The sequence below is a fragment of the Phyllobates terribilis genome, unplaced genomic scaffold (genome assembly GCF_046119375.1).
Source record: "Phyllobates terribilis strain yellow unplaced genomic scaffold, ASM4611937v1 Scaffold_3__8_contigs__length_932513732, whole genome shotgun sequence".
NCBI lineage: Eukaryota > Metazoa > Chordata > Amphibia > Anura > Dendrobatidae > Phyllobates > Phyllobates terribilis.
Genome location: NW_027362763.1, coordinates 764,018,808 through 764,090,896, shown reverse-complemented (window position 1 = coordinate 764,090,896; position 72,089 = coordinate 764,018,808). Strand labels below are relative to the sequence as shown.

Below are 72,089 nucleotides of genomic sequence, written 5' to 3'. Positions count from 1 at the left end.
CAGCACCGCCGACGCCAATTTGGAGAACGAACCAAAAGACGGATGTCTCCCAGTACAACAAAATAAAGGAGAACACCCAGCAGAGGAGGATGTATGATTGTTAAGAGAAAATTCTGCGAGAGGCAGAAACTCAGACCACACCTCTTGATTGTCCGCCACAAAACAACGCAAAAAACTGTTCAACATCCTGGTTCTTTCTTTCAGTCTGTCCATTAGACTCAGGATGATACCCAGATGAAAATGACAAATGGACTCCCAACCTGTCACAAAAGCGAGCCACAAACTGAGGTCCTCTATCAGAAAAAATATCCGTGGGAACGCCATGGAGCTTGACAATCTCCTTAACAAACGCCTTAGCGAGTGTCTTGGCGCAGGGCAACTTAATGAATGGAACCAAATGACACATCCTACTAAAATGGTCCACGACCACACAGATGATAGTAAAACCCTCGGACACAGGAAGATCAGTAATAAAATCCATTGTGAGATGCATCCAAGGCGCACTAGGAACCTCCAGAGGGCAAAGCAACCCCGCAGCAGGAGTATGTGAAGCCTTTGACCTAGCACACACAGTACATTGATGCACCCACTTGATGACTTCCTTCTGCCATCCAGGCCACCAAAAACTGCGACTGATAAGTCTCTTAGTCTCCGAAATTACTGGATAACCTGCCAACCGAGACTCATGACACTCCACAAACAAATCTCTCCTAAAGGCTCTAGGCAAGAACAACCTCCCATGGGGAGTGTTAGATGGAGCATCATCTTAAGCATTCAGAATCCCATTCTCCAAAACGGAGTCCAATGCCGCCACCACAACTCCTTTCTGTAAAATTCTCTCCTCCTCCTCGGCACCGACCGTAGGAGAGAAGCTGCGAGATAAAGCATCGGCTTTAACATTCTTAGTACCAGGGATATAGGTAACAGAAAAATGAAACCGAGAAAAAAAAATGCCCACCTAGCTTGACGGGCATTCAAGCGCTTGGCAGCATCCAGATCAAATTCTTATGATCTGTGAAAACCTAAATAGGAAATCTAGCGCCTTAAAAAATGACGCCAATGTTCAAACGCGAGTTTAATAGCCAGCAACTCCCGATTTCCAACATCATAATTCAGATCGGTTTCCGAAATTTTTTTCGAAAAGAAGGCACAAGGATGTACTCCATCCTTGTTCTCCTGAGACAAAACTGCTCCGACCCCCACCAATGAAGCATCAACCTCGACCAAAAAAGGCTTGGTCTCATCAGGCTGCATAAGGATAGGGGCAGAACTGAACCTCTCTTTGAGATACTCAAATGCTTCAATGGCCTCAGTAGTCCACTGGACCGCATTCGCACCTTTCCTGGTGAGATCGGTCAGAGGCTTAACAATTACAGAAAAATTCTTAATGAATTTCCTGTAATAATTGGCAAAACCCAAAAATCTCTGTATAGATTTCAAACCAATAGGCCTAGGCCATTCCTGCACAGCCTGAACCTTCACCGGGTCCATCTGAAAGCCCTCGCTGGAGACAATGCAGCCCAAAATTCTTATTTTCTGCACAGCGAACTCACATTTCTCCAGCTTAGCAAAGAGTGATTTATTACTCAATAACTGCAAAACTTCACGTACACTTTGCCAATAAGACTCTAGATCTGGTGAATAAATCAAAATGTCATCCAAATACACAACCACATTCTTACCAATCAAAGGTCTCAGGATGTCATTAATAAGGTTCTGAAAAAATGCAGGAGCATTGGTAAGACCAAAAGGCATCACCAGATTCTCAAAATGACCTACCGGAGTGTTAAAAGCAGTTTTCCATTCATTACGCTCCTTTACTCGTAACAAATTGTATGCCCCCCGGAGATCAATTTTAGAGAACCACTTGGCCCCCACCAACTGGTTAAACAAGTCAGGAATTAACGGCAATGGGTAGGAATTGCGTACGGTAATCTTATTAATTTCACGAAAATCCAGACATGGACGTAAACCGCCGTCCTTTTTTCTAACAAAGAAAAATCTAACTGCCACAGGCGACTTAGAAGGTCTAATGTGACCAGCAGCCAGGCTAGTCTGTATGTACTCCTCCAAGGCCTTTCTTTCAGGGATAGTCAGATTAAAAAAGCGACTATTGGGAAGAGTAGCTCCAGGAACAAACTCAATGGCGCAATCATAATCCCTATGAGGAGGTAAAACTTCGAACTCCTCCTCTGAAAAAAAACTCCAAAAATCTTGAATAGGTACCAGTAATTCCCCCTTTTCCACAGCCGCAATGCCAACATTACAACATTTATCATAGCACTTCGGACTCCAAGACTTAATCACATTAGTAGACCAGTCCAGCAAAGGATTGTGCAGTTTTAACCAAGGCAATCCTAGAACGACCGGAGAGGGTAAATTATCTAATACAACCAAGTCCAAAATTTCTTGGTGAACTCCATTGATAGTGAGGGGAAATGCAGCAACCTTGTGAGTAATACATTTCAAGGGAGTGTTATCAATTGCAATCACAGAAATAGGTGATGACTGTTATGGGGCCGGGTGGTGGAACCTCTGTGCCGAGGTGCAAGGAGGGACCCAGAGGGGCGTGGCTAGGTATCCACCCGAACCAACCCTGGTCGTACGGCAGCAAACGACACCGTGACCAGGGAGGATCCGGGCTGAGGGACCAGGTGCTACTCTGGGGACGACCTTGTAAGAGAGCAGGTGGCTCCCACGGGTCAGATGGCTGGGACTGACTGGTATGGCGGATGGACACGGCAAGCAGGCGGAAGTCTCTGGTAGCTGGCAGGTGGTCACAGTTCGAGAAAGCAGGGCAGGTAGCAGTCTTTAGGTTTACCAAGAAGATGGTCACAGCAAGTGACCGCAGGGTCTCCAGGCAGGCTGGCAGGAAACAGGCAGGTGCTCCCAGGTGAGCGGGGTAGACAGACAAGGCGGGTAACTGGCAGGTAACTGGTGGGCGCTCCCAGGTGAGCGGGCAGACAGATGAGGCAGGTAACAGGCAGGTAACTGGAGGACGCTCCCAGGTGAGCGGTCTGACAGACGAGGCAGGTAACAGTCAGGTAACTGGTGGACGCTCCCAGGTGAGCGGTCTGACAGACGAGGCAGGTAACAGGTAGGTAACTGGTGGACGCTTCCAGGTGAGCGGTCTGACAGACGAGGCAGGTAACAGGTAACGGGTGGACGCTCCCAGGTGAGTGGTCTGACAGACGAGGCAGGTAACAGGAAGGTAACTGGTGGATGCTCCCAGGTGAGCGGACAGATAGCCAAGGCAGGTAACAGGCGGGTAACAGGTGAGCGCTCCAGGGGAGCAGGCTGGCAGGCTCGGCAGGTAACGGGCAGATAACAGGCTGGCAGGCAGGACGAGAAGTCAGGGTAGCAGCGGAACCTGAGGGCTTAAGCACAGGTGAGACACAGTGCAAACAAGTTTGCTCGGACACCTCCATTTTGGAGGAGGTCCCTTATATATGGGAGGTCCTCCGGCAATTGGCCGGGGACTCCCTAGGACGGCGCGCGCGGTCCCTTTAAGAGAGGGGGAGCGCGCGCGCGCCCTAAGCACACTGCCGGGGAAGGAGCGCGCGCCGGCAGCAGCGGAGAGAGAAGCGCTGGAGGACGCCGTGCCAGGAGCGGGGAGGTGAGAGGGACGGCGTCTCTGCCTAGTAAGGGGCAGAGACGCCGATGCTACAATGACAAAGGTTTGGATTTCAATTTAAGGTTTTCCAAAAACCCTTTATCAATCACATTAAGTGTTGAACCACAATCCACTAATACCTGAAATTCAATCAAATTTTCCTGCAAAGTAGTACTCCCAGAAAGAAATACACCTGCAGAGCATAAACAAGCTATACGGGCGTAACTGACCTTTTTTTTTTCTTTACTTAAACGAAGCTCACAATACTTAATCAAATGGTCAGCTTTACCACAATAAAGACACAATCCCTCGGCGAACCTCCAGTCTCTTTCCTGAGAGGGGAGCGACTTCGCCCCAACCTCTATCGGTTCTCCACCGTCAGAGCAGATTTTCTGGGGACTAGGACCTGGCATTACAGGAGTCTTTGCCTCATTCTGTCTAAATCTCAGTCTCCTATCCACACGAACAGCTAATTGCATGGCATCCTGCAGAGTCTCAGGTGCGGGGAATGCAATTAGCAAATCCTTAACCCTTCTCACTCAGACCAGCAAGAAATAGACATTTCAGAGCTGGATCATTCCATTTAACTTCTGAGGCCCATCTTCTGAAGTGTGTGCAATAATTTTCAACATCACCTGACCCCTGATTCAAACGCCTGAGTTCTGCTCAGCACATGAGATTCGATCAGGATCGTCATATAATAGCCCCATAGCACAAAAAAATTCTTCTACAGACCTTAAACATGGATCATTAGGTTGGAGAGAAAAGGCCCACCCCTGTGGTTCTTAGCACAAAAGTGACATAATAAAACCAATGCGCTGTGATTGAGAAGGTGTGTCCAAACTTTTGGTCTGTACTGTATGTACAATATACAATATATACAGTACAGACCAAAAGTTTGGACACACCTTCTCATTTAAAGATTTTCTGTATTTTCATGACTGTGAAAATTGTACATTCACACTGAAGGCATCAAAACTATGAATTAACACATGTGGAATTATATACTTTACAAAAAAGTGTGAAATAACTGAAAATATGTCTTATATTCTAAGTTCTTCAATGTAGCCACCTTTTGCTTTGATGACAGCTTTGCACACTCTTGGCATTCTCTTGATTAGCTTCAAGAGGTAATCACCGGAAATGGTCTTCCAACAATCTTGAAGGAGTTCCCAGAGATGCTTAGCACTTGTTGGCCCTTTTGCCTTCACTCTGCGGTCCAGCTCACCCCAAACCATCTCAATTGGGTTCAGGTCTGGTGACTGTGGAGGCCAGGTCATCTGGCGTAGCACCCCATCACTCTCTTTCTTGGTCAAATAGCCCTTACACAGCCTGGAGGTGTGTTTTGGGTCATTGTCCTGTTGAAAAATAAATGATGGTCCAACTAAACACAAACCGGATGGAATAGCATGCCGCTGCAAGATGCTGTGGTAGCCATGCTGGTTCAGTATGTCTTCAATTTTGAATAAATCCCCAACAGTGTCACCAGCAAACCACCCCCACACCATCACACCTCCTCCTCCATGCTTCACGGTGGGAACCAGGCATGTAGAGTCCATCCGTTCACCTTTTCTGCGTCACACAAAGACACGGTGGTTGGAACCAAAGATCTCAAATTTGGACTCATCAGACCAAAGCACAGATTTCCACTGGTCTAATGTCCATTCCTTGTGTTCTTTAGCCCAAACGAGTCTCTTCTGCTTGTTGCCTGTCCTTAGCAGTGGTTTCCTAGCAGCTATTTTACCATGAAGGCCTGCTGCACAAAGTCTCCTCTTAGCAGTGGTTGAAGAGATGTGTCTGCTGCTAGAACTCTGTGTGGCATTGACCCGGTCTCTAATCTGAGCTGCTGTTAACCTGCGATTTCTGAGGCTAGTGACTCAGATAAACTTATCCTCAGAAGCAGAGGTGACTCTTGGTCTTCCTTTCCTCGGGCGGTCCTCATGTGAGCCAGTTTCTTTGTAGCGCTTGATGGTTTTTGCAACTGCACTTGGGGACACTTTCAAAGTTTGCCCAATTTTTCGGACTGACTGACCTTCATTTGTTAAAGTAATGATGGCCACTCATTTTTCTTTACTTAGCTGTGTAGTATCGGCATCTCTGCCCCCTGACAGGCAGAGACGCCATCCCACTTACCGCCGCACTCCCTGCCCGGCGTCCTCCGGCGCTCCTGCCTCTGTTGCTGCCGGCACGTGCAGCTTCCTGGGCACTGTGCTTAGGGCACGCGCGCGCTCCCTCCCTCTTAAAGGGGCCACGCGCACCGCCCTAAGGAGTCCCCGGCCAATGGCCGGAGTACCTCTTATATAAAAGGCACCTCCTCCAAAATGGAGGTGCCTGTGCAAGGTTGTAGCTTTGTGTGTTATACTCTACTTCAGCCCTCAGGTCCCGCTGCTAGCCTGACTACCAGTCCAGCCCGCCAGCCTGACTACCAGTCCAGCCCGCTAGCCTGACTACAAGTCCAGCCCGCCAGCCTGACTACAAGTCCAGTCCGCCAGCCTGACTACAAGTCCAGTCCGCCAGCCTGACTACAAGTCCAGCCCGCCAGCCTGAATACAACTCCAGCCCGACAGTCTGTCTACAGTCCAGTCCATCAGTCTGTCTATGGGCTCTGTCCGCCTGCTTACTTGGAAGCACCTGCCCGTTACCTGCCGTGCCTGCCAGCCCAGTTACCTAGAAGCACCTGCCTGTTACCTGCCGTGCCTGCCAGCCCGCTTACCTAGAAGCACCTGCCTGTTACCTGCCGTGCCTACCAGCCAGCCTACCTGGAGGCTCCTGCTTGTTACCTGCCATGTCTGCCAGTCCGTCTGCCCGGATCACCCGTCAGCCTGCCTGCCGTGCTCATCTGCTGTACCGGTCAGTCCCTGCCTTCTGACCCGTGGGAGTCACCTGCTCTCATACAAGGTCGGTTCCAGAGTAGCACCTGGTCCCTCTGCTCGGTCCTTCCCTGAGCCGCCGTACGACCTTGGTTGGTCCGAGTTGAAACCTAGTTTCGCCCCTCTGGTCCCTCCTTGCACCGCAGCACAGAGGTTCCACTACCCGGATCCGTAACAAGCTGCTTTTTTCTTGCCATAATACAAATTCTAACAGTCTATTCAGTAGGACTATCAGCTGTGTATCCACCTGACTTCTGCACAACACAACTGATGGTCCCAACCCCATTTATAAGGCAAGAAATCCCACTTATTAAACCTGACAGGGCACACCTGTGAAGTGAAAACCATTTCCGGTGACTACCTCTTGAAGCTCATCAAGAGAATGCCAAGAGTGTGCAAAGCAGTCATCAAAGCAAAAGGTGGCTACTTTGAAGAACCAAGAATATAAGACATATTTTCAATTGTTTCACACTTTTTTGTTAAGTATATAATTCCACATGTGTTAATTCATAGTTTTGATGCCTTCAGTGTGAATGTACAATTTTCATAGTCATGAAAATACAGAAAAATCTTTAAATGAGAAGGTGTGTCCAAACTTTTGGTCTGTACTGTATGTTAAGGAACATCCTTTCCAGGGTAATGACTTGTATATAAAGCAAAATAAATAACCAAAAATGAAATTGCTCCTGCACACCTTGGGCTAAGTTTGGACACACCTTCTCATTTAAAGATTTTTCTGTATTTCCATGACATTGAAAATTGTACATTCACACTGAAGGCATCAAAACTATGAATTAACACTTGTGGAATTATATACTTAACAAAAAAGTGTGAAACAACTGAAAATATGTCTTATATTCTAAGTTCTTCAAAGTAGCCACCTTTTGCTTTGATGACTGCTTTGCACACTCTTGATGAGCTTCAAAAGGTAGTCACCGGAAATGGTTTTCACTTGACAGGTGTGCCCTGTCAGGTTTAATAAGTGGGATTTCTTGCCTTTTAAATGGGGTTGGGACCATCAGTTGTGTTGTGCAGAAGTCAGGTGAATACACAGCTGATAGTCCTACTGAATAGACTGTTAGCTGCTTTTTTCTTGCCATAATACAAAATCTAAGGAAAGAAAAACAAGTGGCCATCATTACTTTAAGAAATGAAGGTCAGTCAGTCCGAAAAATTGGGAAAACTTTGAAAGTGTCCTCAAGAGCAGTTGCAAAAACCATCCAGCGCTACAAAGAAACTGGCTCACATGAGGACCGCCCCAGGAAAGGAAGGACAAGAGTCACCTCTGCTTCTGAGGATAAGTTTATCCGAGTCACCAGCCTCAGAAATCGCAGGTTAACAGCAGCTCAGATTAGAGATTAGGTCAATGCCACACAGAGTTCTAGCAGCAGACACATCTCTACAACAACTGTTAAGAGGAGACTTTGTGCAGCAGGCCTTCATGGTAAAATAGCTGCTAGGAAACCACTGCTAAGGACAGGCAACAAGCAGAAGAGACTTGTTTGGGCTAAAGAACACAAGGAATGGACATTAAACCAGTGGAAACCTGTGCTTTTGTCTGATGATTCCAAATTTGAGATCTTTGGTTCCAACCACTGTGTCTTTGTGCGACGCAGAAAAGGTGAACGGATGGACTCTACATGACTGGTTCACACCGTGAAGCATGGAGGAGGAGGTGTGATGGTGTGGGGGTGCTTTGCTGGTGACACTGTTGGAGATTTATTCAAAATTGAAGGCATACTGAACCAGCATGGCTACCACAGCATCTTGCAGCGGCATGCTATTCCATCCGGTTTGCGTTTAGTTGGACCATCATTTATTTTTCAACAGGACAATGACCCCAAACACACCTCCAGGCTGTGTAAGGGCTATTTGACCAAGAAGGAGAGTGATGGGGTGCTATGCCAGATGACCTGGCCTCCACAGTCACCAGACCTAAACCCAATCGAGATGGTTTGGCGTGAGCTGGACCGCAGACTGAAGGCAAAAGGGCCAACAAGTGCTAAGCATCTCTAGGAACTCCTTCAAGATTGTTGGAAGACCATTTTCGGTGACTACCTCTTGAAGCTCATCAAGAGAATGCCAAGAGTGTGCAAAGCAGTCATCAAAGCAAAAGGTGGCTACTTTGAAGAACCTAGAATATAAGACATATTTTCAGATTGTTTCACACTTTTTTGTTAAGTATATAATTCCACATGTGTTAATTCATAGTTTTGATGCCATCAGTGTGAATGTACAATTTTCCTAGTCATGAAAATACAGAAAAATCTTTAAATGAGAAGGTGTGTCCAAACTTTTGGTCTGTACTGTATGCACAATATACTATAATCAATCAGTACTGCTAGGAGATGGAAACAGGAGATAAACAGAGAATCTACAAGGTACTGTCATCATGTATAGATACAAGTTCTTCTCACTAAATTAGAATATCATCAAAAAGTTAATTTATTTCAGTTCTTCAATACAAAAAGTGAAACTCATATATTATATAGAGTCATTACAAACAGAGTGATCTATTTCAAGTGTTTATTTCTGTTAGTGTTGATGGTTATGGCTTACAGCCAATGAAAACACAAAAGTCATTATCTCAGTAAATTAGAATAATTAACAAAAAAACACTTGCAAAGGCTTCCTAAGCATTTAAAAAGGTCCCTTAGTCAGTTTCAGTAGGCTCCATAATCATGGGGAAGACTGCTGACTTGACAGATGTCCAGAAGGCAGTCATTGACACACTCCACAAGGAGGGTAAGCCACAAAAGGTCATTGCCAAAGAAGCTGGCTGTTTCCAGAGTGCTGTATCCAAGCATATTAATGGAAAGTTGAGTGTAAGGAAAAAGTGTCGCAGGAAAAGGTGCACAAGCAACCGGGATAACCGCAGCCTTGAAAGGATTGTTAAGAAAAGGCCATTCAAAAATTTGGGGGAGATTCACAAGGAGTGGACTGCTGCTGGAGTCATTGCTTCAAGAGCCACAACGCACAGACGTATCTAGGACATGGGCTACAAGTGTCGCATTCCTTGTGTCAAGCCACTCATGACCAATAGACAACGCCAGAAGCGTCTTACCTCCATGCCACACCGCATTGATGCAGTAATTGATGCAAAAGGAGCCCCGACCAAGTATTGAGTGCATTTACTGAACATACGTTTCAGTAGGTCAACATTTCGGATTTTAAAAACATTTTTCAAGCTGGTGTTATAAAGTATTCTAATTTACTGAGATAATGACTTTTGTGTTTTCATTGGCTGTAATCATCAACATTAACAGAAATAAACACTTGAAATAGATGACTCTGTTTGTAATGACTCTTTATAATATATGAGTTTCACTTTAGTATTGAAGAACTGAAATAAATTAACTTTTTTACTCTAATTTAGTGAGAAGCACTTGTATATGCCGCAAACTATTGCATAACATGCCATGTACCTGTAAAATAAATAAATAATAATATTTAGTAATTTAGAAATTAAAACAAATACTTGTACATATCAAAAACTATTAAAAATACATTTAACATAAAAACCTAATTCAAACAATATGACATTTTTCTGCTGACAAATTTCTTTTGAATGTACTTATACATTTAATTTCTATGATATGAACTGACATGCTTTTGCTTTCTAAGAGGATTAGATATTATCATTAGTTTCTATTCATTTGTATGAAATAATGAGAATTAGCATCAGTGTTACATTTCAATGGTTGTTGAAAACACTTGATAAAAGCTGCTTATTAAACAAAGAAGAAACTTCCATGTAATTTTTAAATTAGTCTCTATCCACTGGTACGTAAAGGTTAGAAATAGGTTAATGGCGCTACCGTTATAAGCTCCTTCTGGATTATTCACATTTCCCATAACACCAGCCAAGTCATTATTTTCAATTCATTATCTATAAACATATTATACAATGTTAAAGGTATATTGCTTTCACCCAAAGGACTCCCAGCCATCAACTGACTCCCAGACATCAACATCAACAATCTACTCTAATTTATCTCTATCTTACAAGAGCCAGTTTCATATCAGATGGTAAGGTCATTGCAGAGCCATAAGCACGGTGGCTGTACAAAGCACATTGGCATTATGAATGCTGGATTATGGTACCTTTGTATGTTATTTTATAGCAGGGGTGGGGAACCTTAGGCCTGAAGGCTGTTTACGGCCCTGATAACCTTTTATCTGGCTCCCAGGTAGATTCCCAAGGACTGCAGTGCTTGTGCCAACAGCTGTATTTTGATGGTCACCGGCCCACTATTTCTTCTTGCTCTGTGAGCACAAGCACACAATGTTCACTACTGAATGCTGAGGTGCGCGCAATGAAAGATTACGTCCTGACACCAGTGCCAGCGTCAGGACTTTCTTTGTTGGCGGAGTTATCGTGATTTGTACGGCCTCCGAAGGATGGTATAAATATCCAAATGGCCTTTGGTAGAAAAAAGATTCCCATTCCCCATCCCTGTTTTATATAGTCATTGCCCAGATTTATCAAGAATTTTAAATAAGAGACATGCAACAAAAAAAAATGCCCCGAATTCATTAAAAGGCACACACCACTTAATGAATTTGGCTCATTTTATTTGTGGTGTAAACTTCTATGCTCCTCATGAGTCTGGAGAAACATTTCTGGCTTTAGAATCGCCTCCACTTTCCATGAATTTGACAGGCGGATGTAGCCATGCCCTATCCATTTAGGCAGAATGGCATGAAATTTGTGTGAAAATGCCAAAAGTTGCAAAATTTTTACACAACTTCACGCTGTGCAAAAATTTTCAATCGAATTTCACTTTTCAAACTTTTCAGTTTTCTAGTGTAAAACTTTGATATATCAGCCCATTATCTTTTAGAAGCCCAGTAGTGGTTCCATAATATGCCAGGCGATTAAAAAAGATAGAAACACAGTGTGCCCCATAAACCTCTTCGTTATACAGCGACATAATGTTGTAAAGCGTATGAGGTCAAATAATAAGAACTCCGAAAAAACCAGAGGAGGAAATACCTACTTCAGCATAATTCTCAAAATTCAAATTAATAATCCCATTACACTAGTGTTTACTACTGCACTATAATGCCACTTTTTACCACAGCCAGTTAGCACTAATCTCTCTCTCGAGAAGCAAATGCAAAAGTTCATGAAAAACTGGTGCAAGTTTTGCAATAATGGCAGGGATTGTTGATGGATACTGGCCATATAGTTCTGCAGGTACCAAAAAATTGTGTGGCCTTCAAGAGGGTCTGTTATTTGCCATAAATATGTAATTTTGTTACCTGGCATAAATGCCACTGTCCTCCTGCATCTAGTGATATTTTTGTTTTGTTCTTGCATTTCTGCATTCTTGAAATATGGCCCCCTCTTCCCTGTAAGTAAATATATTCTTTCTAGCCAAGTGAGCGTCTTCTACAACTCTTCTCTATAAGGATCTTCACATGGACATGATCTTGGGGATCATGTCCAGCTGTCCAAAATGACTAGATTTTTATACAGGAGAGAGGGGCTATGTCTCAGGAATGGATAGGTGCAGGAACGAAAAATAAAGCCAGATTCAGAAAAACAGCTGCATTTAGATCATGCAAAAAAAATTACTTATTCAAAGCTAAAAAAAAGTCTCTTTGAAAGCCAGATAAGTTACATTGTTTTTTTTTTATAATTACTAGCCATTAGGCTGTGTTCCCATGACAAGTTTTTGGTGAGTTTTTGACGCTGCATATTTTACTGAGCAAAAAACGCGGCATCCTAATGTTCCAGCAAAGTGGATGGGATTTATAGAAATCTCATGCCCACTGTGCTTTTTGTTTTTACATTGCTCATACACAGCTGCAGGGCGTTTTTTTCCACAGAGGAAACGCACTAAAAAATGCATGTAATCCACAAATGATAGTAAAAAAAAAAGTTTTGTCAAAAGCCAAATATCAACTTTAGGTTAAACATGACAACGCAGTAACAAAGACATAATAAAAATGCATGTAATGCATAATGCAAAATGCAAGTAACCACATTTACCTAATAGGTGCAGAAATTAAATTCTGCAGAAAATCCGCAACATCAAAAACTAACCAAATACTATTTATCTGTGAACAGGCCATAGTGATAAAGTGCTTTTACACTCTGCACGTATACCAACTTATAGTCCGGCTCTTTCGCTTGGTTTTGCTGTAATCTCTTGCACTTTGCACAAACAGGGGGCAAGGCCCCCCTTTCTAAGCAAAGAATTTCATCTGTATAGCTTCCCATGGATGGGTGTCTTAGTTGGGGTCCTGTTCTGCTCTGTCTTTATTCACATTGAGGTTGTATGACACATGGTAAGGTTTTAATACTAGAGACAGCTTGAGACCTTCCGGATGGGTTCACCTTGTCATGGTGGGATAGCTTTTTTACCTTTTTGATCAAAATAGTGATAACTGAGTACGCTATGTTATTTACATGTACTATTAATATATACTGATTTACTTGATGTAGGATATGTGCTCATTTTGTTTGTTTTTTCCTTGGGTTTTGTCTGTGAAATGGCCACAGTGTAAATGCGCTCTTACACTTTGCATGTTTACCAGCTTATAGTTTAGTTCAGCTCATTTATTTGGTTTTGCTCTAACCAAATACTTATTATGTGAATGTAGTCTTATCTTCATTTTCCAGCCTTGCTTAATACCTAAAACGTATGTTAAAATTAAAATAGATTAAAAAGAAATTGTCAGCAGGTTCCTGCTACATGATCTGAGAGCAGCATGATGTAGAGGGAGAGAGCCTTATTTCAATGATGTGTCACTTACTGGGCTGCTTGTTGTTGTTTCTGTAAAATCAGTGTTATATCAGCAGTAGATTATCATAACAGGACTAGATGTCTCGTGCCTCCTAGTCAACTGCTTTATGTAACCCCCACCACGTATTGGCTGCTGTCCATATACAGTGTACATAGAAAGCTGTCACTTAATGATGTGCGTGGGGTTATACAGGACTCAGCATTCAGAGCACTGCTAGAATTGCAGCTGAGAAAACTGTTATTTTATAACAACTGAGACACATCACTGGAAGCTAAAACCTGGTGACAGATTTCTTTTTAATTATAATGTACTCACCTCACACTGTTACAGTAGTGAAGTGTTGCAATAAGTCTATAAAATGCAAATAAATATGGTGCAAGGTATGTAAGACAGTTTTTAACTATTTTTATATTTTGAAAAATTTGAAGATGTTCCTTGTAATCAAAACTTTATTTAAAATAATTGTTGACAGCCTACAACAGCAGTCCTAAAATCAATTATCAAGTGCCAGCATTATTCCGAGCAGATTAAGTAAACTTCATTATAATTATGCTAATCCAGCAGCTGACAAACAAACTTCTCAATTAAATTTAATTCTAAAATCAACTGACAGCTTGGCATCGTCTAAGTCCAGTGAATGCCATGGATAATCAGTGGGAAAAAAATGGATAGCTGAAAGGAGGACTGAAGAAAGTGTCTCAGGAGCCATTTTCCTTCCTAGTGTTGCAATTTCAATATTGAGGAGTGTATATGGATATACAGTAGAAACGGGCAAAATGGCAGAGGAATATTTTTTAAATGTTTTCTTTTTTTATAAATTATCTATTTTTGAGGACAAACTAAACTAAATTTGTTAGGTTTTCTATTTAAAAACTTATAGCGAATTATCCTTTAATTAAGTGTTTTCCAAGCTAATATCCATGGACTCTCATGGTTTCTATATTCTATATTTATATATGAGAATTAGGGATGAGCGGACCCACGGCCTTGATTAAGACTCGATGTCAAAACGTGTAGGTCTTTATCTTTGCACAGCTGCACTTTGCCCGCAACACCATGTGGAGCAATATTTTATATGGCTAATTAAAAGCTAAGTTTTATTTTTATCTACATGCCGTCTTTGCTGGATCATTTGATATTGTTATGGATCCTCTACTAGTTGGATCCGTGCGTGGCATAGATTGCTGCACACCCCGAACATGTGAGCTGACTAATTTTCTTATAGTTATACATTGCCTCGAAGGAAAAGACCCCTTTCAATATGCAAATATAGGCCCATCTCAATCCTTAATGTGGATATTAAACTATTTGCGAAAATGCTTGCTACCAGATTGTCCCCTCTTTTAATGGATATTATCCACCCAGAGCAGGCGGTTTCATGAGAGGTAAAGAGGCTAGAGACAATACAACTAAGGCATTGAACCTCATACATATAGTCAAAGTGAATTCTCAACCCCTAAAGCTTCTATCTACAGATGCAGAAAAGGCCTTTGATAGAGTAAACTGTACCTTCATGAATGAGACACTGTGTAGCATAGGCCTGAAGTCAAACACGCTTTGATGGATTTCTGCCCTGTACATAAAGCCAACTGCCAGGGTAAAGGTAAATGGAGTTTTGTCTCTGGAATTTGCTATTCGTTAGGGTTGTCCACTTTCTCCTTTAATTGTAATACTTACATTAGAGCCATTCCTCAGAAGGATACAGTCCAACATGAATATTATGGGTCCTTGTATGCGTGGATCTCCTTACAAGATTGTAGCCTATGTGGATGATTTGCTTTTCTTCATTAAAAATCTGGCCACCTCACTCCCAAACTTGGTGGCAGAATTTCGCACATACAATGACCTATCCAATTTTAAAATTAACTTCTCCAAATCAGAGGCTCTGAACATTAACATTTCTCCCTCTATTTTAGTACCTCTGAAGGCTACTTTTAGCTTTAAATGGGCTATTTCAGCTATAAAATATTTAGGGATATTGTTACCAAGAGACATAAGCTTGACATATTCTCTTAATTTCCCTAAACCTCTTCAATCGGTACAAAGGGACTGCTCAAGATGGACAAGGAATGCTCTTACATGGTTTGGTAGAAATACAATCTTCAAGATGAATATCCTTTTCCAAGGATTCTGTATGTCATTCAAGCTCTTCCAATTTGCATTCCCTTGTTCTTCTTCAGGAGTATTGCATCGGTTCAAACCAAATTCATTTGGTCCAGTAAACCGCCATGTATCAGCAGAAAAACACCATATTGTTCTAAGTCCTCAGGAGGTTTAGCCTTACCAGATTTCAGATCTTATTATATAGCATCGCACCTCTCTGGAATCTTGGATTGGTGTAGAAATGGTAGAGCAAAAGCCTGGGTTGGGATTGAGCAAGGGTTCATCAATATCTCTCTGACTGCTATTCCTTGGCTGGACGTATCCTTGTTGAAAACCCTTAAATTTCATCCCGTGACTAGGGCCAATCTCACCTGCTGCTCCCACCCCATGGTCTTACCGTTATCTTTCTCTATATTCCATATTTTGGGTAATCCACTTTTTTTCCCCCGGGATTAGAGGATAAAGTCTTTCATGCTTGGATAAATGGGGGTTGCTTCAGAGTGTCTCATTTTGGGGATGGATGTATCTGGCCTTCAAAGGAATGCCATCCCAGCCTCTCTACTCCCTAACCCCTGGGAACCTCGGACGTGGGTAAGCTTTCCCATTTCTTTTATTCACTTCCTCCTAGACCATTCTATAATAACGTCAAGGCGCCTTTTGAAGTTGCGTGCGTGGACAAGAGATCATTAAGACATACTTTATCCTTTTCATACTCCCTGGTGATCGAACCTCCAGACCAACCTAAAACCAATTTTCAAATCTAATGGGAAGGCTATTTGGGCCTTTCTCTAACAAAGGAGCAGTGTAAGCGTATTTTTACCTTAATGCATAAATCATCTATCCGTTTTCATGAAGCTGGGTATAAAATACTCTCTAGGTGGTAAAGAGGCCCAGCTCAGCTGCACTCAATCTTTCCAGAGACGAGTCCTTTGTGTTGGAGATGTGGAGGATGATATGTTACACATCTTTTGGTCCTGCAGGCTTCTCTCCTCTTTTTGGAGGAAAGTGATGCAGGTGATACGTAAAATAACAAATCTCATTTCAGACCTGCATCCGGCTCTCGTCCTTCTCCATCACTGTGACATTCCCTTAAAATTCTACAGATATTTGATATGAAGACATCGAATAACAACTGCAAGAGCGTGCATTCCCCTTCTCTGGAAGAAATATACTGTTCCAACAATTTCTCTCTGGTTTACCAAGGTAAATGAGGTGATGTTAATGGAAGAGCTCACTTCCACAATTAATAACTCTCATGATCGTTTCTACAAAACCTGGTTTTACTGGATGGAATTCAGAACATCATATGAATATCTGGCCTTTATGTAGGAGAACTGAACTGAGTCTTTTGTGTCTCATTTGGGAACTTTTTCATGCTACCGTAGATCCCTTACCCCCCCACCTCCCTTTATAGCCCCCTCTTCTCTTTGCACTGTTCTTCTTTTCTGCTTTTCTCTTCTTTGCTTACATTTATGTTTGGTCTGTTACAATCAGGTTTAGTAATTTTGGCTATGAAATTCCATATCCTGGGTTTTTTAATGCTCAAATGGTGCTTTTTGCATCTTATATAACCCTCAAGACTTGAGTAATCAGTATATTGATATGATTGATATTTCTATTTTCTAATAATTGTTTGTTTGTTTCTTTATATATACGAGTATATTCGCAGTATGACATGGCCAGCCAGCAAAGTTTGCAGCACTGGGAGCCGCGCATGCGCTGTGACGAGCGGCTCTGGCCACACACAGTGAAGATGGGAACTACACAGCCTCACTGCGCACGTGCGGGTAGCCGCTTGTCACAGTGCATGCGCGGCTCCCAGCGTTACAAGCTTTGCTGGCTGGCCATGTCATACTGCGTAAGCGCCCCATATTTACTTCAGCGCGAGCCAGGAGTAGAATTCAAATGCGTGGGCAGCGCCAGCCCTAACTGAATGCGAGTATCACACCCCTATGACTAAACGAGCAGGTATGATATAAGTATATAAAATGCTATATACTCATGATATTAGCACCAATTTTAATGAAAAAAGCATGTTAGTGATGCACATTGCATCACCAACAACGCACTGGGGGTAGTTTACATAGTAGATAGGACATGACAGGTTCCCTTTAACATGGGGAGTTAGGGCTCTGTTTTAGAAAAATATAGCTCAGACTGATCCAAGACATACTATGAAATGAATCAGCACAAATAAAGACAAAATAGGGGATAAAGATGGTTAGTCACTTTAAAGAGGGTATTCCAGATCTGCTCACTTCCGCATAAGGTGAGCAGGGCTGGTGGGGTCACATATATGGATACAAGCGACCGGCAGGTATCAGTACAGTTGTGGAAGTGAGCAGAGTAAAAATATCCATTGCCAAAGCCAAATAAACTTGATACATTTTGACTCCGTAATTTGTTTGGATCAAGACTGTTCCTATTTTCTAAACCACGGCCTAACCATAAGTTACTGTTCATTCACATATAGGATATTTATTCTTGTCTCATTTTTATATGTTCTTTCTGAATAAGTCACAGGGAATCACGATTCTATTCATCCACACGACTTGCTGAGTCTCCATTTTTGTTTTCCATCCTATTGTTGGGCTCAGCAGTTGTCCGCCAATGAACAGCTGAGCCCCTCACACCGAGAAAAGTCACAAGAAAAGGATATTTTATGGAACACTGGGGGAAAAAAGCTAGATCCATAAAATAAAGCAGGACCATCATGCCTTAAAGTTCCAGGGTCACACTTATAAATAAACATGATTCAGCTAAAAGACAAAGGTCATAGACAAGGTCAGGAGAAATAGCAGAATGAAAAGCAACTTCACAGGGTTTTATTACTGCTATCATACCTAAAAAAAAATCATACAATTTACAACAGGAAGAGGTTTTATTATTGAAAATAAAAAGGAAAAAATTCTCTGCTAATAACACAATGTGAACATCAGTAAAATAACCAAGGTAACTAGAAATAAATTGTTTAGTCCTTCAAGGCAAAATGTAAAAAAATAGTTAAATGTCCCTAAAACAGTAAGGCTATATTGATACGTTGAGATTTTGCAGCGTTTTTTATGCTTTTGTTATGCAAATTTTCAGCTGCGTTGTACAGTACGAGCCAAGTCTATGAGATTTCAGAAATCTCATGCACACACCTTGGTTTTTTTCCTGACTGTTTTTTCAAACGACTGCGTTTTTGCAAAATGCAGCATGTCACTTCTTTCAGCGTTTTTGCGGTGTTTTTCACCCATTAAAAAGCAATGGGTAGCGCAAAAACTTAGAAAACTATGCAGGTATCAGGAAAAAATGCAGCAAAAACGCCGCAAAAAAAGCAGCAAAAACTTAGCAAAACCTGCTTTTTTGAAGTGGCTTTTTTACTGCCAAGAAAGTAGGTTTTGCTGCAGAAAAAAATGCAGCAAAAACGCAATGTGTGAACATAGCCCAAATGGCTAATATAAAATCAAATTCCTTAAGGTGCTCAGGCTTATTAATCTCAATGAAGAAAAAATGCTGAAAGTATTTACTGGTACATGGTTCATTTAAAAAAAAAAAAAAAAAAAGGTTAAAAACGGCAAGGAAAAAATGTTAAAATGTGAATGTGGTTTTATAAATCATTTTATGGCTACTGTAAACTGCTCTCACTTAGAAAAGGATGATAAAAAACAGCAAAAATGTTATGGGCCCAATTTATTAAGAATAGAGGTGTACACGCCAGTCTTAATGAAGGGGTGGTGGTAAGAGGAAAGAAACTTTTCTGGCATAAATTACACCCATAAAGTGACCCCAATATGTCCCACAAATGCTCGATCCCACTTTGATAGAGGTGGCCACGATTGGTGCATTTGTATTTTTATTTTAATCTCCATCAACCTCCATGAAAATGTTTAGAAAATGATGTGTACCCCAAAATGGTACCATTAAAAACTACAACTCCTACCATAAATAACAAGCATTAATATCTACTCATAACTACACACATTTGCTATTATCGTACTCACCGGTGTAATACGTTTAAAATAATATTTTTTATTACACAGTAAACAGCAAAAAATATATAAAATACCAGTGGCAGAAATGCTGCTTTTTTACATTTCATTCACCCAAAAAAATAATGAACGTTAAAAATCCGACTTACTCCGTGACAAAAATTAAAACACTATGGTTTTGGAAACAATGAAAAAAATGTATGGCCCTTAGTGTAAACAGGATAAACCTTACACCAGGTTCAAATGCCCGTGTTCTCGGTCCGTGCGTAAAACAGCATGAGAACCAATGTGAGTGAAGTGGCGAGTTCAGATGACTGTTTTTCTACTGGAACGAAAATCTGTTTAAAAAATATAAAATTCTACACAGCATGCTCTAGTCTTCTGTTTTTCAGATGGGAAAATACCACACTGATCCCATCTATATTATATCTTGATCCCCAGGAGAGCGAGCGCCGACACCTCAGGTATGGCTCCGGCACCAGAGGTGAGTATAGGTGTTTTTATTTCAACGTGGGAAAACACTCAGATTGAGAAGAGAACTCCTTTAACGTGTCCTCTGTGGCTTTTTGCCTTCCATACATGTCCCCAACAGCATCTGTGTCTGCTTTAAATAAACCCTTTTCCCTAGAACAATGATGCACTAAACAGCCTCAATACATCTTATTTAGTGATGAGCGAGCGTGCTCGTTTAACCCTTTCGCCGAGAACGCTCGGGTGCTTTCCGAGTATCTTCGGAAAAGTTCAGTCAACGCTCTGTGTGTAGAGTAGCAGCTGTAACCGCGCTCCCGGCACTGACTGTCAGCAGGCTCATCATTAGAGCCGGCTGTCAGTCAGTGCTGGGGGCGCGGTTAAAGTCGCTACTCTCTATACACAAATCGGTGACTGAAACCGTGCCGGCGCCGCCTCTATGACCGAATGCCGAACTCCGCCGGGAGGAAAAAAAATAATTTCCTCCTGGCAGCGGGGGTCTAAGTGTGGGCGCTTGGCCATTTCAAAATTATATAGAATAACCCCATATCTGCAATGTTTTTTCATGTGACACATTCTCTTTAACGCATTTATGTAAAAAAATAGTGACATTATGTAATTATTTTTCTACTCTGCTATAGCTATTTTTTTATTTTTACTTCTACTCCCATCCATCAGGTCCATGATGGGTGCTATTATTCCTCTCCATGTATAATATATCATATTCCTCTATTTTTCAAATGACTCATTTGATGCAATCTATTTTCATTACTGATACATATCTGCCCAACTTCAATAACCTATAAATGAGGGCAGCATGGTGGCTCAGTGGTTAGCACAGCAGCCTTACAGCACTGGGGTCCTGGGTTCAAATCCCACCAAGGACAACATCTGCAAGGAGTTTGTATGTTCTCCCCGTGTTTGTGTGGGTTTCCTCCCACACTCCAAAAAGACATACTGATAGGGAATTTTGATTGTGAGCCCCAATGGGGACAGAGATGATAATGTATGTAAAGCACTGCAGAATATGTTGGAGCTATATAAAAATAAAGATTATTATTATTAATTACATACTCAGTACCCTGAGACCTAACAGAATGTGCAGTATTCTAAATCACTTACATTTACACCACATATTCAGTATCTTTTAATTTTTAAGTCTATTTATGTTTTAATTACAATCATACTTATGTACGTATGTATTTGTTTCTACACTCAATAAAATAATCCAGCCCCTTCCTTTGAGGATGTTTACATTTATACAAGTCTTAACCGTTTCCCGACCGCCTACTGTACATAAACGTCGGCGCTTGCTGGGTTCTGTGCAGCGCGGACGTTTATAAACGGTCGGTGGTCCCGCAGAGCTCAGGACCCCCAGGGTCCTGCAAGCGCTGCGGGTGCGGTGCAGAGCGACAGCTCTGACAGGGGACATCATCGGGACCTGATTGGATCAGGTCCCAATGATGTTAACCCTTTGCTATCTTCTATATGCCACATTTAGAAGATAGTGAGAGGAGAGGTCATACACTTACCTCTTCGACGGTCCCCTGATGTCTGAGAGGACCTGCCGTTGTCATGGCAGCTGGAGGTCACATGACCGCCTCCGGGTCTGCCATGTACGGTGTCCTGTTAGGCTCAGCCTGCAGCTGAAGTCTAGCAGGAGACACTGACTGTGAAACTGTCAGCAAAGCTCTCATGCAATGCAATACATATCTATTGCATTGCATGAGAACAGTGATTAGAAAAATAAAAATTAATGTCCCATACAGGGACTAAGTAAAAATGTAAAAAAAAGTCTAAAAAATGTTTTCAAACTGTTTAAAAAAATCACAAAATAAATAAAAATAAATAAATAAAATATTAAACCAATAAATCCGTATATTTATGCAAAAACAAAAAAAGTACACATATTTGGTATCGCCACATCAGAAACAACCCGATCTATAAAACTGTCACACTAATTAACTCCTTCTGTGCACACCGTAATAAAAATAAATAAAGGAGCAAAAAACTATGCTTTTTCATCATAATCGACAAACAAAAAGTGGAATAAAATGCGATCAAAAAGCAAAATGGAAATAAAAATGGTACCGCTGAAAATATCATCTTGTTCTGCAAAAAAAAAGCTGCCATACAGCTCCATCAGCCGAAAAATAAAAAAGTTATAGCTCTCAGAATAAAGCGATGCAAAAAAAATATTTTTTCTATAAAATTGTTTTATTGTGTAAAAGCGCCAAAACATAAAAAAAATACGGTAAGTGTAGTATCGCTGTAAAAGTACTGACCCGAAGAATAATGCTGCCTTATCACTTTTACCACATGCAGAACGGCATAAAAAAAACCTCAAAAAACAATTCCTGAATTGTTGGTTTTTGTTAATTTTACCTCCCATAAAACGGAATAGAAAGCGATCAAAAAATGTCACGTACCCAAAAATCGTACCAATAAAAATGTCAACTCGTCCCGCAAAAAACAAGCGGTCACGTGACTCTGTCGGCCGAAATATGGAAAAATTATAGCTCTCAAAATAAGGCGATGCAAAAACTAGATTTTGCAAAAAAAGCATCTTTTAGTGTGTGACAGCTGTCAGTCATAAAAACCCGATATAAATCTGGTATCTCTGTAATCGCACCGACCCGAAGAATAAAGTAATCTCATCACTTATACCACACGAGGAATGGCGTAAAAAATAAATTAAACCAATTCTTCACCTGCTACTGATTTGTTTATTATGTCTCCCAAAGATCGCAGTAAGGCTCTGCTCACATTTATCCTGCGCTCTGCGCTGAGCACTTACACCAGAGTTTCCGTGTAAATCTCTGAAATACGTGATTCAGACGGAACCCATGACGGAATATTCCCTGTAATGAGGCAGATATATGCCACTGTGGATGCCGTCTGGCCTGTGATCCCACGGTGTCCATTCTTTTTAGGCGTGCATAAAAGTGCGGTTGGCCACAGTTTTGTGCACTTCTGAAAAAAAGGACACCGCTAAACAGAGGCCAGACGGAGTCCAGAGTAACTCTGCAGCCTCATTACAGTGAATGGATCCCGCAGGGATTTCATCTGAATTACATCACTTGGAATTTTAGATGGAAACCCCGATGTAAGTGCTCAGCATAGAGCGCCGGATAAATGTTACGTAAAATGTTCCCAATAAAAGCATCAACTCAGTCCTCAAAAAAAGCTAGTCCCCACTCAGGTCCGTTATCTGTTAAAAATATAAGGGACTTCCAAGTTACTGGTAGCAGAAAGGCTCTGGAAAAGCAAAATGGTCCTTGCCCTCCAAAAGAAATTCAGAAAATTTTGTGCTCCCAAATCCAAATGCCTATTTTACAATAATTTGTTCTCCAATTGTCAAATAGCGCTCCGTCCCTCCCAGATCTCGCCGTATAGCTAAGCGGTACGATACAGCCACATATGGGGTATTGCCACTTTTAGAAGAAATTGTGTGACACATTTCGGCACCATTTTTACCCATTGCCCTGTGTGAAAATGTAAAATCTGAGGGTAAAACATTTTTTTGTGGTAAAAATATAATTATGTTTTCTTCACTGCCCAATGTAATAAATTTAAAAATTAAAAATACTCACTACTTCCCTAGATGAATTCCTTGAGAGGTGTAGTTTACAAAATGGGGTCACTTGTGGGGGTTTCTGCTGTTTCGGCATGTCAGTGACTCTTCAAATGTGACATGGTGTCTGCAACCTATCCCAGCCAACATAGCGCTCCTTTCTCTTCCGAACCCTGCCGTACACCAAAGCAGTGGCTTTCCCCCACATATGGGGTATCGGCGTACTCAGGAGAAATTGCACAACAAATTTGATGGTACAATTTCTCCTGTTATCCTCATGATAATGCAAAATTAGGGGATGAAAAACATTTTTTGTTGGAAAAATGTGAAAATGTTATTTTTACGGCTCAATATTATAAACTTCGGTGAAGCACCTGGGGGTGCAAGGTGCTCACCACACATCTAGATAAGTTCCCTAAGGGGTCTAGTTTCCAAAATGGTGTCACTTGTGGGGGGTTTCTACTGTTTAGGCACATCAGGGACTCCTGAAAATGCAACATGGCGTCCGCTAATTATTCAAGCAAATTTTACATTCAAAAAGTCAAATGGCGTTCCTTCCCTTCCAAACCCTGTCGTGCACCCAAACAGTGGTTTTCCTCCACATATGGGGTATCAGCGTGTTCAGTAGAAATTGCACAACAAATTTCATGGTGCAATTTCTCCTATTACCCTTATGATAATGCAAAATTAAGGGATGCAAAACATTTTGGTGGGAAAAATGTGAAAATTTTATTTTTACAGCTCAATATTATATACTTCTGTGTAGCACCTGGGGGTTCAAGGTGCTCACCACACCTCTAGATAAGTTCCCTAAGGGGTCTAGTTTCCAAAATGGTGTCACTTGTGGGGGGTTTCCACTGTTTAGGCACATCAGGAGCTCTCCAAACGCAACATGGCGTCCGCTAATTATTAAAACAAATTTTACATTCAAAAAGTCTATTGGCGCTCCTTCCCTTCCGAACCCTGCAGTGCGCCCAGACAGTGGTTTTCCCTCACATATGGGGTATCAGCGCGCTCATGAGAAATTGCACTGCAAATTGTGTAGTCCATTTTTTCCTGTTACCCTTGTGAAAATAAAAAAATTGGGTCTAAAGTAACATTTTTGTGAAAACAAGTTAAATGTTCATTGTTTTCTTCCAAATTCCAAAAACTCCCGTGAAACACCTGAAGGGTTAATAAACTTCTTGAATGTGGTTTTGAGCACCTTGAGGGGTCCAGTTTTTAGAATGGTTTCACTTTTTGGTATTTTCTGTCATAAAGGCCCCTCAAAGTCACTTCAAATAAGATGTTGTCCCTAAAAAAATGTTTTTGTAAATTTTGTTGGAAAAATGAGAAATCGCTGGTCAACTTTTAACCCTTATAGCTTCCTAACAAAAAAAATTTTGGTTCCAAAACTGTGCTGATGTAAAGTTGACATGTGGGAAATGTTTATTTATTAACTATTTTGTGTGACATATCTCTCTGATTTAAGGGCATGAAAATTCAAAGTTTGAAAATTGCTAAATTTTCGCCAAATTTCCAATTTTTTTCACAAATAAACACAAGTGATATCTAAGAAATTTTACCACTATCATGAAGTACAATATGTCACGAAAAAACAGTCTCAGAATCAGGGGAATCCGTTGAAGCGTTCCAGAGTAATTACTTCATAAAGTGACAGTGGTCAGAATTGAAAAAATTGGCCAGTTCACAAAGGCAAAAACAGGCTCTGGCGCGAAGTGGTTAATAGGTTTTTACACATGTGTCATACTGTTTTATTGTACACTCGTGTTTTTCACCGAGGAAGAGACCTTGTGCCTTTAAAAGGAGTAAACTTAATTTTATAAAATTAACATGGTTCCCGTGTTTTCGACCTACAGGACTAGTTAGTTCCAATCACTGCTGGTCGAAGCAAATGCTGGCTGTAAGACACAGCCGCCACCCGTCGTGTATGGAGCAGATTCAGCTCCTAAAACCATAATTACACTCACACCCAGCATTTATTGAACATGTATAGTGGGGAAAATAAGTATTTGATACACTGCCGATTTTGCAAGTTTTCCCACCTACAAAGAATGGAGAGGTCTGTAATTTTTATTGTAGGTACACTTCAACTGTGAGAGACAGAATCTAAAAATAAAAAACAGAAAATCACATTGTATGATTTTTAAATAATTAAATTGCATGAAATAAGCATTTGATCACCTACCAACCAGCAAGAATTCTGGCTCTCACAGACCTGTTAGTTTTTCTTTAAGAAGCCCTCCTACTCTGCACTAATTACCTATATTAATTGCACCTGTTTGAATTTGTTACCTGCATAAAAGACACCTGTCCACACACTCAATCAATCACACTCCAACCTCTCCACCATGGCCAAGACCAAAGAGCAGTATAAGGACACCATGGACAAAATTGTAGACCTGCACAAGGCTGGGATGAACTACAGGACAATAAGCAAGCAGGTTGGTGAGAAGGCAAAAACTGTTGGCACAATTATTGCAAAATGGAAGAAACACAAGATGACTGTTAATCTTTCTCGGCCTGGGGCTCCATGTGGGGTCTCGCCTCATGGGGTAAGGATGATTCTGATAAAGGTCAGGAATCAGCTCAGAACTACACAGGAGGACCTGGTCAATGACCTGAAGAGAGCCAGGATCACAGTCTCAAACGTTACCATTAGTAACACACTACACCGTCATGGATTAAAATCCTGCAGGGCACGCAGCGTCCCCCTGCTCACGCCAGCATATGTCCAGGCCTGTTTGAAGTTCATCAATGATCATCTGGATGATCCAGAGGAGGCAAGGAAGAAGGTCATGTGGTCAAATGAGACCAAAATAGAACTTTTTTGGTATCAACTCCACTCTCCGTGTTTGTAGGAAGAAGGATGAGTACAACCCCAAGAACTCTGACCCAACTGTGAATCATGGTGGGGGAAGCATCATACTTTGGTGTTTTTTTTCTGCAAAGGGACAGGACGACTGCATCGTATTGAAAGGAGGATGGATGGGGTCATGTATCATGAGATTTTGGCCAACAACTTTCTTCACTCAGTAAGAGCATTGAAGATGGGTTGTGGCTGGGTCTTACACCATGACAATGACCCAAAACACACAGCCAGGGCAACTAAGGAGTGCCTCCGAAAGGAGTGGCCTAGCCAGTCTCCAGACCTGAACCCAATAGAAAATCTTTGGTGGGAGCGGAAACTCAATATTGCCCAGTGACAGCCCCGATACCTGAAAGATCTGGAGAAGATCTGTATGGAGGAGTGGGCCAAAATCCCTGCTGCAGTTTGTGCGAAATTGGTCAAAACTACAGGAAACATCTGACCTCTGTAATTGCAAACAAAGGTTTCTGTACCAAATATTAAGTTCTGGTTTTCTATTGTATCAAATACTTTTTTCATGCAATAAAATGCTAATTATTTATTTAACTCCTTTACGACCTTGTGATTTTCCGTTTTTGCATTTCCGTTTCTTGCTCCCCTTGTTCCCAGAGCCGTAGCGTTTTTATTTTTTGGCCGTGTGAGGGCTTATTTTTTGCGGGACGAGTTGTACTTTTAAATGCCATTACTAGTTTAACTATATCGTGTACTGGAAAATGGGAAAAAAATTCCAAGTGCGGTGAAATTGCAAAAAAAATACAATTCCACAGTTGTTTTTTTTCTTTCCACGTTCACTGGATGATAAAACTGACCTGCCATCATTATTCTCCAGGTCATTATGAGTTCGTAGACACCAAACATGTATAGGTTCTTTTTTATTTAAGTGGTGAAAAAAAATCCAAAGTTTGCTAAAAAAAAAAAAAAAAAATGGCACCATTTTCCGAGACCCGTAGCGTCTCCATTTTTCGGGATCTGGGGCCAGGTGAGGGCTTATTTTTAGCGCGCCAGGCTGAAGTTTTTATTGATACAATTTTGGGGTAGATCCGATGTTTTGATCGCCCATTATTGCATTTTATTGCAATGTTGTTTCTCGTTACGCCGTTTACCGATTGGATTAATTTTTTTATATTGATAGATTTGGCTATTCTGAACGTGGCGATACCAAATATGTGTATTTGGGGTTTATTTTTTATTATTTTATTTTGAATGGGGCAAAAGGGAGGTGATTTAAACTTTTATATTTTTTTTAAGATTTTTAAAAACAATATTTTACACTTTTTGCATGCTTCAATAGGCTCCATAGAAGACTATAAGCAGCAGTTGTCCGATTGCCTCTGCTACATAGAGGCGATGAGCAGATCGCCTCTATGTAGTAGAAATGCTCACTTGCTATGAGCGCCGACCACTGGATGGCGCTCATAGCAATCGAGACATGACAACCACAGCGGTCAACTGTAGACCCAGGGTTGTCATGCACACCCATCGATGACCCGCGATCACGTGACGGGGTCACTGATGGGCGGGGTAAGTGACGCTCTTCCGGCGCGGCGCTGTTAAATGCCGCTGTCAGAGATTGACAGCGGCATTTAACTGGTTAACAGCCGCAAGTGGATCGCGATTCCACCCATGGCTGTTGCAGGCACATGTCAGCTGTAATAATCAGCTGACATGTGCCCGGTTCAGTGCGGGCTCAGCGCCGGAGCCCTCACTGAATCGGGGGGGGTGGCCTGGGGCACACTAATACGCCCCAGGCCAGAAAGGGGTTAAAGAAAAACTAACAGGTTTGTGAGAGCCAGAATTCTTGCTGGTTGGTAGGTGATCAAATACTTATTTCATGCAATTAAATTCAATTAAATTATGTAAGAATCATCCAATGTAATTTTCTGGATTTTTTTTTACATTCTGTCTCTCACAGTTGAAGTGTACCTATGATAAAAATTACAGACCTCTCCATTCTTTGTAGGTGGGAAAACTTGCAAAATCGGCAGTGTATCAAATACTTATTTTACTCAGTGTACGTTGAATGTGAGGAAGGGGTAAAAGAATCTAATAATGTCTTTTTGCCAGATATAGTGCCCATGCCATGACAGGTCATAGCTGTTTTGGTGGCATTGGCAGGACCTACACAATAGTAGTCTGGCGAATGCACTGTAATGGCTGATCTGTGTAATTAATCTTAAGGGTTTTGCCTATTTTTCTGATAAATCAGTTATTAAAAGATTAACTTTTACATCTGGAAATTAGATATAAGGGTGGTCTTGGAATGTTGCATAGTATTGTAAATTTGTATTAACAACATCCATTTTCTTAAAAATTCAAACAAAACTTTATGTGGGTGTTATCAGGAAGCAGCGACTGAATGAAAATAACAGAAGGTCTTCTTGGGAAGATGCCATGATCAGACACTATTTCTGGCTCTAAACGTGTGAAGATTTAGTTCTACTGATATTATTTTGGACTATCAATCTGTTCTCTACATTTCCTCCACACCTACATTTTTTATCATTGCAACAAATGCACAGTAGTTATGAAATAGTCTACCATATCTCTTTAGAGCATTACAGCACTAAACAAATAAGTGGTCTGGCCAAAGAGTTCAATCTGTAAGACAGGAATGTTACCTTCTTGAAAAGACACAAATATATATACTGTATACACACTATGCAACATTTCTATGCAATTAGTGAATACAAGAATTCAACACACAATTCAATAAACAGATAAAAATGAGAGGTACTTACTTTACAATTCTCATCAAAATTTTGTAAGCCCACCCACATTTGACCTATCTAAACAATTAATATGGGCATATAGGTTATAGACTGCTGAAAAAAAGTCCTCCCTGTATCTCTCAGATGAGAGGCCATGTTGTGGAGCAGATTTGCAGACAGCCAGTAAAGACGTCCAACAAGGGCGTGATAACATGCTGAGTGAGACCACTAATCTGGGGAAACAAATGCCCCATCGACTAGTCAAAAAGCGATTTGCATATTAAAAAAGGACTCTTATTTTTTTACAGATCTGTTAATGTGTCAAACAGTATAAAGGGCTTGATAGGCAGGTTATTTATAAAGGAATATTCACATGCTGGTGATTTTGAGGGCATAGGGACCCGTCAGGTTTTCTTTAAGGATACTCTTTTCTGAAGTAAGATATTTTTGAAAATATCTGGGGCTGTTTTACTTCAGATAGAAAGGCGTTTGATTTTGATAATCCAGGAAATTCCAAAGAAGGTCTTCTGAGTGGAAGGAGTCAGGCTGGATTTATGAGAGTTGATTAACCAATTCAAAGAAGTCAGGATCTAGCTTGTTTTTTCTACGTGTTCTAAGGCTGCGTGCCCACGATGCGGATTTAATGCGTTTCCGCGGCACCATTTCTGCCGCGAAAACGCATTAAAAACGCTTGTTAAGATGTCTCTCATGTTTCCCAATGATAATCTGCATGTGCTGTGCACATGCTGCGGAAACTTCCGCTGTGGATTACCATTGCGGAAAAATCCGCAGCACAACCAATAATTTTGCTGAATCGCGGTGAAATCGCCGCCATTGACTTCCATTGGACCGCATAACATCCGCATGACTACATGTACACATGCGGATATTATGCGATTCAATGCACGGATGGTACCCGGGTCTGCAGAAGAGGAGACTCCTCCAGACCCGGGTACCATAGTACCTGTAGTTAAAAAAGAATTAAAATAAAAAAAAAAAACATATACTTACCTTCTGATGGCCCCCTGTCTGCTCCCGGCGGCGCTGCAGGCTCTTCGGCTGCTCGCGGTGGTGTAAAAGGACTTTCCATGACGTCATTTAGTCATGTGACAGGTCACGCGACCGCCGACATCAGCGGTCGCGTGACCAGTCACATGACTAAATGACATCATGGAAGGTCCTTTTTAGAGCACTGTGAGCCGTCGAAGACACCGGACGCACGGTAGTGGAGACCAGGGGCCATTGGAAGGTGAGTATAATGTTTTTTTTTATTTTTCAACATTTTTATTCTTTCTTTTTACCATTGATGCTACATTTACTAGGTCAAACAATATAAATCTATGCCGGTTGCATGGATTTATATAGTGTAACCAAGTTGTCAAGCTCTTTTCCAAGTGATGCTAAAATCGCTTGGAAAAGCGCTTGACAATCCGCATGCGAAATCACATCTAAAAACTCTTCACAAACGCTTCTATCTGGCAGAAAAAACGCATGTAAAATCCGCATGCGTTTTTTCTGCCATGGAGATGCAGAAACGCTCCACAGCATTTCTGCATTGTGGGCACTTAGCCTAAGAGTGGAAAAAATAGGGCCATAATCAGATTGTCTAGGTATGGCATGGTGCAGATGTTCTGTTCCCTGATAAATGCCACTTCTCCCATAACATCAGTGAAAACAAGTGGAGCTCCTGAAGAGATCCTGAACGGTAAACAATGAACTGAAAAATAAGAATTTAAAGACTTTCAGAAATGGCAAATTTTAGAATTTTGGGTGAGTTGGATGGATAGAAATGTGGTAATAGACGTCTTACAGTTTGACGAGAGGCATGAGAAAGCCTTTCCATATTGGAAGAATGGTGGATTTCTTGAATTGCTTGCAATATATGAGTTTAATGGTTTCGGCCTGATAGTTATCCTGTATGCTCCATAAGTTTTTTTTTACTAGACATATATCAAAGTAATATCCCAAGCATTGTTCTATTTCTGGAACCAAAGAAACCACACCCATGAATTGGAGATCTTGAAGATCAGATGTTAGTACAACTTGTAATTTTGAGGACGGTAATGATGTTACTTTTAGACTCTTTGAATGATAGAAAGAATATTTTGGATCCTTCCCTGATGGATTCCAGAATCCAAGGTTTGGATGAAATGTTTTTCTGCTGTATATGTAATTCTAAGATTCAACCTTCAATTCTTCTGGGGTCATTGTATGTTAGGTTAGTTCTGATTGAGCAGTATGCCTCTACCCTTTTCTCCTTTAGAATAACTCCAGCATCCCATTTCCATTTTCTTCTGTATTAAAGAGCTTGGTTCTGTGGGGAATAAAAGGATATTTTCTTCTAAAAGGTTTTTTGTCAGGCAGGGATTTCCTTTTCAAGTAGTTTGTCTAAGACTGGACCGAAAACATACTCTCCTTGAAAGAGAAAAGAACAGAGTTTAGATTTGGAAACAACCACGAAGCTCATCTTGTTGTGTTGGTTAACACAGAAGATCTAGCTTCTATTCTAACAGATCCTGCTGCGGCATGTTACGAAACTCGTGGCTTTTTAGAGAAAAGGCAAAGATGGCAATTTTTGTTTTCTAATAGTGACTAACCTTAGATTCTCCTTTGGTTGGTTTAACCAGCAAAAAAAAAAAAATTTACCTTAAAAAAGAAGTAAATTCAACATTTGTTTTTAATAATGTAGATGTTTCCCAAGATTTCCATTTTTCATTCCATAGGTTCTGTCAGTTGTGAGGAGTCTTCGTAGGGTAAAATTGTTTTTTTTCAACCTTAGCTACATGGATGTCGATTTTAGAATCTCAGACCAACATTTAACTACATCTTGATCAAATGGAAATGTGTTGTACAACGCACTCAGGATGACCAAAGGTTTTTCTAGATATACCTATCTGAAGATTGAATATTCTCCTGTATGTGAAATTCTAGTTTCCTTCTGGACCTTAGACCGCCGAACATCTTGAACAAAACATGTCGCCTCTTTCCACATCCATCACAGTGCGAAGTAACTCTCCCATGTTGTCAGATGAAAATAGCACATTTTATCTTATAGAATTATCAACAGAGTAGGTAATTCCCTTCTTATAGCATCTATTCAGATATTGAAGCCAAACAATCTTCTGAGCTTGGATCCTCTTCCGACATGACCTTTTTTGGTACGAGTGGTGAAAGTGACATAATGGTTTATTAGTTGAAGTGATAAAACCTCTGATGAGGAATGAAGAAAAAGTAGAGAAAATGGTGAATGATTATTAACAGATCAATCAATGGGCTGTTGGCACTGAAACCCCTGACATAGTGATGATGGGGTGGGAGATGCTTAGAGCATATGATGTGTCCTCCCAGCATTCCTTTGTGTGCAGATCACTGGTAATATTGATCTACGGGACAACAGCCATACAATCTGCATAGAGGACTGCTGGAAGAACACATATCATCATTCTTTAAGGAAATGTAAAAAATCCCAACAGAAAAACACATTGAGGCCACAGTCCCACTATCAGTATCTGGTCAGTATTTTTTTCTTAGGAATGAGAGCCAAAACAAGGAGTGGGTGATAACTGCAGAATTGGTGACTTGTTTCTATTATACCTTTTCTCTGATTGCTCCTCACCTGGTTTTGGCTCCCACTCCTGAGAAAAACTACTGCCCAAACACTGATACTGGGGCTGTGGCCTAATAAAAACACTCCTCTTCCATATATTGTACACAAAAATAATATTTCTCATACTTTGTATATTCCTTGTGCTCCAAATCCTACAATACAGTATTGTGCATGATACATAAGGTTGGGTTGACTTACATACAACTTTTATAACCCAGGGTCCTATTCCTGGCAACCCCGAGAAACAGCTGATTTTGCAGAAAGATACCTTTCCCCTAGAGCACTTCCATTTGGGAAATGTACTATATTATTTGCAGATTTCTCTTCTTGCTCATAGAAGGGTGTCCCAGGTTTCTGTGGACTTCTATTGTCTTGTGACATTTAAGTATCTTTAATTAAATTTGGACATGAAATTTACATGTTTGCCTGCAAACTGTACACTAAAAAATACCCCCAAAAACCGAGCCTCAACTTAAAGGTCCATTGACACAAAAGTGATTGAAAAGTAAAAAAGTTATAGCTCTTTGAATGCAGAGGTAAAAAACAGAAAACATTGTCATTAACCCCTTATTAGTGATGATCAAGCAGTGAAATGCTCGAGTACTCGAATCAAGCATGTCGGACGCTTGGACAGCCTCGAATCGAGTAGCGAGCATAATGGAAGTGAATGTGAAACTTCAGCATTTCGTTTTGGAGGACGGTCTCTCTTGGCCCAGATGATTCAAATGTGCTTTATACAGGGACCCATACTCTATTGAGAGAAGTGGATAAGAATCCAGTTGGCATGACTCAAGTGTGCAAATCTCATATGGTCACATCACGACCACTCAAGCAGGCAGAAGAATGCCGACGGTGTGTCAGATGAATGCCGACGGTGTGTCAGATGAATGCCGACGGTGTGTCAGATGAATTGCAACCTACAGTGTGACTGAAGTACTACAAAATTTTATGTTGAGCCCATAAAACCCCTTTAATAAAGGCTTCATGACTCTATACATCCTCCTGATCGACATGTGCTACCTCTGTACCCATGAGATCAGCGGCAGGTGCCCAGTTGATAAACATAGTCAGGCACCTGCTGAAACAGCAGTGAGAACAATCCCTTCAGTTTAACCCATAAGATGTCACAGTAGAAAGCAATAGTAGCATCTAAATGGTTAGGCAGAGAAGAGAGGCTTCCTCTGTCAGTCCATTAATCCCTCCATAGGACTGATCAGTTTAAGGTTTCACGCATCAGATATTTCTTGGTATGTGTGTGATACATTTTTCTCGCAGATAGATCACGGACGCATTACAATGTGCATTTTCACGTCCTTTTTTTTTGCAGACCGATTGTCTACAAAAAACTAAAAGAAGACATTTGTTGCAGATCAAACTTACCAATGTAAGTGAATAAAAAAATGGCCCCATGGGAAAAAAAAAAAGATAGCAGACAGATGTAATCCATGTGTGGTCTGTATTTTACTGTTCGACGGGTACAAGAAGCTAAGATATTTTTTCATAGTAGAAAAACAGATGCAATAGGGATTGTAAAAACTGACACAGACCATGAATGGGTCAAGCCCACTGAGACAGAAGACGTGGATTGCTTTTTACATATGAGAAAAAAAAAAAAACCTGTCTGAAACCGGCCTATGGGTATGTGTATCTTTAAGACGCCGGCATACCAGCATTGTTTCTGAAGCAGAAGACGCTTCAGGAAAACCCTGGAGGTGTTCCTCGGACCACTCCGAAGAGGAAAAAATTAAAAATCAGGACATGCGCACAGCCCCATAGAATAACATAGTGAAATCAAAATGACGGATAGCACTCGGCCAATCATCTGCACGAGCCCTAATGATGGCATAACACACTGCAATATAAAAGGATTTTATGACCGATCTTATTGATCTTCAAGACCACCACTAGGACTAAAATAAAAAGTAAAGCAAGATGGTCGAAAAACCATATAAAAAAAAAAAAAAAAAAAAAAACTTTTTTCACCTTAGAAATCTCTTTATTATGTAAAAACTGAAAAAAAAAAAAAAACACATTTGGTATCACTGTGTCCCTATAGTCCCCAGTTATAAAAAAAATATCCCACTAACTATCCCATATGGTAAATACCGCTTTAAAAAAATAAAACAATTATTTGTTGATCAGCTTCTAAAAAAAATAGAATAAAAAAAGTGATAAAAACAAATCCCATCTATCCCAAAATGTCACCGAGGAGAATGACAGAACGATACGTGGTGACAACAGAAAATGGTTTTGTTTTTTTCCTAAAAATATAGTTTTAGTACAAAAGTAGCAAAACACAGAACCTGATGGTGAACAGGAGACAATATGGCTCCCTGTTCAGGTTTATCTTTTCATTCTTCCCACCCAAAAAAAAGTTTTTATCTGTAGATCAAAATGGTCAGGAATTAAACGGCCATGACCCTGGAGCCACAGTAAAAACAAATGCTCTACTGAAAGGGTTAAGTGACAAGAAGGCCTGGCTGAAGAAGGGTTAAAAACTCTAACACGTGATTCCCACGCTGCAGAAGAAAAACAAGGTCCTGATGGAGCCGCTCTGGTCCCTCCATGCAGGAGTCACCCATCCGCCGCCAGAACTTCCAATCTCATCGTCTATAAGTTTCCCCCTGAGCTGCAGCACAGCAGCGCCGGTTCCCGCTCTCCTCTCTTTACGATCACCACCGTACCAGCCAATCACGATTCTCCTCTCACCCGTCCCCTCATTGGGTGCTGCTGATAGCTGCGATCTGATTGGCTGCTGCGCGCTCACCATTCACCTATTGGCGTTTAGTCTGCACAGGGGGCGGGACTTACGCAGGAGAGTTGTTTTGCCGGGATGCCGAGTCTCCGTTTCCGGTGCTGCGGAGCTGTCGGTCCCTGAGCGGCGCTGTGCTGGGAGAGGTAGGAGCCTGGGGGCCACTGTGGCTGCACTCAGGACCGGGAGTTCTCGCGGGTTCACAGCGGAGGGTTTCTTCGGCTGCGGCATTCTTGTGGCCGGGTCACTGCGCTCTATGTTTTGCCAGAGCCGTTACTGAAGGGTAGAAGCGAGCACCGGTCACTATAGTGCTATCTGCTCACTGCCCTGAGGATACAGCCTGCAGGGTGTTATGTAGGGGCTGCTGCTACTTGTAGTTCTACAACCCCTGTGAAGAATTCCCTGCTATACAGCGGCAGATCTGCTCTGTGGGGTTTTTCATGTGAGGTTTATTTTTATATATATAATATAATGTTGCATTCTATCCATGGCATAAAAATCTCTGGGGTCCAGTCTTTGCCACTGACGGGTACACCATGAAAAATCTGCCCCAAACTGTGCAGGTTTCATCTGTGCACTGTAAAGCGTTAAATCCGCAGCGTATATTTTTTTTATTGCCTAAATCTGTGTATGGGTTTGTTCACACACTGCATTGTTTCCTGAGAAAGTGTTTTACTGTCCCAGCAAAGTGAATGAGATCCCTTAAGTCTCGTGCACACACAGCTTATATTTTCCTTGCAGATTTGTAGCAGGTGAATTCTTGCAGCATTTTTGCAGAATCTTTCCACCAGTTCAAATGAATAGGAAAAAACGCACGTTTTATGCTGCTTTTTTTCCGGCCAAGAGGAGTGTGTGCAACAAATGCTGTACGTGTTCCCCCTACCCTAGTAAGTGCGGTAAGATACTCTGATCTCTGCCTTCCCAGGGTAGTGCCGCTCCTCTCCTCTTCACTCACTCACAACCGTATAAATCAGACTGCAGTGCTCGGACTGGCCGGCGGGTCTCCCAACCTGAGTGTGACAGTTGCATAGAAATATATGAAGCTGTCACGGTCAGGAGACCCACCGACCAGTATAAGCATTGCAATCCCATCTCTGTCCGATTTATATGGCCGTCTGACTGTGCCCTAACAATGTAAGTCGCATTTACAGTTTAAAGCGAACCTGTCATCAGGATTTTGCTAAGTGAACTACAGGCACTGTCATGTTGGGGCTGCTGCACTGATTAATATGATACCTGAGGTGAAGAAATCTGTCTTGTGGTTCTTGTGTAATCAGTGTTTGGAGGGAATGATATGCCCGTGCTCCGGGAGGGACTTGTCAAAATCCTGCTGACAGGTTCGCTTTAAAGGGAATCTGTCACCACTTTGGAGTTATCAGACCGCTACTATGGCCAGACAGGGTATAGAAAAGTAAATCTATACATACCTGTATGGCCCACAGTAGAGTTCTGATTGCAGACAAAAGTAGTTATATCTTTTTGGTTTTCAACAGGCGCCCAGCCAAGAAATAGAGTATAATGGTGACCAGATTCTGTGAAATACTGTTAGACTATGTGCCCACGATGCAGAAATGCTCCGGATTTTTCCTGAGCATTTCTGCATCTCCCTGGCAGAAAAAACACATGCGGATTGTACATGCGTTTTTCCTGCCAGGGACATGCGGATGTAAAGCATTCTTCACTTGCATTTCCGCATGCGGGTTGACAAGCGATTTTAGCATCACTTGGAAAGTGCTTGACCACTTGGTCACACTATATATAAACGGCATGGATTTATATACTGTGACTTTAAAGAATGGTAAAAAATAAATCTATACTTGCCTTCCGATGGCCCCCGGAGTCTTGCTTCGCTCCGTTCTCCCTTGCCGGCAGATCGTGGTACACTGCACTGAAGAACCTGCCGTCACATGACTGACGTCAGCGCAGGTCCTTCAGTCCATCGCGATCTGCCGGCAAGTGAAGGCAAGGAGACTGGGGGCCATCAGAAGGTAAGTATAACATTTATTTTTTATTTTATTCTTTTTTTCACAGGTTCTATGGTACCAGAGTCTGGAGGAGAGTCTCCTGTTCTCCACACCCGGGTACCATCCGCACATTGGAACGCATGGAATGCGCATCTACATATACAGTGATGCGGAATCCATGCGTTTCAATGCAAGTCAATGGCGGCGAAAACGCAGCACTTCCGCAAAATAATTGGTAGTGCTGCGTTTTTTTCCGCAATGATAATCCGCAGCGGAAATTTCAGCAGCATGTTCACAGCACATGCGGATTATCATTGGGGAACATGGCAGGCCTTCTACCATGCGTTTTTTTAAGCATTTCTGCAGCATTTTTGCCGCTGCGGAAATGCTTAAAAAAATGCATCGTTGGCACACAGCCTTATAGTATGCACATGGATAATGTCAGAACGAGGCCTTGTGTTGTAGAATCTCCAAACTGAACGCAGAGCTCCATTACTGCTCTGAATTCACTAGAACAAAAATCTAAAATTAATTTAATGTGTTAAAAACTGAGGACCCGATTCATTATTGCCCTTGTACCTTTTTTGTTTAGTCTTTTTGGTGTTTTTAGCCTGTTCTTGATTTGCAACAAAGTCTTCTTTTAATTTGTGACTTTTTTTTTTTTCCTTGCAATACATGGGGGTTTCATTTTCAAATTCATTTTTTTTTTGGGCTTATATCAGGGGAAAATTTGGTAATACGTGTCTGTTTTTTTTTTTTTTTTTCTGAACACAAAGGACCACTATGTCTTGTTTTTTTTCTTCCATGGGCAGGGCTATAAACATCAATGCAAACTGTCAGTGTCTTTTTTTTTTCCTATTTTTTGTTTCATTTATTTTGTATCCACTGCCCCCTCTCCCATGAGGTATTAAAATAACTTTGGGAGGGGGTGGGGGGCATTTTAACATAATACTTTATTTTCCTTGGAATATTAGTCCCACTTACAGTGGAAATTCAGCCTCCTGCCAGGATAGCAGAGCTAACTGGGTCTCCTAGGACCCAACGACTAATGCTCCTTCCCCACAGCCCTCGATCACTTGGTACGGAGGAGGAAGCAGGGTCAGTGTTTGCTTAGCTGTACACACAGTGCTGGTTCAGTGATGTGTTCACCGGGCTCAGGAAAGCAAACATATGTATCAAATCCTGTCTGCCTCCTCTGGGGCAGGGCGGTGGAGTCGGTAAGCCAAACCTCCGACTCCTCAATTTCCATGACTCCGACTCCCTCATACACGGCTCATGTTTAAGTGATAAATTTACTGTAGGACAGATTAATGTCAGCTAAAAGTCTAGACCCTTAGATCAGGAATAGGACAAACATTTATAGGACATCTCATAACTTTCCCAAATTCTTATGAAAAAAGAATCCACACAAACTGCATTGAACTACTGTACCAATTTATTATATATTTTAGGAGTCAGTCCATTTTATATCGACTCCACCAAAATGGGCTCAGACTCCACGACTCCGACTCCACAGCCCTTCTCTGGGGAGTCTGACAGCCGGCTCCCCACCCCCACAGCTGCATGATCTCCTGCAAGCTGCTTTCTCTGCACTGATGTTCTAAAACTTTATTGCAGAGTAAAGTGTGGACCGCCTGGACGTTTATAGTCTGTCCGGTCCAGAAGTAGTTAATGTTCACCAATGTGGACGTGGTTTTTGTTGTTCAGGTGCTTACGGACGATTTATGAATTGTGACTTTTCGAAAAGTCGCAATGTTTTTGTTCAAATGTATTGCAGACTTTCCCCCCCACTCAAGTGATTTTTATGTATGCCTGGATCTTATTTATTTTTATCCCTCCCTCCTTCCTTGGACAAATTATGCAACTTTTTGGCAGAACATGCAACTTTTTCTTTAAAAAAAAAAAAGCAAAAAAAAAGATAGAATTTTTGATTATACACCATGTTCATGAACCAAGTGCGCCTTTTTGAAGAATTTGAAGAAAATAGTGGGCATCAGAAAAAAAATACCGGTATGTAATGAGTAAAGACTAGGTGTGCTACAACTGACTGTGCAAAAAGGAATAGTCAAGTAGAAAAGAAGCTCCACAGAAAAAGAGGTGCATCAGAACTGGTAAAAATGGCTTTATTGAAGAACATAAGGGCTAAGCAAAATAAAATCAAACTTCTGTTCTTCAATAAAGCTGTTTTTTACCAGTTCTCATGCTTGGCTGTGCACCTATTTTTCTGTGCAGCTACTTTTTTTGCAGAAATTTGGTGCAAAAATAGATAACGAAAAACACATTACAAAAAAAGTGACAAATTATGTATCTGGCCCTAAAGATTTGGATATATTTAGGACGTTCCACTTTTCATAAAATGTGTTTAAAGAAGCACTCCTCCCATCAAAATTGTATCCTCTTAATATATTGCAATCATCATATTATATCAGGGCTGTGGAGTCAGTAAGCCAGACCTCCAACTCCTCAACTTCCATAACTCCGACTCCCTCATACTCGGCTCATGTTTAAGTGATAAATTTACTGTAGCACAGATTCATCTCAGCTAAAAGTCTAGACCCTTAGATCAGGAATAGGACATCTCATAACTTTCCCAAATTCTTATGAAAAAATATTCCCCACAAACTGCATTGAACTACTGTACCCAATTTATTATATATTTTAGGAGTCGGTCCATTTTCTACCGTCTCCGACTCTGACTCCACAGCCCTGTATTATATAGCGCTATGTATTTACAATTGCTCACTTTGCCTTTCTACCCAGCTTATTCTTCTCTTTTCTCTACTCTGTGTAGAAACAAGAAGTCTCTTGTCCCTGCATTTATCATTCTCCTCTTCACCCCCTGTCCCAGCTGCTCCCTCCTCCCCCCTTCCAGGGACTTTTGCAGTGACTCTTGACTTGTGCAGAGAAAATTGACCTCCTGTTTCTACATAGAGCTTGGAAGAATTCAGCTAGTCAGTTTTTAATCACGTGATGTCATAGACCTAATGGAAAAGGAAGAATTAGCTGGGTAGAAAGGCAAAATGAGCAATTGTAAGTACACAGTGCTATATAATATGATGACTTCAATATATTAAGAAGATAGCATTTTGATGGGAGGAGGAGTGCTTCTTTAAAATATACCCTCCAAAACCAAGTGGTGATACTAATCACATGAGCTTCATAGAAGTTGGAAGTAAATTCACATGTTGATGATTTGCTGAAAATTGTATTATTGCAGATTTTGTCTTGTGCTACATCATACATCACCCTAAGCCTGTATGGGGGGAAAAAAATCATCACAAAAAAAATGCTTTGAGGGTCACTCGTCCTGGGAAGGTGCTAAGCGCTACATTTTCACAAGCTTTTGCCACTTTGGTTGATTGTAGTAAAATAATTCTGTAGGCCAATTGGCGTGCAGATCCTGGCATCCAGCTGGCTCTACCTACCTAATACTCTTAAACATTATTTGGATTTACGCTTGAAGATCGCGGTGCTGTAATCTCCTTGTATTCTTGTAATACTTTATCTATTGCCACACATATACAATCAATTAAAGTGAATCTGTCAGCAGGTTTTTGTTATATAATCCGATAGCAGCGTGATGTAGGGATAGAGATCCTGAACACAGTGATGTGTCACTTACTGGGCTGCTTGGTGCAGTTTTCTCTGCTGTAGATGTAGCTGAGCTGTGTATAACATCATTGATTGGCAGCTTCCTGTGTACACTCTGCACTGCCTGCAAGCTGCCAATCGGTGGTGGGTGAGGGGTTACACAGATTAGGTCTCATCTGCAAACCAGTCCAACTAGTCAGGCAGTGATAATCTCCTGCTGCTAAAACACTGATTGTATTGACACTACAACACAGCCTAATAAGTGATACGTCCTTGGAATCAAGCTCTACATCCCTATATTATGCTGTTCTATTATTAAATAGCAAAAAACTGCTGACAGATTCCCTTTGATGTCCCAGTACAAGATAGCAATTCTCAAGGCCCAGTGGTAACAGGCAGCCAGGTACCATCTACAAAAACACACATGGCAGTGTCTGTAGCTGTGCATCATCCCCAGGTATGCTTATTTGCCACTGTCATGCACACAGCGGTATTACAACATTTATATGTATGGGTGATTTTATATGGAGGCACAAAGGTTTATTCCCATAAATAAATGTGATAAATAATGCCCCATTTTCTATTATGTGCTGTATTATAGAGCTATTGCAGGGGGATGTGATGCCCCTAGAAGGCGCCATGCTGCAGCACTGCGGGGGCCTATGGGCACTTGGCTTCACGTATGTTCCATTGGTTAGAATTATAACAACACTGAACAGCTCCAACATTTCCCCCTTTATCCTTCTGGGCCAACCCTGATCTCATGATATTTCAGATTTTATGAGCACCTTGCACTTGGCACCAACCTTATGATCGAGGCACTTTTCAAGTCTATTAAATCCTTTGTCTAGTTTTAGGAGATACTTATCAATACAAAATTATCTGACCTTCAGCTGAAAATTAACACTCCCTGCTATAAGTAAAGAGTCTTCAGGAGAGAGAAGAAAAACTAAAAACTGTTTCTTGAGGGTCATCTAGAGCAGAGGTCCCCAACCGCCGGTCCGCGGACCAGGACCGGGCCGTTGGGGTTTTTCAGCCGGTCCGCGGCGCCGCTGACAGTTGTAGAGGATCAGCAGGGAGAAAGCCAGCATGTGATCAGTAGCCTATAAGAAAAGAGGAGGAGGGACTGGCAGTGAATAGATAATTAGCCATGCGGCCCTACTCGCAGAATGTGCTCAGGCAGGAGCAGGGACAAGCAGGTCATGTGTGTCCAGCGCTCCTTCCCCTCCTGCTAGCTGCGAGTTGGAGGGGGAGGGGCTCTGGATGCTAATGGGCAGCTAGATATGACGTCAGGTGTCCCACCCTTATGACTCCTGTAGCTGTGTTCTGGTGTCGTGCGGCCCAGCAGCGGATTTTCTGGTTAAAGTGAAAAAAGCAAATAACAGTGAAAATTCATAGCAGCAGTGGCTGTGTCCAGTAGCAGCAGTAGTGGTCATCATCATCAGATGGGACCTAGATGGGACCGTCTTGTTGCAGGAAAACAAGCCCAGTGCTCCCACTGATCCAGGGAAACAAGCCTGGTGCTCTCACTCATTCTGAACCTATGGTAAGTTGAATCACATTCTCATTATAAATGTCATAATTATATGATAAGTATGCACCCCTCCATAACCCCACCCACATATGACCAAAGCCCCGCCCCCACCCCCACCGGGCCATTGAAAACTGGTCTTGCTTAAAGCCGGTCCCTGGTGCAAAAAAGTTTGCCGACCACTGATCTAGAGCTTCAGGCCAATATTACGGCTTTGTGTTCTGTGGAGCCGTGCCAAGGCTGCAGTAGAAATAGTCATGTATTTGTTCCTCTGGAGATGTTTGTACTAAGGTGTTTTTCCTCTGAAACATTGCTTTCTGGGACACAGTATGCCTGTGTATGGTTCAGAGGTCATAGTTTTTAGGGTTACAGGTAGACATAAGTATCTCAAGTTCAACCTATTATAATCTGACATGTTCATTGAGAGAAGGGATGCAGAACTCCAGTCCTCAAGAGCCACCAACAGTGAATGTTTTCTGGATTACCTTAGCATTGCACATGGTGTTGGAATCATCACCTGGGCAATACTAAGGAAATCCTGAAAACATGACCTGTTGGTGGCTCTTGAGGACTGTAGTTGTGCACCCCTGATCTAGAGGAAGACAAAAGCCCCATGAGACTGATGCTAATTGCCCCACATTGGGGGGGGGGGGGGGATTCCTTCATGACTCCACATACAGCAATCAGACTAGTTCCCTGGAATGTCCCGCCATTCACATGTTCAGTACTTGGTCAGTATTTTACCTCAGTATTTGTAAGCCAAAACCAGGAGTGGAACAATTGGCGTAAAAGTATAAAAACACGTCCCCACATTTTTCACACACTCCAGGTTTTGGCTTACAAATACTGATGTAAAATGCTGACCAAATACTGAACGTGTGAATATGGCCTTAAAGATGTAGCTGTGTATTAAAGGGGATATCCAGCCTTTGTAAAAACTGCAGCAGATGTGGTAAAATATCAAAATCTACTATACCCCTTTCTTCTTCTCTCCCTTGGTGATCCAGGGCAATGCTCCAGGTCTTTATTTACAAGTGGTCAGTTTGTGACTTTGCCAGTCTGTGGCTTCAGAGGTCACATGCTGAATTACCTAAATCATGGCTCCTCTCATCTGAGTGGCTCTGCCAGTAATGCGTTACTTGACCCCCAAGGCCATTAAGGGTCTGTGCCAACGATCCGTAGCCGCTGCGTCCCCGACGCTACAGATCAGCTGCGTGGCTTCCGCCCTCATTACGCAAATGAGCCGCCACAATTTTTTTTTTTTATGCTAATCTATGGGGAAAGTCTACTAGCAGACCCGCAAGAGAAATTGACATGCTGCGGGTCTGAAAGATGCACCGCATGTCAGTTTCTGCGGGTGTTCCACAGGTGCCCAGAGACTCATCCACTAGACTGTAATATCTGGCTGCTGCGGGTTTGATGCTGCATAAACACACAGCTTCAAACCCGCAGCTGCTTCTGACTGTGGGCACATACCCTTCCTTATAGGCTGCAAAGAACACTTGCGGGCCTCTTATAAACAAAAAACGGGGCATCAGTGGTGTTTTTGCGTTAGATCTGCTTTTCATCCCTCCCACCCACCACCTACTTGCATCCAAGTAGGTGGAAAACCTGTGTAAGGAGCTGCACTCGCCCATAAGTCTGCCATACACAGTAGATGGCTGTCGGACAAACATTTTAAATTGTTTGGGGATCCCGTACACAGTAACCTGTAGTCTAAACCCGTTGTTATTGACAGGTTCGGCCGAAATTAGTCTGTGTGTGCGGGGCTTTGCGCAGAGATGATCTATAGCAAATGTTTCTGCTAATTGCAGCTAGTCAAGTTGACCTCTTTATTTCTTATTGAGTTGTGGGCTGTAGTTTTAGAGTTTCAAGATTATTGAAAGGAAGTTATCACTTGAATTCTAGGAATGGGCTTTTGTAGTGTCCAGTGTCAGATTTAGGACTCTTCCTAATGGACCTTTTTTTTTTTTTTTTTTTTGCTACTTTTGTAAACTCCACTTTTTGGAGGTAGTTTAAAGGGAACCTGTCGCGTCCTAGTTGCTGTGTACACTGTCCCCATAGTGGTGTTAGTGATGCAGTGTGCATCACTAACAAGCTGTTTTCATGAAAATCGGTGCAGCTATAATGATTTTATAACGTTTAATATACTTAGATCCTACCTGTGTTTTCAGTCATAGGGGCGTGCTTGTCATATTCAGTCAGGGGCGGGTGCAGCATTCACTCACTGCTAGCGCCACCCATGTATTTGAATCCTGCTCCGGGCAGGCGCACTTGTAGATGTCCGGCCCCCTGCGCAGTGAGGCTGTGTGATTACTAATTTCACTGCGCATGCGCTGGGAACATAGCACATCATAGCGCATGCGCAGTGAGGCTGTGTAGTTTGCAGCTGCACTGCGCATGCACTATGACGCTCTATTCCCCGCACATGCGCAATAAAGCTGGTAATCACACAGCCTCACTGCGCAGGCGGCCAGACATCTACAAGTGCGCCTGCGCCCCACAGTATCAGCGCTTGCTGGGAGCAGTATTCATATACATGGGTGGCGCCAGCAGTGAGTGAATGCTGTCCTGCCCTGCCCATGACTGAATATGACAAGCACACCCCTATGCCTGAATACGCAGGTAGGATCTAAGTATATAAAACGTGATAAAATCATTATTGCTGCACCAATTTTCATGAAAACATCTTATTAGTACTGCACATTGCATCACTAATAACGCTATGGGGTCAGTCTAGAGGGCAGCTAGGATGTGACAGGTTCCCTTTAAAGGGTACCTGTCACCAGAAATAAAGCTGTTAATCTGAAGGTTAATGGCGTTAAGCTGTCCGGCGCCTGCACACAGCCAAATGCAGCGGGGAGGAAATGAACTTCATTCTTCCCACCAGCATTCAGTTGCGGGGGTGCGATTACAGCCACTCCTCTTTATTCTCAGAGCAGTGACTGAACCTGCGGCGCCCCCGACCCCGTGACTGAAGTATGTATGTGTGTATATATGTACATATGCTGCATGAGTCTGGAGGAGGGGGGGGGGGGCGCCATTGATCGAAGAATGCCATCAAAACATAAAAAGCTAACATAATTTTTTAACCCCCAAATTTAAAGCTCCTGGAAAAACTTGGTATTTTTCAGAAAAATTACGTGTGTGTGTGTCCCACGTAGCATTTTTCAAGCGTATATGCTGCGGAATTTCCGCAGCGTAAACGCTTGAAAAACGCATGTATATCCGCACCCCATGGTCCCCAATGGGATTCCGCAAGTTCTATGCACATGCTGCGGATTTTTCCGCAGCGTTTATGCCGCGTTCAAAAATCAGCAGCATGTCATTTAATTTTGCGTTTCCGCAAGCGGAATTGCCTTTGTCCAATGCATAAAAAGCGCAAGGCAATTCCGCATGTGGAAAACGCGTGATAAACGCGCGAAAAATGCGCGATTAAACGCGTGCGGAATTCCGCATGCGTTTTTCCGGGAGAGGACTTGCATTTATGCAGCAGAAATTTTCTGCTTCATAAATGCAACGTGGGCACATAGCCTAAAGAGCTTTCCTGTACTTAGATGGGCTTCAGGGGTTAACGAGCACAGATGATGCCTTTCTGCCATAGAGCGGGGAACTCCCTGGATAGAGATCAGTCACTGTGCTGTAATAAGAGCTTTCCTCTCTATAAATAGCGGTATATATGGATTACTTGATGTGGTGTATACCGTCAGGTGAGCCTAATACGCAGCAAGACAGAAAACCCCAACACTACCGTGTTCTGCATCCCGTCCGCATTAATGAAACATTATGGGAAATGAGTTCATAACACCTGAAGAAAAGCGCTCACATGACGGCACACGATGCATTTTGAGTGCCGGTGCCCCGCTGGGACTGATTGTCGAGGACGATGTCGCATCTGCTTTTAAAATCAATTTGACTCTGATCTGTGAAATCAGGTCGGTTGTGGCAATTTGCCAGCGTGCCCCTGTATTCCCTAAAATCCCTTAGAAGCCGAATCTGCAACAAGGTGAGGAGGGGGAGGAGCAGTGACACGTACTATTATTTCTGTGCATCTTGTTTGCAGAAATTCACACACCCACCCCCCTTGTATGTCTGCCATAGCCATTGGCCTAATTAGCACAGCTTAGTAATTTGGAACTGTCAGAGCCCATTATGTTAGTGTGGGGGGGGGGGGGGTGGATTAAATAAAATCCAGTGACCTAATCTTTTTTTTTTTTTTTTCCAAAGTGAGTTTGTTCCTAGTAAACATGGAGACATTTGTCTCCCTACATACATTCTATGTTTGTGTGTAGTGTATATGTTGGTGTATGTGTACACTATATACTACGTATTTATGGAATGTATGCAGTGATACAAATGTGGGCGTGTGTATAGGCACACAAGCATATATACATATACATTCCTACATTATATGCATACACAAGTGTAAATATAATGAGCTTATACGCATGTGCTTGTGTGTATATCACACATGCTTATATACATAGAATGTATGAGTGTATACAAATGTATGCTTAGCACCTACCATATAGTATGTATAGATTAGTGTACACACATATATACTTGTGCATGTGTGTATATACTATAGTGTTGTGATATACATGTACACACATACATAGACACTTGTCATACTGTATACATTCCATATATTTGTGTGTGTGTGTGAAACATAAGATATATGTTAAACATACATACAAATATATGGAATGTATGAAGGTATGTCTCCATGTATGTGTGTGTGTGTGTGTGTGTGTGTGTGTATATATATATAATATATAATATGGGAAAAAAAAAATTCTGCCTATGCTGTGTGGTTGAACACAGATGATTTCTTATGCAACTTAGCTGTGTTTTCCAATCTACCTATATCTTCCATAAGTATACCACCACGTCCCCGTTAACCGGAGACGATGTATATAGCAAACACTCTTGCTGCGATGCTTGGTCCAATCATTATCTGTGGCTTCAGCTATTGGCTCAGAGCTATTGACTGTCTGACACCATCTGCAAAGCTGCAATCTCTGCTCTCTTCAGATGCATTGAGCACACGGCTGCCGTCAGTGAGCGGACTATCGCCGCTTAAAGCAGAATCCAATCTTATTAACCTAATTTAGTAAAAGACATGCAGACAGCTATACGCGCTCTGTGTTCTGCCGCCGCACAATAGGTGGCCCAGCTGTGCTGTGTCTGAGGGGGATAACGGAGGAGACATGTTCGGAATAGATTTATCACATCAAGTGCTGGATCAAACTTGAAGTCATTTTTGCAAATAGAGCAAAAGTCTCTACTTTTTTCATTTTTTTTTTTTTTTTCATGTAATCTTCTTTTGCATTTCCTGGACTTTAGAGCTGCATGAACTAAAATACTGATGGTAGATGCCAAAGGAAAGAACATGAAATGTCTCACTTTTTTCTTGATGCTTCCAGAAACTGTCAAGAATCGTTCCAAAAAAGGTCCCAAAAAGGCAAGTTCTAGCAGCGGCAGTAAGTTACCTCCAGTTTGCTATGAAATAATTACATTAAAAAACAGAAAGAAGAAGAAGATGGCTGCTGAGATCTTTCCGAGCAAGAAGCCAGCTAACAGCAACTCCAACTCCGTGCAGCAATATCACCAGCAAAATCTGAACAACAATAACACCATCCCATCCCCAAACTGGCAGGGGCTGCACGGCACCATCCGAGAAAGGTCAGACCGCGCTCGGGGCAGTAGTATTATAAGGGAAATGGATTTGCTGTACCTGTAAACTAAGAAGCAGGGTGGTGGTTGTTTTCTCCTAAATGTTCATTTAAGCCAATTTTAACTCTTTAGGAATTCTGTGATGTTCAATAATGAATTGATGGCAGATGTGCATTTTGTGGTGGGACCCCCAAGTGGGACTCAGTGCCTGCCGGGGCATAAGGTAAGCAGTGCTGCTATAAAAGAATGTTACACACAAAATAACCTGCCAATAATAGTATATGTAGCAGAGCAGAGTTTGTCACTGTTTTTATGCAGGGGCCTAACTTAGCTCTGCAACCTTATGGCAAAGTGGATAAATGCATAGATCTGCCCTTCTTGTCATTCATTTTCTTCTATCTGTCTATCTCTCTTTATCTCTTTCTTTTTCTTTATATCTGTCTCTCTCTCTCTTTTTCATTCATTGCTAGCTTTCTATCTACAATCTCTTTGACATATGTATGTATTTTCTCTTTCTAATGTTTTCATGTTATATACTGTTGCCCCTGAGTACTCTTATACATGCTCACCACCTTTCGTGGTCTCCCATCCCCAGTATGTCCTGGCTGTCGGGAGCTCTGTTTTCCATGCAATGTTTTACGGAGAGCTCGCAGAGGACAAAGATGAAATTCGCATCCCAGATGTTGAACCCGCTGCTTTCCTTGCCATGCTGAAGTAAGCTTTATCCCTACATTACAATAATTTGTCTGTCGATGTCAATACTCGCGGTGGCTCCAATTAGCAGGATATAAGCCGGCGTCCTTCCACAGCTGCGCTGCTGCTTTTAACAAATGACTGGCTGTCCTTTTAACCGGAGACTCTGGGCTTTATTAAAGTCTTTGTTTTAACTTTGCAGGGAGCGGGTTTCATGTTTATTAGGATTTCTCTTCCCTGAACTTGTACAGCTGGAGACAAATAATATAATGAGGAGGTTTCGAAGTGGGAGCTCTCCGGTCCTGACGCGGATGTGGACACTCTGAACGCATTTGTTGTCAGTGCAGATTCATAAAGTACAAAATGTTTGGAAAAACCTCTATCCCCTGTATGTGTGTGATGTGAGTGTATGCAACGCTGCAGAACATGTTGGCAATATGCGTATATGTTAGGTTATAAAGCAGTAGATTTATTTTTTTATTTAGTTCTGTCCCTAGCTCTGTTATATATTGATGCACAGGGAAATGGTGCATGAAACTAGATCCAAGAGCAGCCAGCTTGCAAAAAAAAAAAACCTGGGATGAGTTCAAAGTGTGAGACTTCTGCAATACAAATCCGTTCTCACCTCAAGTGTGAAAGTAGCTGAGAAACGGGGCAGCTGGAAATGTTCCTTCTGTTTTCCTTAGGCTGGAGTCTGCACTAAATGTAGCCTATCCAGTGTATATGTAGGCAAGACCTGGACCTCTCTACAGTATGGCGCACCCCGGCTCACTTCTCTGTTGCTGTAGTACGCAGCATGGCTCTGTACTAATTGGGGGCCGTGATTGTCCTGCTCAGTGAAGTTCTTTATTTTTCCCTTTGCTGTTACAGCCCAAACAAAGTCTTAAAAACTTTTGTTATGATTGGTTATAAAGTGCCAACACATTTCACAGCACATTAGACGTTGTCATCACGTCTTCAGTATGTCTTTGGAGTGTGGGAGGAAACTGAAGAACCAGAAGGAAACCCACACAAATACAGGGAGAACGTACAAGCTCCTTGCAGATGTTGTCCTTGGTGGGAGTTTGTGTATGTTATATTTGTTATTTACATTTGCTTTGATTTTCAAAATTTATTCTAGTCATCATGATAAACTCCCTCCAATATACATAATTTTATGTCCCCTTTTATTAGGGATCATGTGTATTATGTCATGAAGGTAGGTTTTCGTCTTCTCCCTGTTTTCGCGGCGCTCAGGTCCATGTCTGCACCACGTGACTGCATCTATTATCTGCCGAATCACACCGTGGTTGCGGTCTGGAGCGGAGGTCACTTTTTGACTTGTCTCAATGCATGCCTGAGACACAGAACGTGACTAGAGTCACGTTCTGAGTCTCATAGACTTACACTCTTACCCAAAGCGAGCGACCACCACTCCACAAAGTAATACAGAAGGTCATAGATGCAGTCACTTGGTGCCGAAACCGACCAGAGTGCCGCTGAAACCGGGAGAAGACAGCGATCGGTGAGTTTGCTACTACCTTCGTGACACACACATGATGGCTAAGAGAGAGGCAAATTAAAATAAAAATAAATCATTGGAGTGGTGCTTTAATGACGGTCAAGAGTAATGATTGCTCAAACCCGGTTGAGGAAATCAAAATGAGGATCCAATGGATAATTGGAAAAGTGGATCTGAAATTTGTGATATTTCCAAATAATATTCTCTAGAAGTTCAATAGCTATGTGCCCACCTAGGGTATACACGTCCTTTGTCTCTGATGGGTCCTTTTGATGCGCTCATGTTTTTCTCTTAATAGACAGTATTAGTAATAGTAACACCTCTCTAGTAGTAAGTAGTTCTTGTCTGAGGCTTTGTCCAGCTACAGATCTGCTGAGCAGAACTGACCTCTTAGATGATAAATGTTGTTTTCTTTCATGTAGGTATCTGTATTGTGATGAAATTGACTTGGCTGCTGATACCGTTCTGGCAACTCTGTATGCTGCTAAGAAATATATCGTCCCCCATCTGGCCAGAGCTTGTGTCAACTTCCTAGAGACGAGCCTAAGTGCGAAGAATGCCTGTGTTCTCCTCTCTCAGAGCTGCCTCTTTGAGGAACCTGATCTGACCCAGAGGTGCTGGGAAGTGATTGATGCACAAGCCGAACTTGCTTTGAAAAGTGAAGGTTTTTGCGACATTGACTTTCAGACGCTTGAAAGTATCCTTAGAAGAGAGACTCTAAACGCCAAAGAAATCGTTGTCTTTGAGGCAGCTCTCTGTTGGGCCGAAGTCGAATGTCAACGGCAAGAGTTAACTCCCACCATAGAGAACAAGAGGAAAGTTTTAGGCAAAGCTCTTTACTTGATTCGCATCCCAACAATGGCCCTTGATGACTTTGCTAACGGCGCAGCGCAGTCCGGAGTGCTGACTCTTAACGAAACCAATGATATATTTCTTTGGTATACAGCTGCTAAGAAGCCCGACTTAGAATTTGTCAGCAAACCCAGAAAGGGTCTAGTCCCTCAGAGATGCCACCGCTTTCAGTCCTGTGCCTATCGTAGTAACCAGTGGCGTTACAGAGGCCGTTGTGACAGCATACAGTTTTCTGTGGATAAAAGGGTCTTCATTGCAGGTTTCGGCCTCTATGGCTCCAGCTGTGGGTCAGCTGAATATAGCGCAAAAATTGAACTGAAACGCCAAGGAGTGACGTTGGGACAGAATCTAAGTAAATATTTTTCAGATGGATCCAGCAACACGTTTCCTGTCTGGTTTGAGTACCCCGTGCAAATCGAACCAGATACCTTCTACACGGCCAGTGTGGTCCTGGATGGCAATGAGTTGAGCTACTTTGGACAGGAGGGAATGACAGAGGTGCAGTGCGGTAAAGTAACTGTTCAGTTTCAGTGCTCCTCGGACAGCACTAATGGCACTGGGGTGCAAGGAGGACAGATACCCGAACTTATTTTCTATGCCTAATAAGAATATATCGTAGAGTCTAATGGATCTTTGTGCAATGCCGAGTATGAGACTAGACCGAATGTGATGTATCTATATTTCATTTTCTGGTGAGGATGACACCTATATATCGAGTTTACTTTTAACCGTTTGGTATAGATTCACTTGTATAGCAATGTTGTAAATTAAAGACACTTTTTAAAATAGTTTCTAAATGTTCATTAACATTAAGCTTGCAGAAAAGAAGGTATTTTGCTAAATACAAGCTTATCTTTACTTACTAAATTTCTTTCTAAGGTTCATTAAACCAAAAATACTGAAATTATAGAATATATAAAAATGACTTTACTAAACTGATAGTGAAATGTTACCGCAACTCCTCCTTTTTACAGACTCTCATTCTCCATCATATTTATTCCTCCCCCTGCACAGTATCTTAATTAAAGGGGCTGTCCAAGACTTTGATATTGATGGCCTAGCCTTACTTTTGGTTGTCAGTAGAAGTCTGGCTTCCGGTACCCCAACTGACCAGCTATTAGGAGGTCCCACTAGCAGACGTATGGAACAAAACATGTCCGTGCACTGCAACTGCAGCTCAGCTCCCATTCACTTCGATAGGAGATGATCTGCAGTAATTGGGAACAGACACTACAGTGCACAGAGCTGTGCTGTCCTGTCTCTATACACTGTGTACATCCAGCCTCCATGGGCATTTTTAACAACTCATCCTTGGGGCTACCGGGTCTTGGACCATCACTGATCTGATATTGATAGATTATCCTAAGTATAGGTCATCAATATCTTACTCATAGACAACCACTTTAACGGTTAACTGGACAGCACAATTCCTATGCACTCTTACTGCTTCTCTGTACTTTCTTTTCTACATGCTAATCAGACAAATGTGTATTTTATAGTATATAGGTGGCTTTATTGTGCATCACTTAAGTAGACTGAGCTTTGGTTTTTATGAAACGCAGCAATAAATTGCTGTAACCCTAGACCAGCCATTAAAAATTAACTTATTAACCAAAGGAAGAGAAAATTTTATTTTATTAATAGTTACAGGTATTGGTCAACTTAACATGATATTACAACCCGCATTTTAGACTTAGTTTTTACATTAAAGAGAACCTGTGAGTTTATTTTTCCTCCTCTAAAGTTCTATGACTTAATGCTGCTGAGCAATAGCTTTATGTTTGATTGATGCCACTTAGGCCGGCCTAAGTCATTGCAAGCCGGCTCTGGTGCAGTGTGCAGACGAAACCAAGGCCAGTACATTGCATGTAATGCTGCTGATAATGATGTATCCTGGCCTGAGGGACGTCTCCACGCATGGGGTCTCACGTCTCTGCTTTGTTCAGTCACCCAAACAGCACCGCCCTGATGACTCTTCAGGGGTTGTTGCCAAATAACGAGCGAAGTATTCAAAATTAATTTACATAATGTTAAAGCAAACAGTTATAGAACGCTATAGGGGAGGAAATTCATGTGACTGGTTGGCAGATGGTTTATGAATTCTATCATGCCTTTTTCTTGTCTCAAATTATATGTCTAAATTGTGCAGATGGTATTTGCAAATGTCCTTTGGTTTTTAAAATGTGTTCCACTAATTACTGTTAGTCGTTTTGCTCTACAATGGGCAGATATAATAAGAAAGGATATAAGCTTTATTACAGACTACATCGGTAGTCCATAGCTGTACCCAGAGCCCTGCGAGTGTCCTCCCACGTCACCGCATCCCTGGCGCCTCCTGTGATTAGTCGTTTCGGTCGAGACGACGTGCCAGTCCTACTAATAAGGTGAGGCGCCAGGGACTCCAGCACATAGGAGGACATTCCCAAGGCTTCGGTGGGACAGCCATGGACTGCTGACTTGGTTGCTGGACTACTGTCTTGCAAATCATTTTGCTCGACTTTATTACACATGTCATTGGGATTAACAAGAATATGCCTGCAGAAATGTGGAAATGCATAGATATGTGATGGAGCCCATAGTAATGGCATATGAGATCTACTTCTGTAGTGGAGCCGTTATTGCTGGATCAGCACATGACCACAGCACATATTTAATCCAGAGTGCTGAAAACTAATGGTGTAGCATCATAACTTTTCGTTCAGATGAGATGTATATTATTTGCTGTACATTTCCAATCCATTCCTTATACAATGTGCATCTTGGAGGAAATAAAATAAAATCTGCTCATTGTACGATCCCCTATTTAAGCTGACATTTCACATTACTGCCGCCCACTAACTAGATTTGATAGATATATATATATTTTTTTTAGTTTGTCACTGCTGGCTGTACCCCCAATCATTACCATTTTATAACTGGATTTTAACTATCCAATATTTGGTTTAATTTTAATTTTAGTTATTTTTCTTTAAAGCGGCCATGTTTAGTCCTGGGTCACTTGCCATTATAGTCCCTGGGACAAATGCTAAATGTAGAAATAGTCCTAAGAACCCACTAGTGGTATATTGTCCTGTATAACATAGAGGGAGATTTACAAAACGAGTGCAGAAGAACAGATGAGTTGACCAATCAGAATTCATCTGTCACTTTTCAGCGACCCTCTGGTAATTGAAAGCAGTGTCCTGATTGATTACTATTGCTCTCTGTTTTTTTTTTTTTTCTTCTCTTTAGTACTAATTTTAATAAACATGCAGCATTGAGGGTTTTTTTTTTTTGCTTATGTTTGACAAGATCAAGTTTAGTAAAACACTACATATATAGTAACACTTCGTGCTAAATGAGACTGGAAACGTGGATGCTTTCCTCCAGAAACAGCTCCAGTCTGGTCATTGGGCTATGAGTGGTATTGCATCCTGGGCTCACTTAGAGGTTTACCAATACTCCTTTTTTTTTTTTTTTTTTTTTTTTTTTTTTATATTGATTGCTTATTTTTAGGATAGGTCAGGAATATCTGATCGGTAGGGGGCATGACAACCGATCAGCTGTTACCTATTCATTTGAATAGGAGGGTAGACCTGCAATACCCGGCCACGGCCACTATGGTGAGGATGGAGCTGCTGTGTTCTAGCCTCATTCGAGAACTTCCTACTGGCGCTGGTAACAGCTGATCAGCGGGCGTGCTAGTTGTCTTATCCCCACCGATCAGATGCTAAGGATAGGATATCAATTAAAATAGTGGCCAATCCCTTTAAATGCACTGGGTGGAGCTACGAAGATTAAATAGTTACTGAAGAAATCAGCCATGTTTCCTTACCTATTCCTGGCTCCTAAATTCCATGGAAACACTATGACTTTGCACTTTCTATAAAGTTTTGGAACATATCACTAATTAAATACATTACATAGACCTATATTTAGAGACGTTGACATTTTGTGCCTTTGCGTTGAAAGTCCCATCTTCACTGATCTCCTTTCCATTTATTATTAATACTTCTGGTTCATGTTTGTGCAGTGATCTCGCGATGAACGGCCAGTGCTAGCATTCTGTATTGTTTTGCCACTTATTTATGTTTTGACTCTGCTGCCATTTTTGGTATTTCCTGTAACTGCAGTGTATTGTATTGGTGACCTGGTATAAGTGTAATCCAGCTAAGGCTGCGTGAATGTAGAAGGTGACACTGCTGGTTACTGGTTTATTCATTTCCATCAATATAATATGTATTTCGCTAATGATTTTAACTTGTTTTGTTTTTCATTCCTTAAATAAAAGTGTCTTTTTTTTAATTTTATTTTATGCTTTTAGCATGTCTTCATTTCATAAAGAATCCTATAAAAATCACAGGATTATCAAACTTTAAGGGACTCTGTCAGCACAAGATGACTGTTCAAACCAATCCCAGGCGCTCAGTGCGTCCTTGGGGCCCATTCAGACGTCGGTGATTTATTTATTTTTTTTTTTTTTCTTGTACGCAAAAAGCTAATTCCATTTTCATCAGTGTTTTTGATCAGTGCATCAGTTTGGTCAGAAAAAAAACTGCCAATTTCACAAGCTTCTCATATCAAACGGTTAGTGAAAACCAGGCAGTATATAGATGGCATGACACTGCTGTCTGATTTTATATTTTTTTTCACTAACCCATACACTTCTATTGGTAATATTGGTCCAAGATTTGGATCAAAATCAAACATGTCGCAGTGATTTTGTGCAGACCAGTCCACGAAAATACCCAGACATGTGAAGTCCTATAGTCTATACTAGGCACGAGTCTTATATGTGGAAAACATGAATAGAATTTGTATGCGGAAAAGTGACATCTGAATGAGACCTTAACTTTGTTGAACTATTCAGTGCACCTTCCCACCTACTTGTATTCAATCTATATTCCCCCAAATCCTCTGGCTCCTTTAAAACCAGAGCTGTCAATCATGGGAAAGGGGGGAGGAGATAAATGGAAAACAAGTAGGTGGGAAGGTGCATGGAATTGCTCACCGATTATGAGGACGTACTATTTGTTTTGTGTAAAGACACAAATTGCAAACTTATCCCTTTTCGTCTTTGAAAAATAGCTTCTTATTACACTTTGCACAAATGTACCATATTTTTTCGACTATACGCTCTGGACCATAAGACGCACCCCAAATTTTGGAGTCGAAGATAGGAAAAAAAATAAGATTTTTATAAGATGGCATCGCCACACTTCTGCCTCCTGAAGAAGGGACCCTGCCTCCATTGATCCCGTTCCACCACCGCAACTCCCACCCCAGGTAAGCCTGCATTTGGATTATTAGCCAGACCTCCTCCATTTTCCTCCCAAATTTGAGGGGAAAAAGTGCGTCTTATAGTCCGAAAAATACGGTATGTAGTTTCTGATCAACTAGTGTAACCCAAGATATGTAAGGCTTTTACTGCCTCCCATCCACGAAAAAAAGCATAACAGGGGTAAAGGTGATAAAATAACACTTGCATGTAAATTCACTTCTCCAACCAAACGCCTTTTAACAAATTTGATTGCATAAAGTAAACCAAGAGAAATCTGAATGACCCTGATGAGCATAAACTTCCATTCCAACCGCCATTTTTCCATGTAGAAACCATGTGTGGAGTGCCATGAAGAAACCTTCACAAAGGAACATCACACCAGTCCTAATCCAAAAATTATGGTGTTGGGAGACAGAGGGCAAAAAGATCACATAGGCTGTTTGAGTGTATAGAGAAGCTAGCAAGCATCCGTATAAGATTTCACGAGGGGAAATCAAAGAGTTCTAAGCATGGCTGTCCAAAGTCCATTGTAAAGGGAGCTGCCAGCAGCGGATCTTGATGATTTGCCTAAGTGCATTCAACGTGACAGAACATTCCTCAGGCAGCCATTAATAACCTCATTGACAGCAGCCAAGGTCTGTAAGTGCAGGGATTTCTGTGTGGAACTCATACTCTATACTGAATAAATTGATATGCTATAAACATTTTGGTTCCATTTTTTCATGATTTGCGTATCATAATTCCACGACTTTTTCTTATAGGTTTTGCAATCTCAAGGTTAAAGGAGTGTATTAATGGAGGGGATGAGCCCACATGTGAAAATAGGAATATGTTGCAAACTGCATATCGGGGATGATCTATAAAAAATAAAGTAATGTAAACTGCAAAAATCTAAAATTCTACAGACAGCCCATGTGTATATGACAAAATAGTAAGCCCTTTTTGTGATCTTGGACCATCCATTTTAAGTTGTTCTTTTTCTCTGCCCATGTTAATATTTGGAGGAAAAAGAAATCCTTGACCACAAATGTTTCACCTAGATTATGCAACTTAAAGGACATTTTAAATGTAATTACGTTTATGTATTTTTTGTTTTTAATATTTAGAGGAAAAATGTTTGCTTTCCTGATATGACCAGGTTATTGCAGTTATGCTTTAATTTTTTCTTCAGCCATGGGGGTTTTCTTTAGGGTGGCACTCTTGGCAGTCCTTTAACTGATTAGAAAGTGCGGTCGCTAATGACGGCATCTACTACAATCAGCGTTGGCTATGTATGGAGCCGGCAAAAGGGAGTTAAGGGGGTTGTCCACTTCTTGGACAACCCCTTTTTAATCTCTGTTTCCCCCTTGTAAAATAATAAGTCCTGGATAACTATTTTGAAAAGATGCTTTTATAAGCCCCAAACGCTAAATGTAAGAAATTAAAAGTAAATCTCATTGTCCCTGCTCTCTCTGCCTCCAGTCACTGAACTAAACTAGGGCTGCTGTGAATCAATACCAGTTTGCAGTGGCAGTATGCCCACAGCAGTGTAACTGACATGCCAGCATGTGTAGGGAGAGCAGAGAGGCTAATAAGAAGCTGCCCCTCCTCTTCCTCGCTGCTCTCCCTGCACACACTGGGATTTGTTACACTTCTGCGCACTGGCATTAATTGACAGCGATTCCTTTTACATTACAGTTTTATTTACTTCTTTTTTGTTTTTCAACACATTTCTCTCCTTCCGAAATAGGAGCGACCAAGATATGCCAAATAAACACAAAAAAATAACAGCGGCATGAAGACACCGTATTGTTGTGGTACAGTGTATATACGTCTGTCAAATTAAACTACTAAAACAGGTGTGCAAAAAAAAAAAAATCAGTACGGTTTGTGACACGTATACTTTCTGAGGCAGTCACAAAGCTTTTTTTTTCCCTTCACCAATGACAGCACCATGAGAGAGGGTCCTCTTCCTAGGACAGGAAACGTGTGGATACAAAAAGGTGGAACCTCCAACAATTTCTCAGTGGTTTCTTGTCTTGGAGACAGGATCCTGTGGACTCTCAGGTGTTACCTGGGACCAGGTGAATATAGTTTTCTTCACCCAACCGCAGTCTGCCCTGCCACAGGCCTTCAGCTAAGCGGTAGTTTCCCCTCAAGGACTGCACCCTGGCCCAAATGAAACCTGCTCAAGCGTGTGTGTGTGCTGGAGTCCCTGAACTGTGTTATCCAGAAGATCAGATGCCTCATTTACCGGTACAGGGCAGAAAAGGCGATGGGCTTTGTTCAGTATGGGCTCCAGTGCCATTCTGAGGGCCGTAAGGACGTCCCTAGAAGTTGCGATCAGGTGACATCACTTCCGGCGCGCGCAAGTCCAGGGTGGGAGATTTAAAATAAGTAACAGCCCACAGTCACTGTATGGAACCGCTGGTGGTCTACAACTAAATTCACCCGTATTACAGGGGCTCCTCCTGTTGATTACTACTAGGAGTGGAGGGGGAGTGACGGCCCAGGATCACCTTTTCTTAAGGACCGATCCAGTGGCAGAAGGAGAGCTTCTCCTCATGGACACTCATCTGACAAGATGGACAGTCCAGGCAAAGTGAATCGTGATACGGCTACGCCATACAACTATAGTGTGAAAGATGTTCTGTTTCAGTGGTTATGTGTCAAAGAGCTTTTTTTCCCCCCTTACTAATGTATTTATATTACTGCTCTTGGAGGATAGGCCTAGGAAAGCCTCAGCTAAAACAACATTTAAAGGGAACATGTCAACTGATACATGCTGTCCAAATTGTGGTCAGCATATATAAGCCACTGGCTGTAGTATCCCAGCCATGTATGTTTGCCTCTGCCCACGTGCGCGTATATACAGAGGCGTGTCAGTCACTGTCAGCAGGCAGGGAGAAGCCGCCAGACACCCACTTGTATGACTAGTCAATAGTGCGGCTCAGTCCTCGGCAGCCATTAAAGATATATATGGCTGTAATCACACAGCCAATGACTGATACATGCCTCCCAGGGTTTGGGCAGCATGTATCACCTGTCAGGTTCCCTTTACGGAATGTGAGGTTTGTTAATCTAAACGGTGCCTCCTACTATAAGCTTCTGTCAAAAGTGTATTGGGGAGACTGAGGCCGCTTAGACCCCATCTTTGTTTAACTCTATCAAACAGATGATTAAAGGGGAAATGTGTACTACCCTCAGGAGTGAGAGACTGAAAACAGGCCAGGAAGTGGGATGTTCCTAATACACCCCATGGTAGGGATCTAGATTCGCATGACTCTAGTGAAGATCCCGAGAGGTTCAATATTAGAGAGGTAGACTCATTTTCCTTCTGAGAAAGTCAGGAAAACCATTTTTTCAGTCTAAGGATACGGACCAATTACTCAAGGTCATCAGGGCCAATATCAGTATTGAAGAGGCCAAGGAATCAAGCTCCATAGACGATATTATGTTTGGGGGTTTAGAGACTAAGAATAGGATGACCTTCTTTATTCATAAAAAACATCTCGGCCATGATTAAGAAAGAATAAAAAAAGACTGGGTAAAAAGGACTTTATTCCAAAGAGTGTCAAATACAAATATCCGTTTGAGGGATAAGGCATCATAAATCGATGCTCCAATCTCCAAGATTTCGAGGAAGTCGTCCCTTCCATTTGATGATATAGGGTTACTTGATCCCATGGACAAAAGGCAGAGAGTCTTTTGAGAATAGCTTTGTCAGTCAGGAAGTTCATAGCGGGTACCTACACAGCTAGATCCCTGGTCCTATAGTTACAACAGCTGGGTGCCCAGAGCACATCTTGGCCTCTCTACCCCTTATTCAGAAGGCAGATTCCTTGTCAGATGCAGTGAGGTTAGTAGCTTGCTCCACCTCCCTAATCAACTCAGCCCACAGAGCCCTCTGGCTTAAAAATTGTAAAGGAGATAATGCCTCAAAAATATAAGTTATATGCAATTCCTTGTTTGATGGGGAACACATGTCTGGGTCATCTTTGGATGACATTTTAGCACAGGCCGCAGATGAAAAATAAAGGCTTCCTCTTTCTTCAGGTAGATACTTTCACAGGAGAAAATTTGATAGGGATCGTAACTCACCCCCAGCTTGAACTAAATAACGCCAGGTTGTAGGTAGGAGGGAAATTACAACAGTTTTATCAAAGTTGGGAAGAGATTACATCAAGGTCCTGGGTATAATAAAGAATGGTCTGAAGCTGGAATTTATTTCCTTCCCCTATAACAAATTCCAGCAGAGTATAACTGGGGGAAAAAAGCAAAAGCTGAGTTTTGTGAGAGCCCTTGTGTGGCCCTGTAACATACATTCTGAAGTGCCCTCTAGAAATTTTGGAGGTCCTTCTTGTGTACATTTGAGAATGCCCTCACTTATTCATATTGCAGGGCCCTCACTCTATTATTTAACTCATTTAAGGGCAGAGACTACAGAGAAAAAGGCCAAGAGACATGGAAGATAGCAGTGAGTGTGGCCTGTGATTCTCAGGTATGGCTGAACTCTGTGAACCGAAAAAATAAAGCTGCACTAGTCAACTGGATGACTAGCTCAAATATATCACTTGTGCAAGTCAATGGACAAAGGATATATGGTGCCCCCCCTCCAGGATGGGTTGGAGAAGCTTCTAATGGCTCAGAGATTTTGATTGCCAATATTCCCCAGATTATAAAGCAAGAGAAGACTTCTTGATACTGTTCTACTTGGTCCAGTACAGAATGTGCATCGGATTTCCAAAAATTACTTCTGGGGGACGTGTCATAGGTCCAGGAATTGTCCATGACAAGGGCCTCCCTTGACAAACATTATCTACGATGGAGTACTGTAGTTGTGGCCCTCAATTCAGTGTTTCAGAGGGCCATCAGTTGGTCATCAACAGTCAGGGGATACATATTCAATAGAAATTTACAATCACAATGTGGCACAAGCCAGGCTTGTTTTTTTGCCAAGTAGCGTGAATGACAGTAAATTTGTATTGAATATGTATCCTCTATCTCAAGTCACAATGTGGCACAACCGGTGTCACGCCAGGTGTGAGTGCAACACAGAGTAACGTCAGGTGTGAGAGCAACACAGAGGGGAAAGGGGGAAGAGGTGACCTAATCTGGACTAGCGTCACCCTGTCTCCCTCTAACATCCCTATCCACCTCCGCAGCTGTCGCCGATCACGTGCCTCGACCTACTATCCCTAGTGTAAGGCTATAGCTGGGGGTGGAAGGAGATCAACACTAATCAACCTGCACTAGCACTCTAAAGACAAAAAGGGGAAGACAACACAGGGGAATTATAACTTTGTTTTAGAAGAACTCCAACAGGGCACACGGCCTCAAGACTCCAGAGAGGATGTGATGCTGCTTCAGCCAAGTTCCAAGTAGAAATGAGTATAACTGGCAATGCCACCTAGACACACCAGGTATATACTGTATACACACCATGACTCAACCATGACTCAGCCCATAGGGCTAATTTTTACAAACCCTATGCACATTGTACAGTGGACAAACCAGGACAATATTCCTACTCCAGCCTAACTACTTTTTGTGAGTGGTAACCCTTGGGATTGTGGCTTCCAAAATAGTGGTTAAAAGGGCCTGGTGCGTGCTTGGTAGCCGGCAGTAGGAAATGTTTGGACTACTGATTTGAGTTGGGCACTAAACGCCTTTTTAAGTGGACTAATGTGGACAGCAGAAGCCAGACTCTGACCCCTAAACTGCGGGGAAAATAGACCGGTGCTTTTAAAAAAAAAAAAAAAAAAAAGGCAGCAAAAAATGCTACTACTCTGTGTGCTGGAAAAATATTGCTTTGCCTCTGACAAGAGCTGTTTTAAGATGGACACTGGAAGAACACTTTAACCTCTCCCTACCTAATACACAATCTCTCCCTCCCTGTACTCTGACTTTGTTGTTTGTCTTCAGCTTTGAAAAGAGCTATTTTTTGGTGGTATTATGGAGCTAGTGTGCAGCTCCTTTAAACTGTCGCTGCTCGAGTATCTCCCTCCCTACTCTACACTGCACTAGTATAAAGTGCAGGTAAGGGCTTTTGTTTTATAAAGAGGCCTAAACACTCTCGCTGGGCGGTCAGCCAATCACAGTAATGCCACGACCAAGATGTCTGCGACATTACTGTGATTGGTTAAGTGTAGCATGTTTAGTGGCTGCAAAGGAGGCGCCAAAACTGCAGGGCGGGACATCCGTATACAGCGAGGCGAGTACACAAATACTCGCAATATAACAAGTAACCCGAATTCCGTACTATCCGTGCGAATAGCGAATAGTAACGAATACACTCGCTCATCACTAGTGACAATAAGAAAAGCAATGTCAATACTTAGATCCCTGACTTTCTGCATTCCGGGGGTACAATGGATGCAGGGACAGTCCAGATGTCTCCAGGCTCATCTTAAGGAGCTGGAAGGAGAAGTTTTTGCATGTAGGCTCCCAGATGACTATCTTCAGGGACGCTTACCAGAAGCTGCAATGATGGCTGACCAGTTCAAACCATTGGAGTTCCCTGGAGGGTGAGGAACCCAAGAATAATAATGACCAATGCCAGTCACTACGGTTTGAGGGCCCACATTGGGTCACAAAATGTGCAGGGAAAATGGGACAGTTCTTCCTCCAACAATTCTTTCATTCTAAGAGAACTAACAGCTGTTCTAAAAACTCTTTAGAAGTTCCTCACTCAGATAATGGGTCAACATGTCAAGACATGATTGGATAATGCTACGGTAGTAGCCTACCAGGTCAGCAGATCTAATGAGAATTATATGCCTCCTGTAGGAGCAGGCCTTCTCCCTTTCAGCAATTCACCTACAGGGGATATACAAGAGAGTAGACTTCCTCAGCCACCAGCTTCTGATCCAGTCACTATGGTGTTTAAATCAGGCATTATACAACAGGATCATACAGAGGTGGGGGAGCCCAGTTGTACATATATTCACGAGCAAACACAAAGACGAGATTGTTTTTTTTTCTCTAATTCAAAGGACCAGCCTCTAGAAATAGATACCCTTAGCCAACAGGGGAAATTCTCCTTAAAGGGGTTTTCCCTCGATTAAAAGGTCATTTTAAAAATTGAGTGTGTCTGACCGTGTACGGAACATACCACATCTCCTGGGCAGGGGAGGAAGAAAAAGACAATACAGATATTATAGCAGGGGATTGAATAGGATTCATTTTCTGAGGTAAAACATTTCACTGCCTTTTTTTTAAACAATATTTTACCTCACATAATGAATCCTCTACAATCCCCTGCTGTAATGTCTGTATTGTCTTTTGCAAGTGCAAAGTGTTGCAAGCGGTGGTCCCACCCCAAGGGACGATTCCTGGACAATCTTTCATGGTGATGTCATGGGTAAAGACAAAAATGATCATTACAATAACTGGTAATTTGATCTTCCAGAGCCCATGACAGCACCTTTACATTCCCTCCCTTTACTTCTGTTTTTTTTTGGTGGGGGTCATCTTACTGGATGTTAAAAAAAAAAAAACAACAACTTTTAAAACTTTTAAACTAACCACAATGAGGCGACTTCTTTCTTGGAAACCACTGAGGAATGTTGGGAGGTTTCCCTTTTTTTGTATAAACAGGTTTCCTGTCCTAGGAGGCGGACTCCAAAACATCAAAGTACTGGTTAGTGTAATTACCATTTTTTGGTCTTTCAGCAATATTAATGCAGAAAAATATGAGTGAATTGCAGTCGTACCGCTATAATCTTATGCAAATAGCAACAGCTGCCAGATCCCTAGCCATGCTTCACAAACCACAGTCACTCCATTAAATTTGTATTTGTTACGGATCCTGGTGGTGGAACCTCTGTGCTGCGGTGCAAGGAGGGACCAGAGGGGTGTAACTAGGTATCAACTCGGACTGACCAAGGCCGTACGGTGGCTCAATCGACTCCGTGACCAGGGAAGGACCGAGCAGAGGGACCAGGTGCTACTCTGGGGACCGACCTTGTATGAGAGCAGGTGACTCCCACGGGTCAGAAGGCAGGGACTGACCGGTACAGCAGATGAGCACAGCAGGCAGGCTGACGGGTGATCCGGGCAGACTTACTGGCAGGCACGGAAGGTAACCAGCAGGAGCCTCCAGGTAGGCTGACAGGTAGGCATGGCAGGTAACAGGCAGGAGCCTCTAGGTAGGCTGTCAGGCATGTACGGCAAGTGACAGGCAGGAGCCTCTAGGTAGGCTATCAGGTGGTCACGGCAAGTGACGGTCAGGAGCCTCTAGGTAGGCTGTCAGGTGGTCATGGCAAGTGACAGGCAGGAGCCTCTAGGTAGGCTGTCAGGTGGTCATGGCAAGTGACAGGCAGGAGCCTCTAGGTAGGCTGTCAGGTGGTCATGGCAAGTGACAGGCAGGAGCCTCTAGGTAGGCTGTCAGGTGGTCATGGCAAGTGACAGGCAGGAGCCTCTAGGTAGGCTGTCAGGTGGTCATGGCAAGTGACGGGCAGGAGCCTCTAGGTAGGCTGTCAGGCAGGCTCGGCTGGAGACGGGCAGGAGCCTCTAGGTGACAGGCAAGTTCACCAGGTAAGCAGGCTAGCCTAGCCCATAGAAAGACTGGCGGGTTTGACCGTAGGCAGACCGTTGGGCTGGAGAGTGTCCTTGGCAGGCGGAGACAGGTAGCAAGTGAAGGCTCCGGATAAGCGGACTGGCCAAGCCCATAGACAGACTAGCGGACTGGGCTGTAAGCAGACTGTCAGGCTGCACTGGTAATCAGGCTGGCAGACTGGACTGATAGTCAGACTTACTGGACTGGTAGTCAGACAGGTAGCAGGACCTGTGGGCTGAAGCAGAGTTTAGCATACAGAGCAACAACCTTGCACGGGCACCTCCATATTGGAGGAGGTGCCTTTTATAGGGGAAGTCCTCCGGCCATTGGCCGAGGACATTTTAGGACGGCGCGTGCGGCCCCTTTAAGAGGGCGGGAGCGCGCGCGCGCCCTAAGCACAGGGCCAGGGAAGCTGCGTGCACCAGCAGCAGCTGCAGGGAGGCCAGAAGACGCCAGAGCAGGACCGTGGCGGTAAGGGGGACGGCGTCTCTGCCGGGCAGGAGGCAGACACGCCGATGCTACAGTATTATTGTCTTTTCCACACATGGTAATCTTTTTCACTGCTATGCTGTTACAGCGGAGAAAGTTTTATGTCTTTTTGACTTTCAAGCCCTCTTTCTATAACTAAGCTGAGAGCTGTGACATCCTCTTACTATCTAGATTCATCACAAAATGTCTGTTGCATTTCCTGCTTCTGCTTTTACACAGGCTCTCATAGTCCCTCCTGATTGGCTGTGCTATACCTTGTGATTCCATCTAATGTGTTTGCAGTAAGGGATTATGGGGAAGCCCACTCAGCAGCGCCTGAGGTCAGTTGATCCTTCTCTGGCTGTTGCACTCTTCTGCAGTGTGTTACATGGTGGCAGCCATTTTAGGCGATTTACACGAAGCTAATGACATAGTGTTATCGAATTTGCCGGAGTTCAGTGAATTCCTAAAAATGTAAAACCAATTGGTATTAAATCAATTTTACTTTTCTGTCCTTTAATATGATAAGTAGGATTCCAAAACTAATGCTAAAATACAATGTTTGCTTTCCTTTCAGCTCAAGACAATATCAATATTCTCATATGAATTTTTGCAGTCTCAGTTTTGATTAATGTTTTTGCTAGATATCTTTCTTTTTATGTTTTCTTGGGAATATTATCATTGATTTTGCTAAAATAACAGCAAATTATTATTGTGTATTTGCTATTCAGTCTGTTTTACTTACATATGAGATTTCATATACACAGGATGATTTTGTATTCCGTTTTTCTTTATTACTTGAATTTAATATTCTAAAAACAAAATGATTTGCAACTGTTACCATACAATCTCTTGCACTGGTGCTTGATAAAGTATTAAAATATGCTGCCCAATATTGCAATATGAGATGACTGAATAGATATCTTACTATTAGTGCTGACACTGCTCATATTAAACTGTAAGGATAGAATTTATCAAACACATTGGCCCCAATTTATCAAGACTGGCATTTTTCACATCAGTGAAGAGGGTGGGGTGGAGTGTGAGGCGCCTGAATCATTGAGAGGAGTATTCCTTTCTGATAAATCAGGTGAGGCATGAAGTGGCATGTACCTCCATGTGCGGCTTGCCACAAGTCTTACTCCAGGCATGGACTGGAATAAGATTTGTGGCATAAGGAATGAATTTGACGAGCGGGGGCCACCATGACCTGTCCCAGCTCCATCTACTTTGTCGAGATTGGAAAAAATGGCATGAAAATGCCAAAAGCCTCAAGATTTTTCTGCAGCCTCACGTTGCACAAAAATGTTGCACCTTTTCAAAGGTTTTTATGCCAGTGTCTGGCTTAAAAGATTTGATGAATTGGAGCCCTTATGCCAGAAAACTGTTCTATTAAGGTCATGATTTTTTTTTTTATAACACTTGGTTGCTCAGAAATGTTCTGCCTTTTTGCATTTTTATATGAGCTCCATCACTTTCATAAAACTGTAGATGGACCTTAATAGTAGAGCATGACTCAACATTCTATAATTCACTCCAGAAAGTGGCATAAATCATAGCAGAAATGTACTCTAGCTCCTGATTCTTGTGCATCTACTGATGACTCCTCTTACTCCAGCTGATTTTTATCAAGATGTTGTGTAGATCACTAAACTCTTCCATTCCTTATTTTTTAAATGAGGATACTTATATCAGTTAATCTCAATCTATAGTAGTACACAAGTAGTAGTATAGCAACTACTCTATATACTGTGCTGGCATTCATGTAGTACTGTTTAGAAATCATCAATCCACTTTAAATCTACCCCTTCATGACCGGAGCATTTTCCGTTTTTGCATTTTTGTTTTTTGCTCCCTTTGTTCCCAGAGCCATAGCGTTTTTATTTTTTGGGCAATATGGCCGTGTGAGGGCTTATTTTTGCGGGACGAGTTGTACTTTTAAACGCCATTACTAGTTTTACCATATCCTGTGCTGGAAAACGGGAAAAAAATTCCAAGTGCGGTGAAATTGCAAAAAAAATGCAATACCACAGATGTTTTTTTTTGTTTGTTTTTTTTTACCACGTTCACTGAATGCTAAAACTGACCTGCCATTCTTATTCTCCAGGTCATTACGAGTTCGTAGATACCAAGCATGTATAGGTTCTTTTTTATTTAAGTGGTGAAAAAAAATTCCAAAGTTTGCTAAAAAAAAAATAAAAAAATGGCGCCATTTTCCGAGACCCGTAGCGTCTCCATTTTTCTGGATCTATGGCTGGGTGAGGGCTTATTTTTTGTGTGCCGGCTGACATTTTTATTGATACCATTTTGGGGTACATATGATGTTTTGATCGCCCGTTATTGCATTTTATTGCAATGTTGCGGCGACAAAAAAAACGTAATTTTGGCATTTGTAATTTTTTTCTCGTTTCGCCATTTACCGATTGGATTCATTCTTTTTTTATATTGATAGATCGGGTGTTTCTGAACGCGGCGATACCAAATATGTGTATGTGGGATGTATTTTTTATCATTTTATTTTGAATGGGGAGAAAGGGGGAGATTTAAACTTTTATATTTTTTTTATTTTTTCAATATTTTTAAAAACATTTTTTTATAACTTTTTGCATGCTTCTATAGTCTCCATAGGAGACTAGAAGCAGCAATTACCTGATCGACTCTGCTACATGCAGGCGATGAACAGATCGCCTCTATGTAGCTGAAATGCTCCTGTGCTATGAGCGCCAACCACTAGGTGGCGCTCATAGCAATCTTTTCATGACAACCACTGGGGTCTGCTGCAGACCCCGGGTTGTCATGCCCAACCATCGGTGACCCGCGATCACATGACAGGGTCACCAATGGGCGGGGTAAGTGACGCGCTTCCGGCGCGGCGCTGTTAAATGCCGCTGTCAGAGATTGACAGCGGCATTTAACTAGTTTACAGCCACGGGTGGATCACGATTCCACCCTTGGCTGTTGCGGGCACATCTCAGCTGTAATAATCAGCTGACATGTGCCCGGTTCAGTGCGGGCTCACCGCCGGATCCCTCACTGAACCGGGTGTCATGACACATGACGTATTAATGCTTTATCTTTTATTAAAAAAAGAAAGTTGCAAATTGACTTCCAGTACCAAAAATTTTACATGGTTTTCCAAAAAAAAAGTATTTAAGTGTCTCATATGTGGCACTAACAATGCAATTTTACTGCAATTGTGGTTGACCAAATGTTAGAAAGTTGTTAATACATTAGGCAGTATGCAGCAGCCGTGTGTTGAGAGCTTGCTGTAAAATTTCTGCTGTATAAAGTAATTTATAATGCATATCATTTTTATGCAAAATAAATTAGTTGAAAGTTTCCCTTCTTTGATAGTTGACTGCACCATCTCACCTCAAGTCACAGTATAGACCATGACTTAAATACCCTATTTTTCAGATTATAAGAAGCACTTTTTCCCAAAACAATTTTGGGGAAAATGGGAGTGCGTTTTATAACCGAAATGTAGCTTACCGGGGGGCGGCTGCTGTGGAGTGGGATACCAGGAGTCAGGGCCGCTGCTGCAGGAAGCTGGTAGTGGCAGTAGAAGTGGGGCGATGCTGCGGGTCCTGGGCTGGGAGGAGGGGGTGTTTGGAGGTGCGAGGCTTCGGCGGACGCTGGATTTTCAGAAAATGTAAGCGGAGTCCCCACACTTCCCATCGTTTTCACTGCGAAGGAGTTCAGGAAAATAGGCCCCGGAGTCAGCGCATACACAGATTGAGATCTTGGCACCGAGATCTCAGCTCCCGAGATCTTGGCTCCCAAGATCTCAATCTGCACATGCCCCACTTTTGCTGCTGCTGCAAACTTCCTGCTGCAGTGACCCTGCCTCCTGGAGCCCTGCTCCATCGCAGCCGCCCACCCCCCAGTAAGCTCCTGTAAAAGCGGACAATAAGACGCACCACCATTTTATTAAAAAAAATATTTTGCTCCCCAAAATTTGGGGTGCATCTTATGGTCCTGTGCATCTTATAATCTGCAAAATAAAGTATACAGTCATGGCTGAAAGTGTTGGCTCCCTTGAAATTGTTCCAGAAAATGAAGTATTTCTCCTAGAAATTTAATGCAATTACTTATGTTTTGTTATTCACATGTTTATTTTCTTTGTGTATATTGGAACCCAAAAAGACTGAGAAAAAAAGGCAACTTAGACATAATTTCACAAAAAATTAAACGAGCCAGACAAAATTGTTGGCACCTTTTCAAAATTGTGGGTAAACAACTTTTTCAAGCATGTGATGCTTGATAAAACTCATCTGTGCCAAGTAACAGGTGTGGACAGTATGAAAATCACACCTGAAATCAGTTACAAAGAGGAGAAGTTGACTCAATCTTTGCATTGTGTGTCTGTGTGTGTCAAACTAAACACGGAGAACAGAAAGAGGAGAAGAGAACTGTCTGAGGACTTGAGAACCAAAATTGTTTAAAAATATCAACAATCTCAAGGATACAAGTCCATCTCCAGAGATCTTATTCTTGATGTTCCTTTGTCCACAGTGCACAACATAATCAAGAAGTTTACAACCCACGACACTGTAGCTAATCTCCCTGGACGTGGACGGCAGACAAAAATTGAAGAAAGGTTGCAACGCAGGATAGTCCGGATGGTGGAAAAGCAGCCCCAATTAAGTTCTAACGAAATTCAAGCTGTTATGCATGCTCAGGGTGCATCAGTGTCAGAGCGAACTATCCATTGACATTTAAATTAAATCAAGAGCTATGGCAGGAGACTCACTGCTGACACAGAGACATAAAAAAAGCTAAGCAATTTGCCAAAATCTTTCTGGGAAAGTGTCTTGTGGACAGATGAGACCAAGATAGGGCTTTTTAGTAAAGCACATCATTCTGTTTACTGAAAATGGAATGAGATCTACAAAGAAAACAACACAGTACTTACAGTCAAATATAGTAGAGGTTCAAAGATGTTTTGGGGTTGTTTGCTGCCTCTGGTTCTGGGTGCCTTGACTTTGTGCAAGACATCATGAAATCTGAAGATTACCAAAGGATTTTGAGTCGCAATGTAATGCCAGTGTCAGAAAGCTGGGTTTGCGTCCTAGGTTATGGGTCTTCCAGCAGGACAATGACCGCAAACATACTTCAAGAAGCACAAAGAAATGGATGGAAAGAAAGAGCTGGAGAGTTATAAAGTGGCCAGCAATTAGTCAAGATCTAAAGCCCAGATCTAAATGAGTGATCTTAAAATTGCTATTTGAAGAAGGCGCCCTTCAAATATGAGAGACTTGGAGCAGTTTGCAAAAGAAGAGTGGTCCAAAATTCCAGTTGAGAGGTATAAGAAGCTTGTTGATGGTTATAGGAAGCGATTGATTGCAGTTATTTATTCCAAAGGGTGCGCAACCAAATATTAAGTTGAGGGTGCTAATAATTTTGTCCAGCCCATTTTTGAGGTTTTGTGTGAAATTATGTGTAATTTGCATTTCTTTCTCAGTTTTTTTGTGTTGGTGCAATACATACAAAGGAAATAAACATGTGTATAACAAAACATGTGTAATTGCAAGAATTTTCTGGGAGAAATACTTCATTTTCTGGAACAATTTCAAGGGTGCCAACACTTTCGGCCATCACTGTATAGTAAGCAATGTCAGCAGGAACTATAGGCATGGCCAAAGTTTTGAGACTAACACAAATTTGAGTTTTCACAAAGTTTGCTCCTTCAGTTTTGATTGTGGCCGTTTGCATTAACTTGTTATTGAGAGTGAACAGATGAATTGCAATACATTGCAAAGTCATTCCTTGCCATGAAAATTAACTATTAAAAAAAAACTATTAAAAAAAAACAATTTCAACTGAATTTCAGCCCTGCCGCAAAATGACCTGCTTACATAATTTTTGTGATCTTCTCATTAGCTCAGAAGAAAGTGTTAACAAGGACCAGAAAGCTAATATCACTCTGTCATGCTGATTGAATAACTTGTTGCTTTATAAGGGGGCTGGTGCTTGGAATTATTGTTTTTTTCTGTTAACCTTGGTTACCTCCAAGGAAAGACGTGCAGTCATCATTGTTTGCATCAAAAGGGCTTTACAGGCAAGAACATTGCCGCTTATAAGATTGCCCCTAAACAAACCATTTATCAGATCATCAAGAACTTCAAAGGGAAAGATTATTTTGCTGTGAAGAAGGGTTCAGGGCACCCAAAATGTCTAACAAGTGCCCAATGATCCAACACAGTACTTGGTGATGAACACTGGTTTTCCAGTGATGGAGCAGGATGTCATAAGGCAAAAGTGATACCCAGGTGACTCAGTGAACAAAACGTTGACATTTTGGGTCCATAGCCAGGAAACACCCCAAATCTTAATCCCACTGAGAACCTGTTGTGAATTTTCAAAAGGCAGGTGAATAAACAAAAACACAGAAAGTATGATTAACTCCAAGCACTGATTAGACAAGAATGGTCAACAATTCTGGAAAGGTTCTATATCATAAGAGTCTGTTTCTATAGGCAATATCTACAGGTTCTCATGATATCGACGGTGGTGCTCTATGTACATTAATAAGATACAATAAAGTCTTTGATATATAAATATATTCACAGCACTCACCGGGGTTAGACTTTAGACAAGAATGGTTTGCAAACAGTCAGGATTTAGCCAGAAGCTGATATCCAGAATGTCAGACTGAATTGTAGAAATCTTGGAAAATAAGTGTCAACATTGTAAATACTGAGTATTCACATAAACTTG

At 42.0% G+C, this 72,089-nt stretch overlaps 1 protein-coding gene across 2 annotated transcripts; it reads left to right on the top strand.

The window, feature by feature from the left end:
• The first annotated feature begins 35,316 nt into the window (after positions 1-35,316).
• On the top strand, positions 35,317-55,391 carry BTBD3 (BTB domain containing 3). Of its 2 annotated transcripts, XM_073672220.1 has the most exons (5): positions 35,317-35,440; positions 47,807-48,065; positions 48,189-48,279; positions 48,652-48,770; positions 50,673-55,391. In XM_073672220.1, exons 2-5 carry the CDS (start codon positions 47,923-47,925, stop codon positions 51,703-51,705), a joined length of 1,386 nt encoding a protein of 461 aa, XP_073528321.1. In that variant the 5' UTR covers positions 35,317-35,440; positions 47,807-47,922; the 3' UTR covers positions 51,706-55,391. The 2 variants fall into 2 exon arrangements, with proteins under 2 accessions (XP_073528321.1, XP_073528320.1); XM_073672219.1 differs by lacking the exon at positions 35,317-35,440 and having other exon boundaries at positions 47,365-48,065.
• The last annotated feature ends 16,698 nt before the right edge of the window (positions 55,392-72,089 follow it).

Bases quoted from the DNA above. Each gene is read 5' to 3' on its own strand.
- BTBD3 (XM_073672219.1), top strand. From the start codon at position 47,749: ATGGTAGATGCCAAAGGAAAGAACATGAAATGTCTCACTTTTTTCTTG. The intron at 48,066-48,188 runs GTCAGACCGCGC...TTAACTCTTTAG, and splicing joins CACGGCACCATCCGAGAAAG to GAATTCTGTGATGTTCAATA. The intron at 48,280-48,651 runs GTAAGCAGTGCT...TCCCATCCCCAG, and splicing joins AGTGCCTGCCGGGGCATAAG to TATGTCCTGGCTGTCGGGAG.